The sequence below is a fragment of the Brassica napus genome, chromosome A2 (assembly GCF_020379485.1).
Source record: "Brassica napus cultivar Da-Ae chromosome A2, Da-Ae, whole genome shotgun sequence".
In the NCBI taxonomy this organism is placed as follows: Eukaryota; Viridiplantae; Streptophyta; class Magnoliopsida; order Brassicales; family Brassicaceae; genus Brassica; species Brassica napus.
In genome coordinates, this window is record NC_063435.1 from 4,772,610 (window position 1) to 4,839,925 (window position 67,316).

The following is a 67,316-nucleotide window of genomic DNA, read 5'->3' on the forward strand; positions in this document are numbered from 1 at the left end:
CGCACCGCGAAGGTGTTCCCATTCATAACCAGAATGACTATATAGTTACACCCTTCATTTGTTATCAATAAATTAATATTACTAGTGATGAGAACAAACGAAAAAACAGTAATTTTATATCCAAAATATCACGATATGTCCAATTTATATCCAGTTTATGTGACCGTGAAAAATATATATATACTTTTTAAAATTTCAAATAACATATATGTTATTTACTTTTTAGGGGAAAATATACACTAGTCATTATATCGACTGCCATCAACTGTTTTTACTATAGAGAATTTTACGTGCATGATATTTAAAAAAAAGATATTTTTATACAAAAAATATTTTCTACAAAATTATTGTTAAATAATTTTATTATAAAAAATTAAATAATACAATTATTTAATTAATTTTTCTTATTAAAAATAATTTTGTAAAAAATGTATAACTTTATAAATTTTTATTATTTAGTAAAATTTACAAAATTTAATTAAATAATAAAATTTTAATTTTATATAAAAGCTATATTTTAAATGTTTCGATCTTATCACAATAATAAAAAAAAATATATATATATATATATTGTGTTGTATAATTCAAATTCAACATTAGTGTTTTAGTCGTGTTATTTTCGATTAATCATGTAGCCTATGTGTTCTTGTAATAAGAAGGTATTCCAAATCGCATGAGAAAATATCATTACACTAGTTTTGGATTAAATAAACTAACTCAAAATGATTAAAATATTTAGCTGAGATTACTAAACCTCATTAATCTATCAAATTTTTCATAAGATTTCTAGTTTTGAATTATGTTGATAAAATTACAAATAATTATCTTCTTATTTTAAATTATTTGGTTTTTCTATGCGTATATGATGAATGCTTGATCTTGATAAAGATCAAATTCTATTGATAATGCTCGGTTTTGAAAATAAAATAACATCTGAATTTATTTTGGAAGTGCTTCCCAACTTGCATACATTTAATATATATATAATAATTAATTATATATTTTCTCAAACATTCACCGTATGTGTATGTTAATACGTAGACCGTTCGTCCTTCCACGACACAAATTTTAAAGAAACACAAAAGAGAAATAAAATAAATGAAAACGACTAAAATTGAAATTTAAAAGATGGAAAGTGACGTGAGATCAGTCGCCGCCCAGTTCATCCCATCAAAAGCTTCCACTTGCCCTTTTGCTGTCTTCCTCTCTCTCTCTTTGTCTCATTACTATTTTCTTTCCTCTTTACTGTTTTTTTTTCTTATAAACATTTTACAGAAATGTGACTCACTGACTCTTCTGCAGCATACGGTGACAACACTGAGGGACTCATTTTCTAATGTTTTATCAGTCTAAATATATGTACCAATAATCCTTTTAGTGAAACGTTATGTAATGAAGATCGTAATCTTTTTCCATTTAATTGTAAGATGCATAAATATAAAGTATGTGTTTTTATGTAGATGCTCATACATGCGACATTCTAAGGCTTCGAATGGTAACCAGCTTCCCGCACCGCCCCGCAGTTAACAGTAACAAAAATCTTTATATATACCATATATCTATATATTTTTATAACTGTTAGAACCGCACCGCTTGTCCCGCACCGCTCAACCCGCAGTCACCATTCGGAGCTTTATTTTATATGATACGTGGTCTCTGCATGTGATTCTTTACCAAAAGATTTATCAAAATAATTAGTTTTAGCTTCCGAATATAGAGCACATAGTCTCGACGCTCGTGCTTTCTCTCTCTTACATTTCCTCACTCGTCTCTCTCATCTTGACCTCTATATCTGTGTCTTGTCCTCTCTCTTTCTCTATCTATCTCTCGAGTCTCAAAACCCTTGAGGGAAGAGCTAAAAAGACGAGAAACCTTCCACTATTCCCAAAGTCGTGAAATCAGCAGAGATATTCTCTTTATTTCTCTCTCTCACCCATCCAAAAAACTTCACGAGTCCCCAAGGAAAGAAAAAAAAACTCTATTTCCAAAGATGAAGAACAATAACAACAAATCTTCTTCTAGCTATGATTCTTCTTTGTCTCCTTCTTCTTCATCTACTTCCCACCAGAACTGGCTCTCATTTTCTCTCTCTAACAACAATAACTTCAACTCTTCCTCAAACCCTAATCTCGCCACCTCCACATCTGATCATCATCATCATCCTCACCCTTCTCACGTATCTCTCTTTCAAGCTTTCTCCACAACTCCAGGTCTCCCTCTATCTCAATCTAAATAGGGTTTTGTTTTGTGTTTATTGTCTTTTACAAGTTTGTATGAATTAGGACAGACCAACTTTGTGTTCTGTTGCACTTAGACCAGTTTCTTACCCTTTTTGATTAAATAGAACTCTTTTTTACTTATTTAGACGTTGCATATTTAACCTACTCCTTATATTTATCTGTTTTACCTTTTTGTTATGTGTGGATTAGTCAAATCAAATCTGATAATTCCTCCAGTCTATTAGATCTACCTCACAAAAGAAAAAAAAAATTAATACCTATTTTATTTTGTATAGAATCTTTCACTAGATATTGTCCCCTTCAAAGTAAAACATTATTTACAACAATACCCTAGTAAATGAAATCAATTTTCAGTTCACCGGCACGATGAGTCACCGGGAACTTCCAGCGGCGATGCCACAGCGGCTCTTTCCATGTACCCCGGCGGTCCAAAACTCGAGAATTTCCTCGGCGGTGGAGCCACAACGACGACGACAGGACAAATGCAACAAGGTCAATCTCTTGGCGGCGTTGTCTTCTCTTCTAACGTAGAGCAGCCACGTCATCCTCCGTCGGCCGCCGAGATCTATGACTACGAGCTCAAATCCATAGCTGCTAGCTTCCTCGGGAACTATTCAGGTGGACATTCATCGGAAGTATCTAGCGGACAAAAACAACAACATAACCCTCCAACTGCCACAGAGGCTTCCCCGACGCCAAAGAAGAATGTAGAGAGTTTCGGACAACGTACTTCGATTTATAGAGGGGTCACAAGGTGCGTTTGACCAATTATTTGTGGTCTTTAAATAATGAGACGATAGTCTAACATTCTTCGTACTAAGTATGTGCTTAAATACGTAAATGCATGTCTTTATTGCAATGATGATATTTAACTAACTAGTGAAGTAATGTAACAGGCATAGATGGACTGGAAGATACGAAGCTCATCTATGGGATAACAGTTGCCGAAGAGAAGGCCAAAGCAGAAAAGGAAGACAAGGTACACTTTCGTCTATAATGCGCTAAGTTGATGTTTACTATAATGCGCTTTTTTCTAATATGTACTTCTACTTTTTTACCTATGATGGCACGGCCAGAATCTAACGTCGCTTTTAATTTTGTGTGTTTGCATTGCATCTTTGACTTGGAATCATTACCCAACCGTGGGCGATCTGAAATTTGCAATGATTCTTAAATGTTCTGCAGTGTATTTAGGTGAGTTTCATTAAATTCTCATGACTAATTTATTTCGTCATCATATATTTACTGCTGTTCACCCTTTTCGATTAAATTCTCTTCTGAAATGTTATCATTCTCATTCAAGTTTATATAAATTTGAAAACATATTTTGTTATGTTCAGGTGGTTATGACAAGGAAGACAAAGCTGCTAGAGCTTATGATCTTGCAGCTCTTAAGTATTGGGGTCCTACAACTACTACGAATTTCCCGGTAAATCTCTCTCTCTCTCTCTCTCTTTATAGGATTTTCGATATAGTATTATATGTTTTGCTATGTTTCTCAAGAAATACTTGTAATTAGATATCGAATTATGAGCCTGAACTTGAAGAGATGAAACACATGACTCGACAAGAGTTCGTTGCTTCTCTGAGACGGTAACAATTCATTTGAGATATGTTTTTCTTATTATTGTTGAAAGAAAATCAGATATATTTTCTAACCAAGTTACATTTTTATTTATTATAGGAAAAGCAGTGGGTTCTCTAGGGGTGCATCCATGTACAGAGGTGTTACTAGGTCCGTTTAAATTATAATCTGTTGATTTTTTCGTTCTTCATCATATATATTTAGTTCTACCAATTTAATTGATATATTCATAAAATAATTTGATTTTATTATAACAATAATGCAGACATCATCAGCATGGTCGATGGCAGGCACGAATTGGAAGGGTTGCGGGAAACAAAGACCTTTACCTTGGCACATTCAGTGAGTCCCATTTCAGTATATTCATGAGTCTGATAAAAAAAAAAGGTTGTTGTAGCATCTAACTCGCATCTTCAGGCACTCAAGAGGAGGCTGCAGAGGCTTATGATATAGCGGCTATTAAGTTCCGAGGGCTAAATGCAGTAACCAACTTTGATATCAGCCGCTATGATGTCAAGTCGATCGCTAGCTGTAACCTCCCCGTGGGTGGGCTAAACCCTAAACCATCTCCAATAACCCCAGCACCTGACAAACAAGTTGATATATCTCCATCTGATCCTCCATCTCTGACCACACCATCACTCACCTTCAACGTGGCAACACCGGTTCATGACCATGAAGGAGCCTTTTTCCACACCGGAATACCTATCAAACAAGACCCAGCTGCCCATTACTGGTCCAACGTTTTTGGATTCCCGCCAAACCTGAAAACCGAGACCCGACCAATAGCAACCTTTGGTTCGGACCTTCACAGCACCTCTCCGGGGTTTACTGTTATGCCGGTAATGCAAGACGGAGGAAACAACTTTGGTGGTGGGTTTGTTGAGTCAGAAGGGTATAATAACAATCATTCAGCTGCATCAAGTCCTGTCTCAGCAATTCCTCTGCCCTCAACGGTAGATAACAGTAACGAAGGATATGGTGGGAACATAAATTGGATAAGTAACAACACTTCAAATTCTTACCAAACTGCCAAGTCAAATCTCTCCGTCTTGCAGACTCCGGTTTTTGGATTGGAATGAGCTCTCAAACTTATCTTAGTGAGTACCAAAGAAAAGGTTGTAGGATAATAAAGAACGGCGTTGTTTGAAATGGGATATTCTCTTGTTAGATTATTTAAGTAGTTTTCTTAAAGATATTTTCAAGTTTTTTCACTTTTATGCTTGTCTATTGACCAAGAATTTTGCGGGGATCTGACAGTACTAACTCTTTGTGTTTAATGGCTTTATGGGTTCCTTTTTCTCTTTTCAGAGCTTCTATTTACTTTTTTTTTTTCACTTTTTTTTTGTGTGGACAACATGAATTATTGAAGGTGGAACGATGTGTATATAAATGAAAAAAAATCGATCTTCAAGTAACTTAAATCTAGTCTGCATGGCATTGTTTCGCCATATTTCTGTGTCATTATAATGTCTCTGAGAATGCGCAACATATTATATAAATGTAAAATATATACATTTGGTAACTAGTAACTTTGTTATCTTATATATGTCTCTGTTTAACGTGAAGTCGGTATACCTCTATGTTCTTAATTCATTCTCCAAATTCAATTACTCATCCAAATAATGACAGTAAAAGGCTTGGAAATTTGATCCATAGCAAATTGTTGCCCTCTCTCAAAACAGAACATAGCTTGTAAGCGAATTGGTATTTTCATTTGATGCTACACTTACACCACTCCATTTTGTTTTAACACACACCTTCGTTTTACAAATAGTTTCTTTTCGTTGTAAAGTTTGCAGACCGTATGTGAGCCTAAAGTTTCTCTTTGAAAGACGTGTCAGAATTTACTTGAATTTGCCATCCTTTTGTACGTCACTATTGTCATCTTAACAATTTGCAAGTCACTGCATACACGTATATATATATATATATGCCAGAGTTAGTTGGGCCATTATCATTGGGTATTTTCCTATGCAATGACAGTCGCATAGTTGAGGGTAAAGCATTTGTCTGATAAAAGTTTTTAGATGGTTGTGGTAATTGAAATGTTTGTTACTATAATATACATACGGTTGATTCACTTAATGTTGTCATTGTGGTCGGAAGACCAATTTCTTGTATTTTAGTAGTTAGAACTAATAACAACTAAATTAACCTTTTGGATTATATTAAGATAATAAGATGTTGTAGGATACTTTTCTTTTTTTGGTGTAAATGTTAAATTTTACTAGAAAGGATGAGCTCAGGTTAAAGCGAGGTTTATATCACATCCGAAGATTCATCACCACAGCTCAAGATATTTCATCATCGCTCATCCTATAAATGTTGTAGGATACTTTTCAACGTACGCTTCCATTTCATTTAGGCTCCTATTGCGTTAACGTTTGTATCTATTTTATATTAACGTGTATATTTTCCCAATGACCCACGATTAATATTAAACAAAATTTAATAGTAAGTTATGTTTTTTTAACACATGTAAGTTATGTTATAATTGTAATTTGTAAATGTCAAGTGCAAACTGAAAATAAATTTCAAAATATATTATAAGAAACAATATACTGCGATATATACGATCATAGCTTCACAATAAGTGAACAGTTATCCGGTCAAAAAAAAACTCAAAAAAGTGAGCGTCTCACTCTCTGAGAAAAGTTTAATCAATGTTGTAGTCGAATACATTAGAAAATTTATAATCTAGCAAAACTTTGCAAGACACTCAAAAGAAAATATACTACCTCTTCTCCTAGATGCATTTTTGTGTTTTACACATATTAAAACTAAATATAAATACATCATTTTCTTCGTATCTATTTCCATTAATTGACTATTTTTTATAGTTTACCATATTAACTACTAAATATTGCATAAAATGTAAAATATATCTAAAAATATGATCAACATCCAAAATAATAAACAAGTTTATCAACAAAAAAATATTCTATACTTTCAAAACGCGAATCAAAATCTAGTTTTATTTTAAAATATTATTTTTTTAGAAGCTGACGAGGAGTACTGGAGAATATAAATTCAAAATCATAACGTCGCATTTGTTGATAAATTTGAAGACTATACAGAAATTAACATCTATATTATTAAAAGGGAAGCAATCTTGAAAAATCTACTTATAAAAGGTTGTTAGATCCTTTCACTAGATTATTAATATTTTGGTCTTATCTTAGATTTATATTAACAATATATTACTATATATTTCTTTAACAATGATTTAATCAATTTAATAGGTGATATAACTAGATTTCCTAAATTTTCTAAGATTTACCTTAAATAAAATATTTTAAATTTTTGTGACATGAATAACAAAACAGTTTCTATATTTCTTGAATAAAAAAAATCAAAAATCAAAAATCAAAAATCGAATCAAAACCGAACTAAAACCCTAAAAAGAACTGAATCGAAACCGAACACGTAGCTTTAAACATATCAGTGAACTAACAAACAATAAGTTTATTAATAAAAAAATCTCAAAAGCGCGGATCAAAATCTAGTAAGCCTTTATTTCAAAGGAAAAAAAACACGCTCATGAATTGTGATGTAATTTGATTACGCTCAAAGAGGTTGACCATATCCCCTATATATTATTTGAGAAGCATTGCAACATTTTTTATAGCTACGTGTCATCACTAGAATGATTCTTAGAATTTTTAAAGAAATAGGTTGGTCCATCTAAATATATAATAAGCTTTTTGTTAAACCACAATAAATACATTATTAATGTGCTTCATTATTTCCTTAAATAAGATTACGGAATTGTCTAATGTTGCTAAAGTATATATGACAATTAATGATTTTGAATAATAAAGATTTGATAAAAGTAAGTGTGTATTATAATTATATTTGTTTAATTTTAAGCTATTAAAATAAATTAAAAAATCATAGTAACCATATAATAAAAATTAAAAAAATTATTTATATATTATATTTTGATTTTTTTAAAACGAGTATAAATTACTAAAACTGTTAAAAGTTTCACATTCAAATTTTGTGATCTATGATTTAAATTTTTTGTTATGACATGATACAAATAATTAAAAAATAATATAAGTTGAAAGTCTCATTTAATAAGTATCAAAAATAAAAGATATATAAATATATTTATCATTTTAAATTAAACTATATGCCATATAAAAATACATAAATATCTTAATTTTGAAATTTATTTTGAACATTTTTTTGATAAAAATTTTGAAAAAATATTGACAACTTAATTTCTTAAAATATTATAAATTACTTAAACCATTAATCTCACAGTGAAAATTTTGTTATCACTAATTTAGACTTTTTGCTATAATAGATACAAATGATAAAAAAACAAATATGAACAAAAAACATCATCTAATAAATATTAATGTTAAAATATACCATATATATGTTACTATCATTTAAATTTAATTATATATCATATCAAATAGAAAACATATTTTTTCGATTTATAAAATTTATTTATATGTTCGCACCAATTTAATTATATAAGTAGTAGATAATGACTTTTTAATTATTCAATATAAAATTATTATCTCATAATATATTATAAGCATATAATATATAAAATAATTTATATATATAATGTTCATGCGCAGATCTTAACCTAGTATCCATAGTAAAAACAAAACTACACAACCTAATGTATAATTAAAGTCTCTCACTTTTCTCTAATATTTTCTCTTTTTGTTCTTTTAATAGGCTAAAATCGTTGAACTTAAATTTTCTTTTTTTAAGATTAAAAACGGGATCCAATCATCAATTTTCTGAATCAAAAGTAGAGACCAGCGCCAATCATATTCAATGGTGAGCCAATTTACTGGTTTGGTCCCATCAAATTATTGTCCTAATGCGGTGTAGAGTCCCACCACTTATCATTCGTATATTATCCAGCTTTATTTAATCCCCATGATTAGTGAAAATTCTTTTGAATGTGTTCCACTCTTTTTATCCAAAAATGAACATTTCGAGAAAATATATATTTTCTCAGAACCATAGGGATCTAAGGATTACTTTAAACATTAGTACTGTATCCCGGCCCAGTGGTTTTTGCAACCCTAATTGTAGTAAGCCTCATGCATACATTTTACATAATACTTGCATATTACATAATACTTCTGAAGGATTTGAATATATTTTTTTCTAAGAAGGTAAATATTATTTCATGGAAATGAATGTCGAAGTTTACGAAGAATGATTAATAGAATGTAGAACCTATGGAATTGGTTCCATGAAAATTATGTTAATAACGTAGAAGCAAAAGACAGTCGAAAACTTTATCTATTAGCTTGGTAGCGCGAACATGAGTAGAAGCATCAATACAATATTGACGTATCTGAATGAGAGATCCAAGGACAAAAGTGTAACAACGACGAACTACGCGAGCAAGAATCTAATTCAACATGTGATCTGAACAAAGACCATTCCTCAGAAGCAACATATAGGCCCGCTCAAAGACCGTCCTCTAAGTTTGAGCTGGGACACTCGTTCGATGCCACGATCCAGTCCTAGACAAAATAACAGTAACCACCAAAGCTTAATAGCGCTCGACTTCCAACACCGTAGTCACCCTCCAAGTCGGTTGAATGGAAGGGGCAGTATGATACTGCCAGTATCACCACTTCGAGGCCTCACTCCTTCCTCTTGAAATTGAAGGAGCCATGAAACAGAATTAAACGAAGAGACTCCTTGACCAAAACTTCTAGATCTTCTACTCAAACTCAGAAACCAACAAGAAACACCAAATTCGAAAAGATGACACTTGAGCTATCCGAAAGTGATTTCGAGAAAGCTCGACATTGAGGGAGAGGACCACACGTCTACGTGCTCCAGCCATAGACCCCGAGACCCATAAACATGAGCCTAACCCATACCAGATTACACCTTCCAGTTAGATGGAAATAACGACTGAGGAAGTCTCACCGACAGTATGCAGAGCATAGCTAAGGAGAAACAAAGCAAAGCAATCTCGGATCCGGAAATAGAGAGAGGAGGAGTCATTGGCTGTCATCATAGCGTTGTTTCAATAGTTACGTATATAAGGATTCGAGTGCTGTGTTGGGAATATTGATCTTGCTAGGAAAGAATCATGATAAAGACTCTTGATTTTACGAGTTACTTACCCATATTATCTAATACATATGCCTCTGTATTTACTACATATCTTATCCCATTTGTACATTAATTCACATTTTAAAATTCTAAATTACAATTTCGACATAAAATTTGAAAATGTTTCATCAAATTAACGGCTCATACTATAAACCCTTAAATTAATATTTCTTTTGATCGACAATACAGCTTACAAACTTGGATTGATCTTAGGCTCTACGCGTTTGTGAAATTCTTTCTCAAAGCTGATTAACAATTGATGTATTTGTATATTGTTATTCTATTTTATATGTATATTTTTGTTGAATGGGAAATCATAACTAAATGTCTAAAAGTGTAAGAAGAGTCTTGTAGAGGAGTAGTACTACGTGAAGAAGTACTACACCACATAACAATGAGATTTTTTTCTACAAAGAAAAAGTGTATTGTTTTTAGACATTTAGTTATGATTTCCCATTAAACCAAAATATACATATAAAATAGAATAACAATATACAGATACATCAATTGTTAATCATCTTTGAGAAATTTCAGCTTCCTGCGTAGAAATGGTAAATATTTATTATATTCTTAATAAGTGTGAACACTCTTGAAAATCTTATTTTTGGAAACGGAAGAAATACGTTCAGTGATCTAATATTAGATCCAAGAACCCATCATGTTCCTTTTTCCTTTATATTTTGTTTTCCCATACAAGGAACCCAAAAGCACTTATGCTAAATCTCTTTTTATTCTTACAGTGATGCTGAATACAAAGCACTCCACAACCTACTTCTACTCAGTACATTTCATAGTTTGCTCTAACCAATTTCTCAAGGAAGAAATAGTCTCTAATCTTATACAAAGTTCTTTGGAATTTTTTTTCTCACCAAGAATACACAAATTTCTTAATCTACACAAATGGAAAGAGGGGTTTTTATCTAGGTAATGAAACAGAAAAACAACTATGCGTTCCTTCTCCAGGATACATCTTTGGATTCTTAGCCTCCAAATAACTTCTAGTTCAACTCTAGTCTCCAAATCAGCAACTAAGCTTCGTTTTGTGTATCACTTCTTATACTACATACACGACTAGTATTTGAACACTTGAAATAGTTGAATTTTCCGGCTTCTAAAACTCAGTCATTACTGCACAAACAATTACATTAACCTTAACCATAACCTATCAACTAAAATGTGAAATTCATAAACCATCAAACCACCATTCTTAGTTTGTTTATGTCGGTTTTTATATTAGGGACTTGTCGTTTTCATTTCTTTAAACTTCTAGCAGTAAAAATTCTATTTCAAATCAAGCTTTCGCATATCCTTACATAAACTATCTAATTGAATGTATTCTCTTACTCTGTTTATCTAAGAAAATCCATTTATAGTATTTGTCGAAGAAATCACTTGTGCTATGCTTACAAGAAAACACGGTCGTATGGCCAAAACAAAAACATCCCTGATGTTTGGACTGACCGTCTTTATGGGCAGATTAAGATGTTTATATTTTTTGATAGCAACAAAAATGTTAATATATAGCAACATTGTTATTAGTATTACATATATCTAAATATTAAACTTCTAAAGCATTTGCAGAATGAGTGAAATATAGTGACTAGATTTTCAAACTATGAGCATATATATATTGGTAGATACTCAACGAACATAAAAGCAGGAGAGAGGGTTTGTATATAAATGGTTTAAGATTTTCCAAATATATTTAGTTAAATAATTAAATTCTATTAAAATTTTAGTATTATTGAGTTATATGAGCATATATATTGGTAGATGTTCGACGAACATAGATCCTCATTAATTATTTACGAAGTGCTATAGACTGAATATTATAAATGACAATTTTCTCGAATAATCATTTTTAAGTTTTTGTCACAAAAATAGATTTCAAAAACTAAAATGACTAAAATTGTATTTTTTATTTTGAAATTTTTAATTTTATTTTATTTTTAAAAATTTGAAATCATATCCCTAAAACCCACTCTTCAACTCTAAACCCTAAACCTTCAACTCTAAACCCTAAATCCTAAATTTTAAACCCTAGACCCCACTTCTTAACTCTAAACCCTAATGTCTAAATTAATTAATCTTAAGAATATAAATGTATATTTATTTATTTTAATAAAACATTTAAGTTTATTTTGGTCATTTTTATTTTTAAAGTTTATATTTATGATAAAAACATTTTTAGGTCAATACGGAATTTCTCTGATATAAATGTCTACTAACTAAATGTTAATGTTATTTCGACCTCAAATCGTTCTACAGTTAGTTCATCGAATGCATAGAAATATTCTTATAATATGTTACAATAATATCTTAGGATACTAACTAACATATATATCCACTCGGAAGCATGCCACTTGCCAGTCAATTCAAAGCATGTGCGTGTAAATATAATATCTTCGAAACCACGTGAAGATATTGGATATTTACATCATTTTTTCGTTTTATATTTAAATAAAGAAAAACCAAACTCTAAAGAAAAGAAAAAAAGACAACCTTTCAGAGCACAAGCTTCATCAGAGGGTTTTGTGTTAGTATAACACCTACAAAAGGAGTTGGTCAAGAGAACCAGCAAAGGAAATATATTTCTCCTTTTTCTTTCACAAAACTACAAAAAAAAAATAACCAAGAAAGAAAGAAAAAACGAAGAACACAAAGGAAAAAAAAAATGCAAGCTGCTTCGGTAAATAGCTTCTCTTTGTTCGATGTTGTTGTTGGAAGTTTTTCATTCGGTGAAACAACGAACCAATCCTCATTTTATTTACTTTTATTTTAGTTTTTTAGTTTTCTGGTATTTATTTTTTAATTCACAAAAATTCTCAATGTTTTGTTCTTCCTAGAGCTTAACGACCGTGTCCTCCTCGAATCCCTTGTCTTATACATACACATTAAGACAAATAGAGCTTCATGGGGTTTTCCTTTTGGTTGTTTAAACTTCTAATTTTGAAAAAAAAAAATTGGAAAATAAAATCTGAGCTTTATCGATCTCTTTTGTTCTTGCGGAGCGTGAGTACATGTTTTACATGCTTCTTTTCCATAGAATCTTTTTAACTTTTGTCTTCGTGTTTGTCTGAAATCTGATCTGCAGCTCTCAAAGAATTGGCGTTTTGATAGTACTGTGGGTCCAGAAGACATAGATCCTTCTTCATTTCAAGGTACGTCATCTTCTTTCTTCTTGTCGGCGTGAATGTTTTTTGTCTTCTCATTGTTCTAGTTCGACGCGTTTATATGCTTTTAGGTCATTAACGCGACGTCGTTTTAATTCATCAGAACTGTTGAAACATGATCGTATACGCTTATTGATTCATCGCCATTGTGAATATATTGGTTGTTCTTGACAAATTGTGAATAAATTTTACCCAAACATGTCATAATAACTTTTTTTTTTGTTATTCTTATTCATTTATACTTGGCAATACGATTATGTTGAAGAGATTTTAGGGTTAGAGGATTGTGCTTTTGGCTTTTGCAGGTGTTACGTGCGCTGACTTTCCCAAAAAGAAAGGTTTGAGTGTAAGCGAGAGGAGGGAACTGATCCACGCATTGTCCAAGCAGCCAGAAGAAGCTTCAGAGCTTTTAAACTCATGGAGCCGAGATGAGATAATGAAGATCATATGTGCAGAGATGGGGAAAGAGAGGAAGTACACTGGTCTAGCCAAACCAAAACTCATAGAAACCCTACTCAAACTTGTGTCTCGTCCTCTCGGAGAAACCTCTCGTCCTGACCGTAAAAACTCGAAAAAGAAACGGAAGACGACCAGTTACATCATTTGCTGCGAGAATGTAGCTTGTAGAGCTGCGCTTGGAACCGAGGATACCTTTTGCAGGAAGTGTTCTTGCTGCGTTTGTCAGAACTATGATGAAGATAAAGATCCGAGTCTATGGATTACTTGTGAGGCTTGTGGAGTGTCTTGTCATTTAGAATGCGCTTTGGAGCAAGAGAGGTATGGGATTGGGTGTGATGATGATGAAGTAGGAAGAGCGCTTGATGGTAGGTTTTATTGCGTGTTTTGCGGCAAAGATAATGACTTACTCGGGTAAGAATCGATGGATATACACAATGAACGTAGATCGTTTGGAGGATGTGTAATGTAATATTATGTGTGTGTACTTACAGATGCTGGAGGCAACAAGTGAAGGTGGCGAAAGAGACTCAACGTGTGGATGTTCTTTGCTACCGTGTTTCTTTAGGACAGAAGCTGCTGAGAGGTACGAGGAAGTATCGATATCTGTTGGAACTCATGGACGAGGCGGTGAAGAAGCTGGAGGGTGATGTGGGTCCGTTATCGGGTTGCGCGATGAAGATGGCTCGTGGTATCGTCCAAAGTCTATCTTCGGGAACTCAAGTTCAAAAGCTGTGTTCTCTGGCAATGGAAGCTTTGGACAAAATGGTCTCACCACCATCAGAATCTGTTTCAGGACAAGGTTAGTTTTCTGTTCACACATTGTACTTATGTTTTGGAGTCAGAAGATGTTGACTTTAGTTCTCGTTAGGTGACAAGTTGAGCGTGAGAGTGGAAGAGGTTCAAGCAAGATCAGTCACTGTGATATTAGACTCCGAGGAGCCGTCTTCCTCACAAAACCAGACCACTGGGGTGGAGGGTGATGAAGATGAAGCTGGGAACATGCAAAGCCTATTGATTAACTCTAGCAGTGGTCTTTGCAGTAATCCATCTTTACCGGAAGATGAATTTAACAATGCCCTTATACGCTGCTGCAAAGAAAATGGGGACAATGACAACATTGAAGTAGAATCTGAGCTTGAAGACGAGAGGCTCATAAAAAGGAAAGTTAACGAGCCAGAGGGAAGAGAGTTGCTTGTTGTAACACCCTGCCGAAGAGATGCTTATAAGGGCAAGCAAGAAGGGAACAAAAGATCCAAATCAAGAACAGCAACCGTGAACGAGAAACCTGAGACCAATGTAGCAAATGGATTTGGAGGAGATAATGACTTGGTTCACGTCGTCAAGACCATCAGATGCTTAGAGCAAGAAGGGCATATAGACAAGAGTTTCCGGAAAAGGTTCTTGACATGGTATAGCTTAAGAGCTACTCATCGTGAAGTTAGAGTTGTGAAGCTTTTTATCGAGACATTCATGGATGATCTGCCCTCTTTGGGACAACAGCTTATGCATACATTCTCAGATTGCACACTCAACAAGAGATCATCAGCAAGTGGTGTTGTACCTGCTGGAATCTGCCTCAAGCTCTGGCATTAAAATCTCTTGAAATCTCTCTCAATTTTCTTAATATTCTAAAAACCATAACGATATCTTAATGTAACTTTGCTTCCTTCTAATGTATAGCGCAAAACTCAAAACGAACATGCATAATTTCAACTAAACCATAGTCTGAAGATATAGCCGGGGAGATTACACTCATGACATTAACAATTCTAAAATCCCCCAAATAAAAAAGAACTCAATAGACGTTTCTAAGCTCTGAGAGTACATGTTTGATCTCTAAAGGACATTAGAACAGAGCCTGGGGGTAGAATTGCGGTAAAGACTACCTTGGAAACGCAGCTCGAACTCTCATCATCTGAGTATTGTTTAATCCATAATGACAAAGAACCTGCAAGATAGGTTTAAAATATAATCAAAATGGTGAGGCAAAGTGATTAACACGATAACATAGAGTGCAAAGAGTCACAACAAGATAGGTTTAGCTAACATATGAAACAATGTGGATGATTCATCTTCAACGCAGCCACACAAGTAGCTAATACTAAAGTCCTAGCTAGCTGAATCATACTAGTAAAAAACCTACAAAAAGTAGCTAACTATTATTATTTTTTGATTAGCCAAGGGTGTCCAGCTGGACCAGACGGACCGAGACCCAACCGACTAATCCCCTGGAGACTTAACCACCGGTGACAGCTAAGCAGGTCGCTCTAGGTGGGAGTTAGAGACCCACACCACCTAGAAAGAGCTAATAATTTCGCACTGGACGGGAATCAATCCCTGTTTACTCCTAGTCGAGCGGAAACCACTAGACCACACCAAGATGTAAACTATTAGACCACCAGGATGTTGTTAGCTAAAGATATCTTCTAACTGGATCTTATTCCATCATAGAGACTATCACTAACATTGAGGAAAGCTTAGCGGTTACGCTCAGCAGGCAAAGGACGGTTAAAGCCACCGCGACGGTTCATGTACTGCCTTGGCTGCCGCTTGGTAACAGCCCTGATCCCGCTGACGTCAGCACCTTCAACATGCTTCCCTTTCGTCGAGTCAAATCCAGTTGGAATCCCTAACATCTTCATCATCTCTATCTCATTCACATCCATCCCCTCCTCCTCCTCCGCAGCTTCGCTTGGTTGCTTATCGTTCTTCTCTTTCGCAGTCTCGTCGACGGAGCCAGACGCAGCTTTTTTCCGGTTCCTCTCCTTCTCGTCCTCCACTGAGCTCTCGCGAGGCCGTTTCCGCGACGGAGAGGGGGAGGGAGTCCTGCGCCTGTGGTGTCGGTTACGGTCGCGGTCGATCGAGCGGGAGCGAGATCGGTACCTCTCCGGAGAGCGCGCGTGGCGAGGAGGACGAGCGTGGTGGTCTGGAGTACGAGATCGGGACTTCTTGCTCCTTAGCCCTCGGTCACGGTCACGGTCACGCTCTCTATCTTCCCGGTCCCGATCACGGTCGTCTCTATCTCGGCGTCTATCGCGGTCGTCTCTATCTCGGCGTCTGTCACTATCACGTTCGCGTCGGTTGCGCTGTGACATGGTGGCGATGCCGACTGAGGACAGTGGTTGCGCGCAGGGGTTTTGACTGGGAGAGACTCAACTCAAGTAAAAGCCCATTAAATAAATAATGGGCTTGGGTCTTAGTACAATAAAAGCCCATACGACGCGGTCAAGGTGTTCGGTATGGTACTTGGTTTAGTTGACCGTTAAACTAACATCAAACCAATTCAGTTGAGCTAAGTTTTAACGTTGGTTTAGACTTATATTTACTACAATGATTTCATAAGAATGTAAAATTATATCTAATCGGACGAAAAATATCACTTTTTGGAACTTTATAATATAAGATTTAACGATATTCAATATCTTTTAAAGATTCCATGCACGTCTCGGCCATAATAACCCAAATGAATCCTAAAATCAAGTACAACCAAAATTACTTATACTTTTTCTGCTAAAGTTTGATATATTCGTTTTGAGAAATTGATTCATTATAGTACAGACTATCCCACATGGAGAATATAAAAATACTTTTTAAAGGTAAGCAGTTTAGCTTTAAGCAAAAACAAAATGCAGTTTAGCTTCACACAGAAACAATAATTATAATTAATATCCTTTATATATCACTGAAATACGTTTTTCCTATTAAAATTAGAAACTAAAATTATATGTTTTAAACGATAATTTTGATGAATATTTTTTTGGTGTTACAATGTCTACATTTTTAAGATGTTTCAAATTTATAAAAGGGACGTGAGAGAACAAGTGGGTTTGGTCGGTCGTTTCTTTACACTTATGCAACATTCTCTATTCATCCATATCTCCTTCCACGAGATGCTCAAATTCCCCACTATATAAATTCCTTTTCTTTAATATAAAATTTTATAAGAAAATCCATAAAAATCATGGAAGTTCAGATATTTACGTATTCTAATTTACTAAAAATTACTTTATATTACATAGTTACTATTGAGAATAAGAACAAGAAAATCCCAATCAGCGTTGGTCCAACGATCTTCCAACAAAGCACAATGCACGATTCGATTTCATCATGTATGTATTCACCACCTCACATTTGTTTCTTTTTTTCTCCTTCTCTCGTTTAGTTATATCATTATCCATCATGCGTTATGTTTTGCCCTTTTAACATTTCTAGTGTTGGCTGTTCTCAAATCCTAGTAACCTTCGCTAGTCTTTTTGTTCAGAAGTAGCCTTCACTAGTTAGTTAATTAGGATGATCTTGTGAGCTAAACTTGAGGTAGAAATAGAATCGTGGGACCCGAAGAACATGAGATGCATCAAAGGCAAAGTCCAAAGTAATTACGTTATTGTTAGTGGAATGTGTACGTGAAGGTGTACGAACCATAATTCCACATGTGTTGCGAGCCTGCTTGATCTATCCTACAATCCAACTTATTTCTAATTCTTTTTTTCATAATTTCGTTTGTATCTTAAAAAATGAAACACCCACAATAATATAAATTTTATTAACTTTTTGTTGAAGAAAATATAACTTTTATTAACACGTAAAAAATGCACGATTGTTTCTTTATAAAAATATGCTTGCATGATTGTTCCTAACGAATTTATTTTGTTAATGAAAAAAATGCTAAGCCATGTAACTTCTGTACCATTTGAATGTACCGTTTAATACTTTGAATACAGATTTATATCTTACTGATTTCACTAAGTACTGTGCGAACCATACATCCATCACACTAATCCCATGCATTCCCACATGTCATATAATAAATGATTTAAATCTTCAAACTATTCGAAGTAAAACGCAGCCAGTACCTAATAATGGTACTTAACTTGGTTACATCGGAAATCATGTAGATTAATGTCAAATTAGTAAGAAATTGGGTTACTGTATAGACTTTTATTCCAAAAGATACCCAATTTTCTATTATGATTTGGGTGGTCACTCTAGAAAATTCAATATTCATACTCATCCGAAATAACCAATCCAAAGGTCACAACTTTTGGTTGTGCATGGTTTAGATTTCTTGAGCTAAACATATACAGAGATTAAATTGCCGTCAACTTTAAGTATTTGGTTTGCATAATTTCGGTTTCCATATTTAATACGTACCAACATATCATCAATTGAAAGATTCTAAAGAGTTTGATTGTTTCTAAGACGGTTTAGATTAGTTAAGTGCTGTCACATAAATACGGATATGATTTAAAAATATTGGTAGTTTTGTACCAACCGTTCTTAACTTAATGAGGTGAGGATAGTCTGGTTAGCCAGGTTAGGTATATATGAAAATATATTGGTTAATGTATATTTTTGTAGATGGTTGATAAATTGATACTATTCTGATCATATTTATCTACTCATCGCACTTTTTTATTACACAAGCAACTGAATTCAACAAAATTGAATATATGAGTACATTTTTTTAGTATGTGGGGGGGGGGGGGGGGGTGTTTAAAATCTCAAGTTAATCAAAGACGATTAAGATCTGAAAATTGTCAATAAAATAAAGTATTCATAAATTGTGTTATTATACAGATTGAGGAGGATATTGATCAGTTAATATATTCCTGAAAGAAATTTTTTTAGTATGTACCATCAAATTAAAGCGTAAGAACTGAGAGAGATATCTATGTGTCAGGTAGGAACATGACAAGACAATAACGTCCTCCTCGATGAAATTCAGGAACAGAACTAGTCTACTAGACCTGGTCTCTCAAATAGTCAAATAGTAAAATCTGACCGAGTTAATATTAATTAATGACATACTTAACACACGTCAAAGTGATAATAATATGATTTATTTATTTTTCTTGTCAAAGTGATGATATTTATCTTTTCAAGAATCTATTTATAATTAGGTCAACTTTTTTTTAAAAAGAGATGATAATTCTTAAGAATAATAACCTTTTCCGAAATATACGACTCGGAGACCTAAACGGTGTCGTATAACTACGCAAGGGATATAAATAGAGCCACCAAATAGCCAACGTAGTTCACATTCACTTGCTCTCTTTCTCCAAAGAATCTGGTTCGTTTCAATTTTATTTTCTCTCCTTTTTTTTGGTATTCTCGAATATATCTTTATCATCGCTACTTTCCTCTGCTTAACTTTTCAGCAGTTTTTCTGAATAATTTTAACGACTTTTCCTTTGTGTTTTGGGTTTAACGAAGGCACAGAGCTAGGAAAGCATGGTGGGTGGTGGTTCTCTTGAGGATATCAAGAACGAGAATGTTGATTTGGTATGAACTCTTTCTTGTATTTAAACAACTATCTATTTAAATTCTTATATTTTACATGCGTTTGTTTAATCTTTTGGTTAATTTTTCAAAACGTAAATTTGTCAACAATATGTCGCTTGAGTTTGATTATGTTTTAAAGCTTGAGCTCCTCCACTTATACATCGATTCGATCTTGATCAATAAAAATCCATGAAAAATTCATATTACTTCTGATTTATTGGCGTCTTTCACGTATTTCTTATTTTTTCCTACTAGATTTTGGAAGTTTAGTCAATTGAAATCACAGAATCACGAGAATTTAGTTAGTCAATTAATCAATTATGTTAAGTGCTTACCAAATAGAGCAGTAGTATTATTAAGTAGGACTCTTTTACTTTCACATGATTCGTTTTATTGTTACTTAATTTGAAAACTGTTTTCTTAGAATGGTTATTAGTCAAATTGTTGGAAATAATTAGTACGTTTTGGATTGTTCATACTCACGGGAAATCGCATCATCAGTATCATCAATGGTTTAACTACTTCCCTAGATGAACCTAACCTTCGATATTCACCTGATTTTCTGGACTCGGTTAATGATCCTATGTTATATTGACCGATTTGCCCCTATCATTATAAAATATGCTCTCAATAATATTAAGGATAAATTTGTATTTAATTTAAAAATTGCAAATACTACTAGTTTTCCTTATTTAATTTATTTGAATACAGAGTTTTACTTTTTTTTCTTTGGTTTTGTTTTAATTATGATAGTTTAGTATGCTAGTTTGTTTTGTTCTCACAGGTAAACTTTGACTGTTTTTTACCAAAAAAAAACTTTGACTGTTAGTAGAAAATTTACCATATATTATAGCGTTTTCAGTTCAACATAGAATATAATATCATCGTGTCCATTGGACTTGCTATGAATAAACATTATTATTATTATTATTATTATTATTATTATTATTATTATTATTATTATTATTATTATTATTATTATTATTATTTTCCTGACCATTGCTATGAATAAAAAGAGTTAGACACTTATTTTTATTTGCATAACAGGTTTAATAATATTACTCACTTTTGATAAAAACATTGGATCATGTTCATGTTTTAATATTAATTAACTGCAGGAGAAAATACCAATTGAAGAAGTGTTCCAGCAGTTGAAATGCAGCAGAGATGGACTATCTGGAGCAGAAGGAGAGAGCAGACTTCAGCTCTTTGGCCCCAACAAACTCGAAGAGAAGAAGGTAACACTAAACTTTTTATATCTAGTTTCTGGCTTAGCAAATATTAAGTGAAGTGACTAATCACAAAAAAAAACAAAAAACAGGAAAGCAAGATACTTAAGTTCTTGGGGTTTATGTGGAACCCTCTCTCTTGGGTCATGGAAGCAGCTGCAATCATGGCCATTGCCTTGGCTAATGGCGATGGACGTCCACCTGATTGGCAAGACTTTGTTGGTATTGTTTGTCTTTTGGTTATTAACTCAACCATCAGCTTTTGGGAAGAAAACAATGCCGGAAACGCTGCTGCTGCCCTCATGGCTGGTCTTGCTCCCAAAACAAAGGTTCACTTTCAATCTCTCATGTTTCCTCTCACTATTCCACAAGATTTCTTGTTTCGCAAGTAACAATATATGTTGTGTAGGTTCTAAGAGATGGCAAATGGAGTGAGCAAGAAGCTTCTATTCTTGTTCCTGGAGATATCGTGAGCATCAAGCTAGGTGACATCATTCCTGCTGACGCACGTCTCCTCGAAGGCGACGCTTTAAAAGTTGACCAATCTGCTCTAACCGGTGAGTCCCTCCCTGCCACAAAAGGTCCAGGAGAAGAAGTCTTCTCCGGCTCTACTTGCAAGCAAGGCGAGATTGAAGCTGTTGTGATAGCCACAGGAGTCCACACCTTCTTCGGCAAGGCAGCTCATCTCGTTGACAGCACAAACCAAGTGGGACACTTCCAGCAAGTCCTCACCGCAATAGGAAACTTCTGCATCATCTCAATTGCTGTCGGTATAGTCATTGAGATCATAGTCATGTACCCTATCCAGCGCAGGAAGTACAGAGACGGCATCGATAACCTCCTGGTGCTTTTGATCGGTGGGATCCCCATTGCAATGCCTACTGTCTTGTCTGTGACGATGGCCATTGGTTCCCACAAGTTGTCTGAACAAGGAGCTATCACTAAAAGAATGACAGCTATTGAGGAGATGGCTGGCATGGATGTTCTGTGCAGTGATAAGACTGGTACTCTGACGCTGAACAAGCTTAGTGTTGACAAGAATCTGATTGAGGTTTGTGCAAGAGGCGTTGAGAAGGAAGAGGTTCTGCTCTTAGCTGCAAGGGCTTCAAGAACAGAGAATCAAGATGCTATTGACGCTGCTATGGTTGGTATGCTTGCTGATCCTAAAGAGGCGAGAGCTGGCATTAGAGAGATTCATTTCTTCCCATTCAATCCGGTCGACAAGAGAACAGCGCTTACGTACATTGATGGTAATGGAGACTGGCACCGTGTAAGCAAAGGAGCTCCAGAGCAGGTAACTAGAATCTCATTTAAGTGTTACTTGCGAGCCAAGTAATACTCTCTAACCCTTTTGATGTTATATTCAGATTCTTGATCTGTGCAATGCAAGAGCTGATCTGAGGAAGAGAGTCCACTCAGCGATTGATAAGTATGCTGAGCGTGGACTTAGGTCATTAGCTGTTGCGAGACAGACTGTACCTGAGAAGACTAAAGAGAGCTCTGGTGGTCCATGGGAGTTTGTTGGTGTGTTGCCTTTGTTTGATCCTCCAAGGCATGATAGTGCAGATACCATTAGAAGAGCTTTAGACCTTGGTGTCAACGTCAAGATGATCACTGGTTAATATCTTTCTATATATATATATTCTTATATAATAATCTTATAATGCTTTCTTATGGTTGTATTGTTTTTTTATAGGTGATCAACTTGCTATTGCTAAAGAGACTGGACGTAGGCTAGGGATGGGATCAAACATGTATCCATCAGCTTCTCTTCTTGGTAATCACAAAGATGCAAACCTAGCTGCTATTCCCGTTGAAGAGCTGATTGAGAAGGCTGATGGCTTTGCTGGTGTCTTCCCAGGTTGGTGTAGAAGCTTGCTTTCTCTCTCTATCTCTTTCTTACATGTCCCTTGTTTGTTTGTTTATGTTTCTATTTGAATCTGGCAGAGCACAAGTATGAGATTGTGAAGAAGTTGCAAGATTTGAAGCATATCTGTGGGATGACTGGTGATGGGGTGAATGATGCTCCTGCTTTGAAGAGAGCTGATATTGGTATAGCTGTTGCTGATGCTACAGACGCTGCACGTGGCGCTTCTGACATTGTTCTCACCGAGCCTGGTCTTAGTGTTATCATCAGCGCGGTGTTAACCAGTAGAGCCATCTTCCAAAGAATGAAGAATTACACTGTGAGTGTGCTCTCCTCTCTTTAAGCTATAACTTTATTTTATAATACATTTTTCTAATCACCAATGTCACTTTGTGTTTTCTAACAGATTTATGCTGTTTCTATCACCATTCGTATAGTGGTAAGTAATCAAAATTTGTATATATTATTGAATATAATATCAAATAATCTTTTTATGTTTATGGTCTCTCTTTGTATGTTTTTTTACAGTTTGGGTTCATGCTCATTGCTTTGATATGGAAGTTCGATTTTTCGCCGTTCATGGTTTTGATCATTGCTATCTTAAACGATGGAACAATCATGACCATCTCAAAGGACAAAGTGGTGCCTTCTCCTACACCAGACAGCTGGAAACTCAAAGAGATATTCGCAACCGGCATTGTCCTTGGAGGCTACATGGCTATAGTGACCGTTGTTTTCTTCTGGGCTGCTTACAGAACCGACTTCTTCCCGGTATATATATCTTAAACATATAAACACTCTCTATGTCTCTCACTCAAATCACATAAGCATAACTCTGTCTTGTTTTTCTGTAGAGAACATTCCATGTGAGAGACTTGAGAGGCAATGAACATGAGATGATGTCTGCTTTGTACTTACAAGTCAGTATAGTGAGCCAAGCTCTTATCTTCGTCACACGTTCAAGAGGCTGGTCTTTTCTTGAACGGCCTGGATGGCTCTTGCTTATTGCCTTCTGGATTGCACAAGCGGTAAAAGCATTTAAACATGGTTCTTGATTCATAAACTTATCTCCTCACTGATTCATATACTTTGATGTTTGTAGATTGCAACTGGTGTTGCGGTTTTGGCTGATTGGGAGTTTGCTAGAATCAAAGGAATAGGGCTTGGATGGGCTGGAGTTATCTGGCTTTACAGTATTGTCTTTTACATTCCGTTAGACATGCTTAAGTTTGCAATCCGTTACATACTATCTGGAACTGCATGGAACAATCTCATTGACAACAAGGTATGTTTTTCTTTTGTTTCTTAGTTACTTGTTTACCACGTTATTCTTGTTCTTAAGACCAACACAATCTATTTGTCTCTCTTTTTTTTGTGTTAAGACTGCGTTTACGACTAAGCAAAACTATGGGATAGAGGAGAGAGAGGCACAATGGGCTCTCGCACAGAGGACTTTACATGGTCTTCAGAATCAAGAAACGGCTAATGTTTTCCCTGAGAAAGGTGGCTACAGAGAACTGTCTGAGATCGCTGAGCAAGCTAAGAGACGAGCTGAGATCGCAAGGTAAAAATAATATAAGTTTATTATCACCGATTAACAAAAACCTAAGGTTTCTTGTAAGGCAAGTTAACATTAGGGGTTTGTGTGTTGTTATTGTTGGTTGAAGGCTTAGGGAACTTCATACGCTTAAAGGGCATGTAGAGTCAGTGGTGAAGCTTAAGGGACTTGACATTGAGACAGCTGGTCACTACACCGTTTAATAACAAGATGGACTCAAGAGAAGATGATCAAGGAAGAAGAAGATCGTTTGTTTAACGGATGATAATGATGATAATATCATAAGATGAGAGGCAATAAAGTGTTGTTTTAGGTGTTTTGTGTTAAGTTCCTCTAAACTCCTGGGGCTTTTTTTTTTTCTTTTCTTCCTCCTTGATTTTAGACTTAATTATAATTGTGGTTTCAGTTTGCTCTGTGTTGGAGACAAAAGATAAGATAATATAATAATTTCTTAGGTTTATACAATTTTGTTTTCTTTTATATAACCATATTTTTTTCTTATAAGTTTATTATCCTCATTTGTCTAATTAGTCTGAATTTTTACACGAATAAAAAAACCTAATATACGATTGTATGTGGAATCTCTAAAGTGAACAAGCATCAATGAAAAATAAACGAATAGAATAACATTCTCAAATTTATCAAAAAAAAAAAGAATAACATTCTCATATTTATCTTGGTCCAAGAGAATATCGGGGTCCGGTTCGATTACTTCTTCAGACCGGTTAGATATACATAACCGGATATCATAATCCGTTGTAGATAGTGGATACATGTGTTCTTGAGTAGACCACTAGTTATAACCCACGTGGCAATCTCTTTATCACAAAGCCAAAAGCTAGAAAAGAAAAGAAACCGAGAAGACGAGAAAGATCTTTTCGAAACAGAACAGAGAGACAGCAAAAATGTATTTCGCAGCTATAGCTTCTTCACGACAAAGCTTTCTATCAAACACTTTCAGTTTCCAAGACAGTTTCAAATTCAAACACAGTAATAAACTCACTCGTCCTAAGTCAATCTGTTGTAAATCTCCACACCACAACGACGAAGAAACAGATTCTTCCCGGTACTTTTATTTATCTTTTAAGACTTTTTCGTTCTGATTTTGATAATTTCTCTTAATCAATTAATATTTTTGTTAATTATCTGTTAGGAAAAATGAGAATCAGCTGGCTAAATTGGCAATCGCGACGTTAGCGGTTGGCGTTTTGGCTTTGGGATCAGTTGGAGATGCGTCTGCGGCTAAGAGCGGCGGAAGAATCGGTGGTCAAGCGTTTCGGTCTTCAGCTCCTCGGCCTCCTCCTAGGATAAACAACCGATCGAGGTAATTATCTTTTTTTACCAAGATCTTATTTTGATTTTAATTATGTGGTTACATGTTAAGCATAATAATCAATAAATAAAATCTCCATAAAGGAGGCTTCATAAATGGGCCTAATCGATCTCATGTCCACATTATAGCCCATTATAACTAAACTTTAAGGCACTTGTATTTTGTACACTGACAGTTTGAACCCAAAATTACAGCCTAACGACCAAGAGTAATCACTTGGTTGATGGTTGTGTAGTTTTTCTCCAAATAAACTCACAAACTTTAGCTTTATGTATCAAACATGTATACGTAAATTATACACAAAAACAGAAAATGTTGTACTGAGGATTGTATTATTTGTTAATTTTTTCTAATGTAAATGCAAACACAAATATAAAATTGGCGTAGTTCAATTATATCCTTAACGTAGATTTCTCTTTACAGGACCAACATCTACGTGAATCCTCAGGTTGCACCACCTTTAATCGGTGGCTATGGATCATATGGCTACGGCGGTTGGGGATGGTCACCGTTTTCGTACTTTGCCCCTGGTCCTGCGGTGGCAGTTGGTGGCGGTGGTGGCCTGGACCTCCTAGTTCTCTTCATGTTTTTTGGGGCCGCTTCAGCCGTGGCCAGGAACTTTTTTCGATCAAGAAATGAAGAAGACGACGATGATGACTATTAGGGCTGGTAAAGAATGAAATCAAAGAGGCATGTGTTATTACAAACATAGTCAAATATACGATCTGTGTTAAAAGTTATGATGAAACAACAGACGGTTTGTAAACCTTGAGATTAGTAACTAATTAAGACCAATCCAAAAACTTATAGCAAACTCAAATTGAAACATTCTCAAAATTTCAAATTTAGCATATTTTCTATTTTTGTTGATACTTTATATTTTAAGTTCTATCCTTCTTATAATCATTTCTCATTGAGCTTCTAAAAGCACGTAAGAAGAATTAAAGCAAAAATGTATACAGAAAACAAAATACTTCAAGGGTTTATTTTGTCAATGGTTGATCGGTGATTCAGAAACATAATAAGAGCTAATACTAAAGTCAGCAAATCTGGTAAACAATAATACAGTAGTAATAAATCAGACACAAAAGGAAAAAAAAATCAAGAAGAAGACGAAGGAAAAATAAAGAGTCAGTGAATTAACAAAAATCAAGAAGTTCGGTTAATACTCAATCCTTGAAAGAGCCAATGAGGTCTCTTCTTCTCTCGATCCAACGACGTCGTACTTGGGCTGCTCATAGGCGTGTTTGGTCCACTACTTTCTTGATTATTACTGTTATTGTTATTATTGCTCTGATTATTACAGTTATCTGATGATGATCTAAACGACGTTGTCGATGAGTAGTCCATGTCCTTGTTCGTAGATGAAGAAGACATTCCAATGCTCAATGTCAGTTCTAGTTCGCTCTCTTCAATATGATCCGTAGCTTTGTTCCTCGCTCTAGCCTCACTTTCGAGGTCTATGCCTGACCAGCTTCCGGTTCTCTCTCTTGGACCGGTTTGGTCTTTGTTGTTAATAGTACAATATTGGCTTCTATGTTTGAGCTGGTCCATCATCATTTTCTGTATATTATATACTCTATGCAGCTCTCGTACCTGCAATAATCATTTTGTTATATACTTGTATATATGGTTTATCTCAAACCAAATTAGAACAATCAATCCAATCCAAACCAAACAGAAGTTTTGAGCATAAAATACATATATAAATGAAGTAAATATACAAATTTTTTACTCTCTAAGACACTTTTTGTCTTTCATATTACATATTAAGACACTTGTTGCTGGAGGCACACTTCTTCCTTGTGCAATGTCCTACATACCCTCTAACTAACTACACTCTCTTCTAACTCTAACTCATCTCACTTTTCCAAATCCCAACTATAAGAATTTTATGTTTTTTGTTTTAAAAATAAGTTGATAAACCAAACATTTTTTGAGTTTTCGAAACGGAACATTTATTCTAAAACAGAACCTTTATTCTCTCTCCATCTTTATTTTTTTAGAAATTCAGATTCACTTTCTTAATTTCCTAACCTCTTCTCCTTCATCTTCAATTTCATAATCTCCATGATTCTAGAGGTCTCGCCGCAAATTTGATTTCTCTCCTAGCCCTAATTCCTCTCTCATCACCTTTATCCCTACTGTAAATGATATCAGAGGTTACAGTGTGTGAGATTTTGATGGAGAAGACACATGACTCCTCGCCTCTTAGGTTATACCAGAACTTACGGTGTGTGAATTTTTGATGGAGAAGCTTTGGGAGATGGACGTGGACAAGAGCCAAATCCGATTAGAGAATTTTTCATCACCGATGAAACCTGCAGCGGAGGATACATGGCGGAGGAGACATGAAATCAGCGGTCGAAAAAACATGAAATCCACGGTAGAGGAGACAAAGGCTTAGAGATTTGACCGCAGATTGAAGTCGTTAAACGAAGTTGTTTGTCTCTGCAGCGATTTGATGGGATCTTGCTGGGACCAGGCCGTCAATCTGGAAAAATCTTTGATGATTCAAGTAATTGATGCAAATGGCTTGTGGGTATTATTGTATTAGGCATGCGTCAACAACAGCTTTTGAAATTGCACCAGACGTTGACAACCATCCCCATTTCAGTTACTCACATGAACATCTCTTTGTCCACAATATCAATTCTCCCATCCACAGTTTTTTTATCCACACTTATTTTGTCCACGTACACGAAATACATGGACAATAAATTATAATTCGAAAATTTTAGTTAAACATTAAAGTATAAAATATATGGATATGGATATCAAAATAATAAGAAAAAATAAATAAATTTTTATATGGATATTATATATTTATTTATATATTAGAAATTGAAATAATAATGAATTAAACATGATAGGATAAAAAAAAGTACAAATTGCCTTAGCCCTATGATCTTCTTTTGCTTCCATATCCAACGGCAGATAAGAATCTCTTCTTTTATAAACGTACTAACTAAAGTCTTGAAATAGCAATAGTCTTCTACCGTTGGATTTCTTAATCTATTTCACATCCAATGGCTGTAAATTGTTCATTTTATTTATTAACCTACTTTCATAACTCCACCAAAAAAAAGTCAACTAAATTTGGTCCCCACTAACTAAATAGAAAAAATACACAATTACTTTTTTGAATCAGATTTCCCAGCGAAGGGCAGTTTCGTCCAGATTTTACCAAAACATAATAGAAAGTGTCATTCCAGCAACATGTGTCTAAACATGTCAAAAAAGTGAAAAAAGTGTCCTAAATAGTAATGCACTCAAGACTATAACTATTAATATCCAAAGAGCTATAAAGTTGATTAATATCCAGTAAATATGAGTATATAAACCAGGTAATCGAGTTTGAATCACTCCAAGCAGATCCATATATATATACTCTTTTATTTTTAGTTTGGTTACTTCAACAAAAATGAAAAATCTGATGTTCTGAACCAGAACTGAACACGAAACAAATTAAAATTGAATAATCAGATCCTTATATATGCGCAACATATGCATGCGTTAGTATATATATACGTACCTGTTGCTTGAAAACATCTTCTTGGGTTTGCATTGTATGTCTGATCGATTCAGCTTTTTGCTTTTCAAGAGACCTATCCATTGGCCTTATAACAAAATCTTTTTCTTCCTCCTCTTTGTTGTATGTCAACGTATCCTTTGAAGATTTTCGTTGACCATTAACACTAAATCTGATAAATCCACCACGATTAACACTCTTTAACCCAAATGAGTTTGTCGTAATTGGCTCAACAATCTTTGTTCCCATGCCTGAAACGTATTCACACACTTCAGAAACATTTGATCACTTAAATTGTATGTGTGTGTATACATGTGATTATGATGTTGATGGAGCAATCGTCAGAAGCCACTACTAGTTTGAAGTGATGGGTTAATAGACAAAAGAAGGTTGACTAGTGGGTCACAATTTTGAATTTGATTAGATTCTATCTCATGGTCTTTTCTCTCAAAGCCAAGCTTTTTAGTAACCGAATCAAAATGTCTTTCTGATCACCACCAAATCGATGGATACACAAGTTAGCCACAAATTACTGGGTTATAATTAAAATAAAAAAGTTGTTAGTAATCAGAGAAATGGAAGATTAGAAATTTCAAAATAAAATGACTAAGCTATTTTTCTGACAAAAATGATCTTCCACGATTTTTTTTCTTCTGGACAACATTATACGACTGCTCCCACTAATAAGGTAACATTACAAAATAATTTTCAACGGAAACTGAATTATTTACTTTTATAACCAATGCAAAATATCTAGATTATTTCTCTTAGTACTATATATATACTATCCATGAAAAAGCATTGCTCTGCGGGTGATACACGATCACAAGGAGCTGTTGCTTGCCCTTTTGTGGCCTCTGCACTAGTTGCGGAAGCTTTGGCACTCAAGGAAGCAATTAAAGCAGCCATTTCTCTTAACATCAAAGACCTCATTTGTTTCTCTGATTCAAGGGGTTTGATTAACATGATCACAGCAAGTTCTTCTGTGATCGCTCTGCAAGGAATTCTCCATGACATCAGTGTGTTGAGTCTTTCCTTCTCTTCTATATGTTTTAAGTTTGTTCCTCGGCTCTCTAATACGATCGCTGATCGTCTGGCCAAAGAGGCTTTGTCTTTGTATCTCAACCCCTCTGTGGTGAGAGGAAACTTTGATAACTAAGTAGTAATATAAGCATGTTTGACCAAAAAAAAAAAAAAAAGAAAAAGCATTGCTATGAAAATAAGATATCTTAATCTTATGTAGTATAAACGATTCAAAAATATGATTCTATAACTAAATGGGTTTAGTAATGATGCAAAATAGTACCATAATATCATTTTCACTACTATTCTTTTGTTGGTAGTTTGACTACTAAAGTTTAAAATAGAATTATTCGACTCGTCACTTGCAATAAGTATAAAATGTTTGGTGAAGTTTGGCAAATGACGATAAAAAAAGAGCAAGTTGTTGATTTTTTTCAGTTGCTTTTTGGATAAGCATAATTTATATAGAATATGAGAAATTAAGAATTGTTAAGAGAAAACAGTAGATGGCAAAAAAAAAGATAGACTATAGAAAACATTGTTGTTAAAAAAAAGATTACAAAACAACAAAAAACACTATTCGAGCAGTCGGTTTAAAATCAAATAAGATTTTCTTATTAGTATAACTTGATGATCATATATATATATATATATAAACGAATATATTATGTATATATATATATATATATATCTGTCACATCGTCCATAATGCTCTTGCATTTATGCAAAGGGGACTGTGTCGCCTAAGTTTCCACTGATACTTGTTTCCTTCAATGTTTGAAAAAGTTGTCTACACATAAATCATATCAATAACTTATCTATGACTCATGTACTTACATCTGTGATCTATCTATCCACACGCGCGCATGTACATAAAAGACATGAGAAAATCATGTCTATGCATCTAATATTTGTAGGGAACCAAATTACCTCAATAGGATAAGACAAGGGCAATAATTTGGTTGAAAGATAACGTTTAATAAGTTCAACGATAACGTTTGTGATATATATGTATATTTCTATAAAAATATCTGCTTCGCTATCAACATTTGATTATTAACTATACTTTTTTTTTTGTAAACATGTTAAAATATGGGAAATTAGGGAGTATAACCATGAAAAAAATCATAATTCACCAACTAGCCATTTTCCTTACCAAACCTATACACACTGTTATAAATCTATATTAATACTGTAATACCCTTTGCATCTACCGGTTTAACCTGCTAACTAAAAAAAATAAAAAAAATTCTTAACTCACCAAAATTAAATTGTAGACTATCCAACTTCGAAAGGCGAAGAAGACACTACCACTAGTTCTCAGAGAAGTTTTGTGGAAGAGAAGATTGGTTAGGAAGCTTTGTCGAAGACGAAATGGGGAGGCTTCTCCGATTCCAAAGCGACAGTCGTGAAGATGCTAGAATATGTACGTATTTGGTTTGAAGTAAATCTATGTCTCGTGTTGGAGAAGATGAACAGTTTTTTTATTATGTTCTATTCTATTATATTCATATAGAATATAAATATAAAACAATATATATATTTTTATGCGATAAATTCTATTTCATTTGACGGTTACTAAAATTGTTCTATTTTGTTTAGAAATATATTTTGATATTTGGGTTTAGGGTTTACATTTGGATTATGGTTTACATTTAGATTAGGATTTAGTGATTAGAATTTAGGGTTTAGTATTTATAAGGTGAGGGAGTATGGTTGAAATCAGTTTTAACTTCTTTAATGCAATCATACACATTTCATAATTTCACTATTGGTACTATGTTATTTATTATGTTCCATTCCATTTGGATTTAGAGTTTATATTTGGGTTAATGGTTTATATTTAGGTTTAAGGTTTACATTTAGATTAGGGTTTAGTGATTAGAATTTAGGGTTTAGTATTTATACGATTGGGGTTGACAATATGACAAGCATTACCACCTTCCATGAAAGCATAATCATGTCAACATTTAAGAAATATATCAAAATGATATTTAGATTGGAACTACATTTTCACTTTTTCTATTCTATATGTCTCATGTAGAATAGTAATGCATTTTACTGGAATTTAGAAATTTAGATTTAGTTTATGCAAGATTAGGGTTAAGGCTGGATTAGGGTTTATGTTTCCATAGGGTTTAGGGTATATTATTTATAAGTTGGGGTTGAGGTTGAATTATTGTTTAGTATATATGGATTATAGGTGTAGTTTGCGTTATATACTACTTCGACAATATAGAATAGAAAATTCGGTGTGTATATATGTGGTCAATAAACTTGTCACGTGGATGGTACTTCTTCCTTCACATTAAAATTTTTTGGTTCCTCCGTGTCCATATTTTTTCTCAATTACGTTATCAATATATAATATATTCACCGGATAATTGTTGATGAAGAGGGTATAACCGGATCAGTTGTGTCACAAATGTTAGATTCTTAATAATGTCAAAATCATTGCTAGATTTTTAATTATGTCTCCAAAATTGGCTATCTCACCAATAAGCCCTTAAAATATATTACCAATTTTGGTTATTTACAGAAGTTACGATGAAAACGGGTAGCAGAAAAAAATAAAAGACTAAACAACGACCAAGAACAAATGAAAAACGTAACAGTTAGGGAAGAAGGAGAGGAGAATACTACATACAAACATATTATTAACTATACTATTCACAGAGGTCTTGAAATTTAAAACAAACTTAAGCCAATTGTGACTTTCTTTTTTCTCTTCATATACATATATTTGTATTATATATTTGCACAGAAAGTGCCACTTGTATACAGATCTGTTCCATTGTACAAACGCACACACATATACATGTATAGCAACCCTTTCTATAAATAGTTCATCACTTGCATCGATCCGTAAAATACCCACCGAAATGAATATATATACTCTATAAAAGTTACCAAAAAATTACCTGGACAATGAAAGCACCAAAAAAAAAAGTAAAAAAAAAAAATTACCTGGAAAGAAGAGTGGCCAAGCTGTGATTCTCTCCAAAGAAGGTCATTGATAACATGCATGTTCTAATTAGCTCATGCCCCAAAACTCACTTTAAGAAGCCCTTCAAGACGCACTCCACTGCACTTACCTTAAAGAAAATGTTTCTTTACCAATTTCCTCCAAAACATAACATAATAAGTAATCCAGAATCTGAGAGATCACTTTAAGATTTTGTCTACAACAATATAAAGCAGTGTGGAAGGAGGAATAGAGATATAGAAAGAGGAGGGTAGAGAGAGAAGATGGAATAATGGGAACCGGCAGCTAAGGCAATGCTTTAAATGAAATAAGGATAAAAAAACACATACTAATATATATATATTGTGATGGAAGTTAAATAGTTCTGAAAGGCTAATTTTTGACAGGCTGTGGTATTTGTGAAGGAGGCAAGGAAAAGGCTGAGAGTTATCTTATAGCAAGCTGAGAATTTTCATATGCTTACTTGCTTGGCTTTCATCAACAGATAGAGAAGACACAAGGCAATGACTACTTTCTTAATAAAAAAAAGGTCTCTAACTTGAGAGTCATTTTTTCTCTTCACGAAGATGATTTTGGTTTGATTGATTTACATGTCACAATATAAAAAATGATTTTTTTAGAATATATAAAAATATATTGGAAGAAAATGTTCACCATGTTGTAGTTTTACCTCAAAGATGATAAATTGTTATGTTCAAGAATTTACATATATATATATTAAATATTAATGATAAAATATAGAATCCTAATTCTTATGAAAGTATATTCTGTAAATTATGTGTAATTTTCTTGCAAGCGGCGGTATGAAATAACTATACAAACGATGAACTAGAAAATGATTTTCTAGCCAATATATTCCTGACAAGTTCTCACTGGACATGATCAAGATATTATTTTATAACAACCAATTGAAGACAAAGCTTCTATCTTCTTTGTAACAAAATCCTGCCGTGCAAACCCTTTTGTCAAAAAAAAAAAAAAAACTGCCGTCTCGTTTTTGTAGTATTTTTACAAACTAAAATGATTCCACGTTCTATATATTCTTTACTAATGCAAATAAAGATGTATATATTCTCCACCATCATCATCCGTACGGGGTATTATCCAACCATACAAAACCCCATGATTGTCATTTTTGATCTGACACCAAGTTAAGTTAGAGATATCCCTTATACTAAATCACTTGTTTATAAATGGGATAATAACTTTTCCATTTTCGTTTCCCTGTGATGATTTTATAATTTTTTTTTTGAATGCATATGAATACGTTTTGTACATATATAATGGAAATTAAAATATATAGTTGATGTTTGAATTAGCTAGGAGCTTCTATCAAACCCTAGATTCACACAAATTTGTCGGGGACGAGTGCATATAGGCTGACCGACCTACCGCCCGGATAAAATTCGTAAAGAACTAATGATAACTTTGCTTCAAAGTCTATAAAACATGTTATAAATAGTGTAATAAGTTGCTAGCAACATCTTTATAAACGAAAGTATTAATCTTCATTTTATCCAAAAATTGTTTTGAATAGTGTAATTACATTATTTCTTGATTTATTGGAAATGATTTGGCAAAATGTCAACCGGTCAATTAATAATCGATGAAGTCTTAGATTATCAATTATTTATCAAAACTGATTATACGTAAATGAATATACATATGAGTGATATATAAACTTATACAAAATGATTCATTGTGTTTTGTTTTAAATATGCCAAATGAAAAAGATGAACCATAACAATTAAAACCATAAAAATAGAACTTAAGCTTCTTCATAAGACTCCAAATTAAACAACCCATCAAAGAATAGAAAAGAAAAATTATCAGCACATGATGTAATGGAATTTATTATTTATAATATAATATATAAATGATATACTGTGGTTATTTTAATATGGCTTGTCTTAACTTGTTTCATTTTAACAAAAAAAACTTGTTTCATTTTCTCCTCTCAAACAAATCTACTGCTAACATGGTTTTTGTTTCCGGTTCAAGAAAAAGAAAAGAAATCTACTGCTAACATGGGCTTTGATTAGCACCGACTTATGGTAATTATTTTTGAATTAATATAGGTCAATATCATAATAATAATGATTATTGCTCATTAGTTCATTAATTACTTAAAAATACTATTGTATATGAGTTATTCTAGAGTTCATAGATCTAGCTGATCTTTTAAGTTTCAACTAATTGCCGGTGCATTAAGAAACACATCTCATAGTATTTTTTTTTTTTGTTGAAATGTTAAATTTATTTGTCAACAAAAGAAAAAAATGTTTACAATACGAGAGGATTTGGAAAAATAGGTAGAGGCATTAGCTTAGGAAAAAAATAATAATTGATAAACTAAGTGGTTCTTCCCATCTCATAGTATTTTGCTATTACTATCCTTAAATCCAGATCCCAAAATAAGTACTGTATCTCAATAAATATAAAATTCAACAAATAAAAAAACTATATTGGTCTGCGTTTAATATTTAATTCCAGGATTTTGTAATAGAAAAATAAAATGATTCCTTCCGCGGATGCATGCGTATGTTATTAAACTAATATAATTTCAATAATGTGATTATTGTAGAGAAAAAGAGCTGGCTGGATTCGCGGAACCATGTGAGACGAGAAGCAAGGAGGAAACAAACTCGTACTATATAGAAATCTAAACCCAAACAAAACATGATCTCAAGTACAATACTTAAGAGTAATTAGAGACACGATCTTTGCTTTTATTGGCTTAAATAAAATCGGACTTGTTTAGCGTTCCCAAAGTTTGAATCTGCAAGTCAACATCTAAATTTCGTAATATATATATAGAGACCAATATTTACAATGTTTTTTGATGTGGATATATTATATTTGTAAGAGATAAACGGTGACGGCCGAACTGGGAGTACACACGGTAGAAAATAAAGCGTAATCAGAACCGGTTCTTAACAGAAACAGATGAAGCATATGTTTTGGGGCCAGCAGCGTTAATTAATATTTTGGGGCCAAATTTTGCAAAGTTATCGTTAGTTCATTGATTTATCAAGCCGTACTTATTGGATCAGGACACGTGTTCAAGACATATGAATTGTCTAGGGTTAAATAATTTCTTTTATTAAAAACTTGGGACCAAATTTATTTTGAGAAAAAGACTAAAATAGCACTAAATCAAGTTTTTGTTTCCAAATTAGCACTCAAGGTCAAAAGTCACAAAAATAGCATTCAAGGGGTAGAGTTTAGGGTTTAGAATTTAGGGTTTAGAGTTTAGAGTTTAGAGTTTAAGTTTTAGGGTTTAGAGTTGAGAAGTGAAGTTTTGGGGATAAAATTTCAAATTTTGAAAAACAAAAAAAAATTAAATTTTTCAAAAGATAAAATGCTATTTCGGTGATTTTAGTTTTTGAGTACTATTTTTGTGATATAAACTTAGAAATGTGCTATTTTAGAGATTTCCCCTATTATTTTTATGGCTCTTCTTTAATTTCCACGAAAATAATAGTTTTACAATTTCTATTTGTTTCACAAACATAATAATTTGATAACTTTTTATTTTGTCCATCTATCTTATTAAAACTCAAGTACAAAATTGGAGTGTTTGGAGACTTGAATAGGACTTTTAAAAATTTAGAATGTTTGGAAACATGGATTGCAGTCTTTTAAAAAAAAATATTTTTGTTTGAAAACAAGGATAGTAGTATTAAGAAAAAAAGTAATGGGCTTATGTTTTTAAAAAAAATTGAAAGTTATCTAGGCCACTTTTAAAATATACCAAAATGGGTCAATCTAATTCCCTAAAAAAAAATTTTCTAAACTAACCATAAAACAAAATTTAAACTTTATATACATATTTCAAATCAAAATAATAATTCAAATTTGATTTATATCAAAAATTGATTCAAAAATATACATATATTCAAAAATGGATTTTTACTAAACTATTTTTCAATAACCATTATAAAAAAATATTGTCAATATATATAAGAAAAATATAATACAAAGCCCAATTTGAAATACCAACTCAAATTATGGTTTTCATATTTCATATTAAGTTTTAAAAATATAATATATGTAATTATTTATATGATGGTATGTATAAAATACTATTAATTATATGATTACTTATATGATGGTACATATAAAATACGATTAATTATATGATGATAAAATACGATATATAATAATGACTAGGGATGAGCTTTTGGATACCCATACGAGTTTAGTTCTGATCGGTTTGTATTTTGGGTTTTCGGGGTCAAAGATTTCAGCCTTATTAGAATGTTTCTAAATTTTGGTTTGAGTTCGATTTGGATCTTTGCGGGTTTGGTTTGGGTTTGGATAACTAATTTAAATTATTTTTAAAGTCTTAAATCATTATATATTTTAAATTTCTCAAAATGTATAAATAAAATAATATATTACGTATAAATTTGAATAACATATGTCATAATACTTAAGCTTAACATATCAATTGGCTTGATTTAAAATTTTGGATACGAAATCAATAATTATTTTAAGTATTTTTGGTGATTTGAGTATACTTTAACTATTTCAGATATTTACTTTTGACTATCTATATATATTTTCAAGTATTTAAACCAATTTAAAAGTATCATTTTTGATGTTTTATATACGTTAAATCTAAAAATAATTAATATATATAAGTATATAAATCTATTTTTAGATAAATTCGGATACCCAAATATTTCGGTTCGGATCAGATTCGGTTCTCTAAATAACAAAATTTTGAATAATTAGAATATTTAATCAATTTATGGTTGGGTTTGGTACTATATCTTTGGATCGGTATCGGTTATGTTTCTCGGATTCATTTTTCCAAATCCTAATAATTACATGAAAAACAAATATCAACATATTTTTCAAAATATACACCCGCGCACCTGCGCGGGTCAAAATCTAGTATTAGTTAAAACACGTACTACATATAATATTTTTTACAAATTATGTATTAAAATAAAATTATTTTAAATGTTTTAACTCTCTTTTAAAAAGTGTGCGAAAGCTTCAAAACAACGATCCTTACGAAAATATACCTTTTACGTCCTTTTAAGTTTAGATGTTTGTTAAACCATTTCTTTTTGCTTTACCTAACACAATTTGTTTGTATACCTGAAATTAATGGGGAAAAAAACTAAAGATAATCAAAGTTATTTTGTCCGCCGCAGACTAAGATGATACGATATAAGAACAGACGAATAAGAATAGACATGTGTGCTATCTAAATATGAATAATATTCTTTTCATCGTAATATAAATTAATTTGTATTGTTGTTATACCCAAACAATCACCTATTGATTTTTTTTTTTTTGACAAAAGGAAAACAAGAATCCAACCGAGAAATCATCCAAATATTTTAATTGAAAATAGCACACAATATGCATTTGGATTAAACTGAAATAAAACAATTCACTTTACTAAAACTTCTCAGGTAATTCTTATGTATTCAAAAAGCGTGTTTTAGGTTGTTCATGTTGACAGAAGAGAAAAGGAGGTTAAGGTTTAGAAACCAAAGAAGGAAACTGTTTCAGAAAGCAACTCTGTTTCTGAAACAGAGAAGAACAGTGTGGGTCAAGAAAGAGACAAACTGATAAGGGCAGAAACAAGTTTTGTGAACAATAAAATGGGCTTACAAGAAAGAAGAACGAGGCCCACTCAACTCATTCAGAAGATGGAACCAACGGCTATAACAGCACATGAAAAAGAGAAGGAAGAAAAGGACAAGAGGAGTGGTCCTGCAGTGTACGTTTCAGATCGTCCAATAGCGTTGAAGAACAGATTTCATGTGCTGGAATCCAATGAAGAAACTGAGACTTAATTGACAGCAAGGAGACACTCTAGGGTTTTAACTTTCAGTATAAATATATCTCCATGTTGTAAAAACAATCTTTAAGCAATCTTAATAAAATGAAAAGCTTCATCTTGTTCCCTTTACTCTAGACTTGTCTCTGTTTACATGGTATCAGAGCTCAGTGAGCAAATCCTGAGCCATGGAAAACACTCTAGATCTATACTCACAACCAAAACTCAATATTTCAAACTGTGTTACTATCAAACTCACTGAAAGAAACTACATTCACTGGAAGCGACAGCTTGAATCTTTTCTCTCTGGTGTAGATCTTCTTGGTTTCATCAATGGAGCTTCTCCTTCGCCTGTCCCTTCTATACATGTTCCAAACATAGCTGGAGGTTACCGTGATGTTCCAAACCCTGATTATCAACAATGGGTCAGATCTGATCAGATTGTTCAGGCCTGGCTTGTAGGGTCTCTTTCTGAAGACATTCTCAGTGTTGTGCTTGGGGCTCAGACAGCTCAGGAGGTTTGGGTCTCACTAGGCAACCACTTCAACAGGGTCTCCTCCTCTTGGTTATTTGAACTTCAAAGGCGTCTTCAAACGGTTTCCAAATCCAACAAGTCCATGAGTGACTATCTGAAAGAAATCAAAGGTCTGTGTGATCAACTCAACTCCGTGGGAAGTCCAGTTACTGAGAAGATGAAAATCTTTGCGGCTTTACAAGGTCTTGGTAGAGAATATGAACCTATAAAGACAAGTGTGGAGGGAACTATGGATTCACCTCAGGCTCCTACCTTTGAAGATATTGTACCTCGCCTCACTGGTTTTGAAGATAGAATCAAATCTTATGAAGCTTCTCAGACATCTGTGTCTCCTCATCTCGCTTTTCATGTCTCATCCACTGATCAAGGCTACTCCCAAAACCCCAACTACTCTCAACAGCTTCCCCACTTCACTCAATACAGAGGTCGAGGGGGCAATAATGGGCGTTCTGGTTACAATAGAGGCAGAGGATACTCCACTAGAGGACGGGGCTTCTATCAGCAAAGCGCTTCTTCAAACAACACTCAGGGAGACTCCTCTGCTCGACCTTCTTGCCAGATTTGTGGACGCTTTGGTCACAATGCTCTAAAATGCTACAGACGGTTTGATATATCTTATCAAAGTGAAGATCTTCCCCCTGCCATGGCTGCACTTCATGTCTCAAATGACCCTCCGAGCTCTGATCAAACTTACACTGGAACAGAATGGTATCCTGACACCGCAGCGTCAGCTCATGTTACTAACTCTCATCAGAACCTACAGACATCTCAAGCGTACCAAGGTAATGATTCAGTCATGGTAGCTGATGGTAACTTTCTTCCAATAACTCACATAGGTACGGTTCCTCTACAGTCCTCCTCTGGGTCTTCAGGTACTCTGTCTTTGAATAATGTCTTAGTATGTACTAACATTGCTAAATCATTGATGACTGTGTCCAAGATGACTGTAGACTATCCTTGTGAATTTACATTTGATTGTGATGGTGTGTATGTTAAGGACAAGCGCACCAAACAAGTTCTGACCCAAGGAAGCAGACATAAGGATCTTTATGTCCTGGAAAACTCAACCTTTACAGCATTCTACACAGCAAGACAAGTGGCTGCTCGTGCAGAGGTGTGGCATAGAAGATTGGGTCATCCAAGTGCTGAGATTCTTCAAAATTTATCTACTAGTAGAGTCATTAGTATAAATAAAAGCATGTCCAAGATCTGTGATTCATGTCAACTTGGCAAAAGTGCTAAACTCCCTTTTTCTAGTTCAATTTATGTGTCTACTAAACCTCTTGAGAGGGTGCATTGTGATCTTTGGGGACCTTCTCCCGTTAGTTCGGTTCAAGGTTTCAAATTCCATGCTATCTTTGTGGATAATTTTTCGAGATTTTGTTGGTTCTATCCAATGCGACAGAAGTCAAACTTTCTACAAATCTTTATCATGTGGCAAACTATGGTTGAGAAACAACTGAATCAAAAGATTCTTGTGTTCCAATGTGATGGAGGAGGTGAGTTTACAAGCAAAAACTTTGTGACTCATCTCTCAAATCATGGAATCAAGCAGATGATCTCATGTCCTTACACTCCTCAACAAAATGGGCTAGCAGAGCTTGGGTTGTCTATGCTTTTTGATGGGAAGGTGCCTCAGCAATACTGGGTTGAAGCCTTCTTCACTTCAAGCTTCCTCGGTAATCTCCTTCCTTCATCGGCTCTCTCGGGTAACAAAAGTTCTTATGAAGCCCTCTACAACAAGAAACCTGAGTACTCAGTGCTGAGAATCTTTGGCAGTGCTTGCTATCCCTTACTGAGACCATATGCTTCAAACAAACTCGATCCGAAATCTCTGCAATGCGTCTTTCTCGGCTACAATGAAAAATATAAAGGTTATCGATGTCTCTATCCACCAACAGGAAAAGTTTACATCAACAGACATGTTCTGTTTGATGAACAGGCTCTTCCTTTTGCTACTACATATTCCTTTCTTCATCAACAACACAACACTCCTCTGGTTTCAGCGTGGAAACAAAGCTTTATGCCATCTCAACATCAGTCGGATCCAGAAGAACCTGTCAATGCCTTACCTCAGACGATTGTGACTCAATCCAGTCCAAATATTATTCCTCTACAGACTGTTCCCCAAAACATTACTTCTATATCTCCTTTGGCTCCTGTGCACGACGGTGGTTCCTCTCAGTCACCGGCAGCAGAACATCCTGTGAACTCAGCTTCATCATCTGATACATCAAGTTCATTCTCAAGGTCTGGTCGTTCTGCTTCAGTTCAGTTTGGAACCTTGCCATCAGTGAGTCTGCTGAATGATCTGAACACAGAATCATCATCAAATCCACAACAAACTACTTCTGCTCCAGCTCCTGAGATCAGCAACCGTCTACATCAAGAAACACAGAATACTACTGAGTACGTAGCTCCTACAACTCAATCAACTTCTGAGCCATCATCAAGTCTGTCTACCCATCCGATGGTGACTAGATCTAAAGCTGGCATTTCTAAACCCAATCCAAGATACGTTCTCTTCTCTGTTACATTGGATCGATCAGAACCAAGAACCGTGACTGAAGCTCTGAAGCATCCTGGCTGGAAGGGAGCCATGACAGAAGAGATGGTGTCTTTTGATGAAACTGATACCTTCACGTTGGTTCCATATCATCCTGATATGCATATTTTAGGATGCAGATGGATATTCCGGGTGAAGCTAAATGCTGATGGCACTGTAAAATGCTTACGGTCTAGGTTGGTGGTGAAAGGCTATGATCAAGAAGAAGGAATCGATTATTTAGACACCTATAGTCCTGTGGTTAAATCACCTACTATCCGAGCCATTCTTCATCTAGCAACAGTCAACAAATGGGACATCAGACAGCTAGATGTTAAGCATGCCTTCCTATATGGAGATTTGGAGGAAACCGTTTATATGCATCAACCTCCGGGATTCATCAATTCAGAGAAACCAACTCATGTTTGCAAGCTTCATAAAGCTATCTACGGTCTAAAACAAGCTCCAAGAGCTTGGTTTAACAGATTCAGTGATTTTCTTATAGTCTTTGGCTTCACCTGCAGCATAAGAGATCCTTCCTTGTTTATCTATCGCAAGAATGGAGACATAATGCTTCTGTTACTTTATGTGGATGATATAGCTCTGACCGGGAGCAACAATGATCTAATTAGCTCTTTGCTGGACGCTCTAAACAAAGAGTTCAGGAAGAAGGATTTGGGTCAGTTTCACTATTTTCTTGGTCTACAAGCTCACTTTCTCTCAAATGGAATGTTCTTAAATCAGGAAAAGTATGCTGAGGATCTACTTCACATCTCAGGGATGTCGGAGTGCACTCCAGTAGCGACTCCTCTACCTCTACAACTTCATCGAGTTCCAGACGAATCACCTTTGTTCTCTCAGCCAACATACTTCAGAAGCTTGGCAGGAAAATTACAATATCTCACTTTGACTAGGCCTGACCTTCAGTTTGCAGTAAATTATATCTGCCAAAAGATGCATGCTCCAACTGAAACGGATTTTCACCTACTGAAGAGAGTATTAAGGTATCTTCGAGGTACTACCAATTATGGCATTTCCTTTAACTCAGAAACAGACTCGGCGGTTAGAGCTTACAGTGACAGTGATTGGGGTGGCTGTCCAGACACTAGAAGATCAACAGGAGGTTTCTGCACTTTCTTGGGGTCTAATATTATCTCTTGGTCAGCTCAAAAACAACAATCTGTTTCTAGAAGCTCCACAGAAGCTGAGTATAGAACTCTATCAGACACAGCTGCTGAACTTGTGTGGCTTCTCAACCTGATGCGTGAAATTGGAATGCCTCACACAGCTCCACCAGAATTGTATTGTGACAATCTCTCTGCGGTTTATCTATCAGCAACTCCAGCCATGCATAAACGCTCCAAACACTTTGAAGTGGACTTTCATTTTGTGCGAGAAAGGGTAGCTTCAGGTTCTTTGATTGTACATCATATACCAGGAGTGCTTCAGATAGCTGACATATTTACTAAATCCCTTTCGACTCAAAACTTCCAGAATCTTAGAATCAAACTTGGTGTAGTCGGAACTCCTACACAAAGTTTGAGGGGGCATGTTGACAGAAGAGAAAAGGAGGTTAAGGTTTGGAAACCAAAGAAGGAAACTGTTTCAGAAAGCAACTTTGTTTCTGAAACAGAGAAGAACAGTGTGGGTCAAGAAAGAGACAAACTGATAAGGGCAGAGACAAGCTTTGTGAACAATGAAATGGGCTTACAAGAAAGAAGAACGAGGCCCACTCAACTCATTCAGAAGATGGAACCAACGGCTATAACAGCACATGGAAAAGATAAGGAAGAAAAGGACAAGAGGAGTGGTCCTGCAGTGTACGTTTCAGATCGTCCAATAGCGTTGAAGAACAGATTTCATGTGCTGGAATCCAATGAAGAAACTGAGACTTAATTGACAGCAAGGAGACACTCTAGGATTTTAACTTTCAGTATAAATACATCTCCATGTTGTAAAAACAATCTTTAAGCAATCTTAATAAAATGAAAAGCTTCATCTTGTTCCCTTTACTCTAGACTTGTCTATGTTTACAGTTCACACATATTAACAAACAATAAATAATTGTTTTTGTCTATTATTTTCTAGTTTTACTTTAACTTTTTTTTTAAAAAAAATATTTACTTTCTAATCAAATTTAACCATTATATTTTTGCTTTTGAATTTCTATTTTAATTTTAAAATAAAAGGTATTAACTGAAATTAAAAATATCAATTTTTAGAATATAATAACAAAATTTATAATATTAATTTTTTAAATACAGAAGGATTAGTTTTTTATTTTCTTAATAGGAACCTTATATTATTTACACTCCCATGATTTTTAAGAGTCTATTATTCTATTCTATAAAACTATATCCCCTAAATGGCGAAAACAAGGAGGGGTGACTTTGTTATCTTATTATTATGGTCCATTGATTTGATGAATGTAAAAGGACAGAAAAATAAGGGACTTAAACTGAAGTGACGGCATGCGGAAGCAAGTGAGAGTTAATAGATTTGGGATTAATAACAAGAGTTCTCTAATAACAACAAGAGCTAGCACGCGTTGTCGCCTTTCTAACACACACTGTGGGTCACGTCCCTACGCCACTATATTGACTACGCCACTATAATAACAACAAGAGCTAGCACGCGTTTTGAAACTGCCACTATTTCGTTTAATGCAAAAAACAGACACAAAATATTGCTGCAATAAAATTTAGTGAAAACCCAAAATACCTACATAAACTATTAGTGAACCAACAGTACCATAAGCAGAACCGTGCTTAGAGGCTTTTGAAAAATGCATTTACCTAGGGCTCCCAAATTTTGTAGAAATTAGCCTCAAATTACAAAAAAAAAAAATACTTTTACATGGAAGTTAACATATTCTCTTAGTTAGATTTTTATTTTTATTTGAATTTAAATTAGACTTCTGTTTAAAGTAACTAGGTTTGTGATCATTTTTGCTATATTTTAAATAAAACTATAAAGATTATATTCTAAAAAACTGTAAATATTTGATCATATTGGTCTTTTCTTTTATATGCTATGAGTTAGATTTATTTTATATATTTATGAGAATTTGATAAAGAAAATATAATATTTTCAATATATAGTTTATTATAGTTAATTTAAATGCTAAGATTTACTTTTTGACAGCTACCAACATTTCAATCAAAAATTTATATCTTTGTATTTATATTACAAATTCATACTTTTTGTTCATGATTTAAAAAATTTATTTTATAAAATTTTGGTGAAAAAAATTTAGATAACGTTTATGTAATAATTCAAAACTTTTGAGTGTTATATATATATTATTAAAAATATATCATGTAAAATATATTTTTAAACTCGCCTCGAGCCTCCAAAAACCTTTGCACGGCACTGACCATAAGTGATCAACCAACAATACTGGGATGTTTTATCAAAAAAAAAAAAATACTGGGATGTGTTGCTTTGCCAAAAAGTGCCACCGAAGTAAAAATGAAACCCACATACCACCCAAAGCAACCAACCTCCTCGCTAATTGTAACCTCCTCGCTAATTGCTGCCTACGAGAACCAAAAGACAATTTTGCTTCACAATGCCTTCAAGTTTTTTCTGATGCCAATCATGATCAACCAAATACAAAATATGACCAAGAGCTAACCACCATTGAAGCTTATCGGCGCTATTACAGTTGAAACGAGGTCGGTAAACGAAATCATACGAGAGAGACCATTGGAGCTGCCACAAAATGGCCATAGACGACCACATCGTACATCATCTCTTCTTTTCTCCACGTGCATATGCCAGTAGCACCAATCCACACTAGAAAACTACAAGCTAAACGTGCTTCCGAAGTTGCAAGATCTTGGCGTTGATTGAATGGATGCGACACACCAAGACCCAGTCATGGTGTCCAAGGAAGGACCCACGCTTTCATGAGGTACGTGCCATATGTTAACTTATAAAATTTTGTACAAAAGTAGGTCCAGTTAGAGATTAGCAGCTCTGTTTGAACAAAAAAAAAAGTTGTCAGCTTTTTGGTTAAAAAAATTCATTAGTGCCCCATGTATCTCAAGTTCAAACCGTGAACTGGTTTTCGTTTTCAGATTATTTTACACATTGTACTATATTTTAATCACTTTTTCATGAAACAAGTCTTCATTTTTCCCTTGTTCTCTATTACCTAATAGAAAAAAATATTTTCTTCCTTTTATTTAAATATAAGTTACTTTATTTAAGTTTTACTTTAAATATTATTTTTATCAAGTTTTTATTTTCCAATATTTAAATTAGAAAATAACTAAAATGATTTTTTTTTCAAAATAAAGTTATGTATAATAGAATTTTTTAAATATTATTAAATATTTAGCATTATATAAATGATATCTTTTTATTTGACTTATTTTAAAAATAAATATAAAAATTGAAAAGAGTAAAGTATTTTTTTTTAAAATATACTATAATATAACATAAAATTATAATGAACAATTTAATTAATAATATTATTTTAATGTATACGTATATATTTATGATAAACATTTACAAATATATCTTATGCCTGATGTTAATTTTTTTTGGGGTCCGTCTCTGGTGCACTAAAGCAAAGACCAAAGCCTCTATGCAACATAGACCAAAATGATGCTGATCTAACTGACTGTACACTATATCTAAAGGAAGAGCTGTCACTTGCCACTGTCTCACCAAGAAGATTAAAATGTAGATGAAAATTTGAAATCCACCTTCAAAACCCTGAGAGTCGACTCCTAATCATGATGACAGCAGAAAACCGAAACAAACATCGGATCCAACCGTGGTTCCTTTGTTAGTGATACTTCTTAAGTAACCAACATATCATAAGGAAAAGTAAAAAAAAAAGGAGCAAAAGAAGAAAAAAGGGGAAAACATAAAGAAGCTTTTTGGTGGCGATGTTTCTACACGCACACACCAAATGCGTAGTTGGTGAAAACTGTTAATCGGTGTGAGAAAATAGAAAAAAGATAAAAAAAATTAATTATATTTTTATTGTTAAAAATCAATAATTATTTTCACTTGAAGGTAAATAAAAGGAATTATGTCTAAAGAAAATCATCTATTAAATCATATTGGTATCAATGTTTATATATTTTTATAAGATCCAATCAAAGATCAATGTAAAGAAAGAAGATCCAGAAGTTGTCATCTTCACTGAGGTCAGAACAAAAACAAAAACAAAAAATTTCTGGTAAAATAGTAATAGATAACAAGTAAATAGTAACAATTGTGTTTAAAATAAAATAATAAAATAATACAATTTCAAAAATATATATTACATACTCTTTTCTTATTTTTGTACTTTATGTTTTAGTGTATTTTTGTTTTAAATTTGATAGCGTTTAAAATTTTACATGTTTAAAATTTTTCATGAAAATTTATTAACAATTATTTGCTTATCACCAATGATATTATATATTATTATAATTTTTTATTGGTTGAATTGAGTTAGGTAAAAAATAGTAATATTTTTGTTTAAAAGATGTAAAAAAATAAATATTTTTTATCTATATATATACACAATCCTAAAACATTATCTAATATAAAATGGGACGAGTAGTCAACTTCAACATAATTACAATATCCTCAAGGTTTTCTGAAGCGATTTTTGGGTACTGAATCACACGTGTCGTACTAGACAATAATAGTGGGTCTTCTTCTTGGGGCTATTTCTTCAAGTGCAGCTTCTCCACTTGTCACCCAAATGATGGATTATCCTTTTAAGTTTTTACATAAATTATAAAAACAATTAAATATTCAAATTACCTTTGTTTATTTATTTTACTGAAATTCCAAAATAATAATTTCTTTAATTAAATTAAGAATACAAAAATAAACTAATAAATAAAATTGCATTAAAATCATAAACCATACTTATTTTGTAACAAAAATCTTATTCAACAAGAGACACTATTACATAAATTTTATTTTAAATTATATATAATTTTTATGTTTACAGAAAAAATTGCAAACAACTAAATTTTGCAAATATTTTATAATTTTTAAATTATATTTAATTAATTTATAAAATGCTTTAAACAATATTTTTCTGTAATTTTTATATTTTTAGCTAAAACAACTTATATTATAAACAATAGAGAGTATAATAAAACATGAGATTACAATTCATGCAAACTTAAAAATAATTAATTCATATTTATAATATCTTGAAGTGATCCTACCAGTGGCGACTGGCGGACCATCAATTATGTTTACCAGTGTCATAATATAGAATTTTTTAAAAATTATAACAAAAGTGTCATTTGGAGGATTGAACCCGAGTTAAGAGGTGTCAAACCCACTAAATCACCATTTATGTTACTGAATCTACACTTTTTAATATATAAAAGAATTTCTTTTTCATAATTTAACATGTGTCAGCTGACCCATCTAATTTCTTAGTGGGTCCTACAGTTTTTTTCTAAAGTAAGATGCCCTGGTAAAATTGATATTTCTGTATCGTGATTCCACAGTTATGTATTTTTTTAATTATAAATACTTAGCTAACTGCAAACTTTTTTTTTTTTTTTGCCATCTGGAGTATTATTAAACAAGGTAAAAATTACAACAAAAGCCCATAAAAAAGGTCATAACACTAACAACAAAACAAAGCCCAAGAAAAGGGCAAACATAAAGACCACGAGGCCCACAAAGAGATCCAGTCGAAATAAGCCCGATGGGAAGGAGACGGATCGGCTCGACCTCATCCACGCGTTGCAACTTTAGCGAAACAGGGACACGTGCCCACTGGTCGAGGCACCACCGAACTTCGCCGCCAGAAAGTCATCAACGGAGGCTCTAATCGGCATGTTCCACCGGAAACGCACCGGAAACAGGAACCCGGAGTTAGAGACTCCACCAACGACGAGAGGAATTTTGCACATCACCGACAGAATAGATCTTCGCCGGAAGCTCGCAAACCACCGGAAACCAGAAGGGTGAAGGAAGCTCCGCGATTTACAGGACCACCCAAAATCACCAAACCATTAACGTTCGATCCAGAGCAAAGCCGGCCGAAACCACCGGAGGGGAAGGTGGATCGCCAGAGTCAAAAGCCGGCGACTACATCCTGAGAAAAGATGAGCCCCAGAGTCGAAAACCGAACAATCCATCCTTGTAGAAGCTAATGGATGTCGGAGAAGATCCCGACAGACGGGAAGCTAATCGCCGTAAACGAACCAGCGTCAAGTAAAGTAGCTAACTGCAAACTAGACTTGTATAGTTTGTTTTTAATCTTTTTCGTACAGTTATTTATTTGCACGGCTATGCAATTTCATAACTTTTCCAACCAAGTCATCACAGGCTCCCAGCTTAAGATTTATACAAATTAACACGATTTGGATATTATATTTATATGCCAAATGAGTACATTGTTTACTACGTATATAGTATTTTAATATTGTTTATCTATTTTTATAATAGCAATTACAATGGACCAACTAAGACCATCTCCGATGTATTTTTCTATTTTCACCTCTAAAATAGAGAAACTCTATAATAGAGGTGAGATATGCTCCAATGTATTTCTCTATAATAGCAATCTCCAATGACCATCTCCAATGTATTTCTCTATTTTTACCTCTAAAATAGAGGAACTCTATAATAGAGGTGGGTTTTACTCCAATGTATTTCTCTAAAATAGAGATCTCTACATATAGAGTAAAAAATAGAGTAATGCTATTTCTTCCTCTATAAATAGAGGAAAATATAGAGATCTCTATTATAGAGGAAGAAATAGAGGTGGGTTGGAGCAATTTCACCTCTAAATGCTATTATAGAGGTGAAAATAGCAATGGGTTAGAGATGCTCTTATAGAGTAAAAAATAGAGGAATGTTATTTCTTCCTCTATAAGAGCATCTCCAATGTATGTCTCTATATTTTCCTCTAAAATAGAGATCTCTATTATAGAGGTGGATTTGCTCCAATGTATGCCTCTATAATAGAGTTCCTCTATTTTAGAGGAAAATATAGAGAAATCCTATTTTTTACTTCTATATTTAGAGATGAAAATAGCAAATCTCTATATTTTCCCCTATAAATAGAGGAACTCTATTATAGAGGCATACATTGGAGCAAATCTACCTCTATAATAGAGTTTCTCTATTTTAGAGAAAAATATAGAGATAAAAATAAATGTGGGTTGGAGATGGTCTAAATAGAGGAAAATATAGAGATCTCTATTATAGAGGAAGAAATAGAGGTGGGTTGGAGCAATTTCATCTCTAAATGCTATTATAGAGGTGAAAATAGCAATGGGTTGGAGATGATCTAAGACAACCTCAGCTCCCACATGCAGTGAATCGGATTCAGAAGATGACTTGGTAACCAATGAAAACGATTAACGACAAAACACCATTAATTATTATTTTTGTATAAAAACACAATTTTAATGCAAAAACAAGCTAGGGAATCTCTTGATGTTTGAGCCAGATGTAGTCTTGTGTGGGATCCAAAATAATGCCTTATTATGTTTTTTTTTCCTGCATTATGTTTTTTTTTTTGGTTCTGAGTTTTCGTTTTCACAGAACAGTATCTTTGTTTAATTTAAGTTATCACATGTTGGTCTATAATCGTCCTTTTAAAGTGTACTTGTTCTTCTCAAGTTGCTTATCAATTATTATGGCACTTTTTTTTTTTTTTGATAACTCTGGTATCTGGGCAGCCACATTCCCAATTATCCTCCGAAAGGGGTCCAACGCGCCAACGGAAGAGATGTTAAATTCGTTGTGGCCAAGACTCGAACTCGGGTGGCGGGCAGTACAGCTGTACCTAGCTCCTTTACCACCAAGCTACGAGCGCTTGGTTGAATTATTATGGCACTTCAACAATTAATGTCAATATCGAACCATTAACTTTTGTAACTATTAAACTATAAGATATGAATGATAACTCGTTTTTAGTGTTGATTACGAAGTTAATGGTCATTTGATGTCATTTAGACAAAGTGGATGTAGCAACTCAGGACAGAGACATAAACTATATAACTAATACACCATATCGTACTTGGAAAATATGGTCAGATCCGACATATATCAAGCTTTCTTAGATCGCGATTAGATTTTGGGGGCACTTGTAGGACTAGTCCTTCGATTTGATATTCATTAATATATACATGTACATATATCTTTTCTTAATACCCTTCAGTTGCTAAAAAAAACCTTTGGATCTGACCGAACAAAGGCTAGATACAAGCACTGATTGGTCTACCTATATTATATTATCTCTAGGAAAGGAACCAATCAAGAGGCGAAATACACAATCAGACCCACAGAAGGAGTGATGTGAGAGCTCACGACGACACCACCAGTGATCAGACATGATACTAAAAGTTTTTATTTATTGTCATGGTGATAATTAAAAAAAAAAAATGTAAATCCATGAAACTATACAGATCAACATGAAGGAACCGCAGAGAGCTCGAGTCTTCCTTTCCATTCTTCACCCGGTTTCAATGTGATCGGTCTTTCTATAGCTGCAGCTTCAACACACAGCATATGCTTATAGTCTTCATCTCCCATGTCTGATATCTTCTTCTTTGACTTCTTATCCCATGGATTCCACACCACTGATTACCAAATGATCCGTAATAGTATCAAAACTTAGGATTCTGATAAGATAAAAACAGTGTTTTAAGTTTTTTTTTTTTACCAGCATCGGCAAGCCCTTCCTTGCGTACAACGAAAGTCCTTTTCTTCTCGTGGTCCACTATATCAATCTTTGTCGGAGTGCTTAGGTAAATCCTGTCAATCTATGTTTTTGAACAAAAGGCAACAAGTTATGATGATACTAACACAAATAGAGATATCTCAGGAATCGGATACTTGCTTCAGATTCGAAAGTAATAGCATCGCCTTGCTCGGTGAAACGTTCTCTGTTCCTTAATTTGTCAAGATAATCCAGCGTCTCCAGTCCTTCAACCCGTACTTCACTAATGTCGGAGACAGAGAAATAGGTATGATAAGCAAATGTGAATGAAAAACGCTTTCCATCAGAGTTAGTGTTCCTGACACGAGATGTCAGCGTCAGTTCTCCTTCGGATCCCAAAGCTACCCTCATCCGGAACTCAAAACTGATATATGGATACACACCAAAATGAAACTTAGAAAAATGCTCTTTTATGTTAGACAATTTTAAAAGAGCTAGTTCTGAAGAGTGTTACTTGTTAGGCCACATCTTGAGATCGTCTTCAGTTGGCCTTAGGATCAGGTCAACAAAAGCAATAGAGGAAGAATTTGAAGGCAGGGGAGGTGGGTTAGCATCAAGTTCCCAGATCCTGTTTCTAGCGAATCCGTGAGATTTGACTGGACCATAGTTACTGAACTGCACGTAGTCTCATAAGCATATACTTGAAAAGTTTTCACATACGTGAGGAACAAAGAATAGGAAGAAGTATAAACACATTACTTGAGGGAAGCACAGTGGAATGCCTCCACGGATGGGTTTTGGAGGCTTGAATATAGCCTGCACCAATACAGAGCAATTGGTTTCAGATCTCTAATGCTTGGAGCTCACGTAACAAACTACTCTAACATGAGAAAATTAAAATAAAAAATAGTCTATTCTTTCACATGCTACTTCTTTAGGAAATTAAACTAAAATATAAAGTGAAGTTTGAGAGAATTACTCAAAAGATTAAATAAGATAAAAATACTCTTTTACACTAAAGAGACAACCAACCAGAGAAACATCTAATGATAAATGTAACTTGACCCCTTTGTAATTGAGTTTGAAGGTTCTTTTTTATCTTAAAATAAGGAGGAAGATGGTGCAGTACCTTGCTACTGAGGTAAAGTAACTCTTCTCCGTTCTCATTCTTCCAGGAAGTCACATGACCACCATACAAGTATACCTGCAATGCATTTCTCACAAAATTAATCAAACCAAAAGAATCCTAATAACACAGAACAAAATTGAAATGGAAAACTCAGTATATTTGCAGAGAACACACACACTTCATTTGATGATCAATCACTCAAAAAAATCAAATCACATTCGTAAGATAATCAACCATGAATCTTCAGTAGATCATAGATTACACACTAATTTTGCAGCTAAAGGATCTAAGAGATTCACATTAAAGCAGCGATCTCAAACCAAACAAACAAACAAACAAAAGATGTAAAAGTATGAGATCAATCTCGGCAAGGTGCAAGCAGCAAGTACAAATATAGTGATACCTCGGCGGAGCGGCTGCGACACTCGCGGAGGACGATTTTATCGAGGCCGTTGATGCCTTTGGCGAGCTCGAAAGAAGGACAGTCCGTCGCCATGGATAGTACTGTAACTAACAATAACACAATGATCCTCGTTTCTACTCTTCCTCTGTGGCTTCGCATTTTCATTTTGATTTCTTTTTAATTTTTTTTAAAATGACTTACTCCGTTTTTTTAATTCTGTTAGCATTAAGTGATTAAAAATGTTTAAAACATGGGATCAATGAAGATTACTGACGACCAGGGCTGTTCCTACCTAATATTTCGGGGGCTTGGAAAAAAAAATGAAAATCAATATATTACATCACAAAAAAATAAAAACAAACTATAAAGTGTTAAACAATTAATAAATTACAAATTTTCTCAAAAAAAACTTGTAGTCTACATATTTTGAGTTAGATTTTTAGTTTTATAGATTTTTTTTTAGTTTACTATGCCATTAAATTGTTATGTTGTTTAACTCATTAAACTTAGTTTAAATTAATAAAACAATAAAACCAAACCAATGTGAGACCTATGAAAATGGAGATCTGTGGTAGTTGTTTCATCACAGATGGCTAGGGTACCATCTGAATAAATATAAGATTAATTTACATTGTTTCTTAGCAACAGAGAAAAGTTAAGGTACCCCACAGCCACAGGCACACTGATCAGTGAGAAATCATAAAAACAAACCGCCACACAAACAAATCCTAAGTATAAATGTTAGAAAACTAGAATCATTTAGTTTATAAGAAAATTTACAGAATGCAAGGATTTTTAAAATGATGTATTTCATTATTTGTAAGCAGCTCAGAAGATGAAGATCAATTCATGATGCCCTGTATGTGTTTCTTGAACTGCAAAAGAAGAGGAGGTATAAGATTTAATAAGGGAAGACACACTACACTAAACCGGATTTTTTTTATCTTTCAAAACTTGATCAAGAGCCTGTGTTTAGCAATTAAACCGGATCTCTCCTGGTCTATTCATAAGAGTAAGATTGCACTGAAACAAAGGGACCAACTTACAGGCTTTGGGGTTGGGAACTTGGGATGAAGACTGAGTTTCTTGAGGGAAGATTGTTTCAGAATAAATGAACGGCCATTTTAAGCTTGTTTTGTTTCCACTTGGGCAGTTTATAGAACTCACTCTTTGTCATCTCAAGTTTCTCCTTGAACTCTGCTGCACTCATGTATGCCTGTAAAGAGAAGAGCTCTCTTCAGTAAACACAAACTCAATAAACGAATCTTAGATATGTGTGTTTGAAGAAGAATCTGACCTCTCGTCTAGTGAGGTCGATATCTGATGGAGGAGGATCCTCTGAGTCAGTTTTGAGCCGTTCGTATGGGAAAGTAGGGAGGCTGCTTTCTTCTTCTTCCGCTTCTTCTTCTTCTTTGGAATCTTCACGAATGCTGCTCATCGATTCGTCCTCTGTCATCTTAGGTTCCTCCGCTTCGTTTGTATCTTCAGATGGACCGAGGCTACTTGGTGTTTCTTGAGGAGTAGGCCTAGATTTCTCAAAAAGGGCTGTGCGGGCAGCAAAAGCTGCGGATCTGGGGGTGAGGTCTGGTGCAAGAGATTTAGGGTAGAGCTTCCGGACCAAAGGGCTAACCATAGGTGGTGGAGTTGATTGGTTTCTTGTGCCTATGTTCTCAAAGTTAGCAGCTAGTGCGTTGAAAGCTGGAGAACGTCCCCTCACACGGGCTCTGTCTGGAGTAGAAGTCATACTTCTTGACCGCGGTTGTGATTTGTCTGGAACGCTGGATCTGCTGCTGTACACCGGTGCTCTCCTTTTAGGTTTCTGAGCATAAAACGACACAAAACATCTAAGACAGAAGTCCAGAGATTGATTTTGCACAAAAGAAATGTAACCAAATGAGATAAAGCTTTTACTTCTAGAAGCGGCCTCCCTTTGTTTGTCAGGATTGCTAGCTTTTTCTGGAAAGAGTTTCCATGCATCTGAAAGAAGCAGTTTATTGCTCAACACAAGTTAGATTCCAGAGTGTTAATTTTGAGAAAGTATAGAGAGAGAGGTCACTCACTGCAGATTTAGAAGAGTCCCAGGTAAAGAACCGAGTGAAAAATGGAGGTTCGTTTCCTTCAGTTACGATGTATATCGGTGTTTCGCTTGCTAGATTCTCTAGAAGGAAGTCGTGCTTAAGGAATTTCTGTTGAGGAATACGGCGAAGCAGAGGATCTATAAGAACAATTTTTGTAGTTTTGCTACGTTAATATAGTTGAATGAATCTTAAGTACCTCTCCAATGGCTAAAACTTTCGGTTTCTTCTTGGGGTCAGCTTGTTGCCCGACCCAGACAAAGATCTCAGTGTGACAATCAAGAATGAAGATGTCTTCAGTCATCAAATCATCTTGAGTGAAGTTGAAGATCTCTGTAACCTATATGGGGATAAAAAAGGAAAGAAGAGCCTTGGTAACAACATACGCATGGCTTATGAAAAATGAAATTCATACGTTACCTTTAGATTTTCTGGTAAGATAGGAACATCCACAACAATATCACCGGAGAACAAAACCCACCAGAAGATGCAAAAGACAGTTAATATCAGTACTTGGATTTAGAAAAATAAAGTGAACAGATGTTGCCATATGGTTTATTACCGTTTGAGAATGTGCAAGAGAAGAGATGAGGATCACTCTCTCCATCCTTTTTGATCTTTTGGCTCGGATATTCTGATTTCCCTCCTAGTAATTTCCAAAACTGTTCAGACTCTGAACCTTCTTTTTGTGCCTTGGTGTTTTCATTTGGCTGTAATTCAAATGAACCATATGAGAGATCTGAGGCGGTAAGCTCCCAAATGCTGAAAGAAAGCTCAATCTAACCTTGATCAGATCCAACATTCTCTCCATGAGTTCTTGATCATCCGAGGAAGTTAGATTGCCACGCCAAGTGAAAACCGTAGAATCACCATGTAATATATAACAGTAAGAAGAATTTAACCCTGTGGAAACCTGTTGAAACCAGTTCAAAAAGTGAATTACCTGTACAAAACTGATGCACAAAAAGCTGCTTCATTATTGTTTTTCAGTATACGTACCGCTTCTATCTGTATGGCTTGCATGTTCTCGGGTCCAGAACCTTGAACCCTGAACAGAGCAACACCTTCTGCATCATAAGTAGTGTCAGGGACTTCGTTCTCTACTATGTACTTTTTGAAAGCATCACTTAGACCACCCTGGACAAAGATAAACAATTTTTATAGAGATTGTGATAAAAGATCATTTCTTAACAAAAGAAAACTGAGATATTATTACCTTAAATGTGATGAAGCTTTGCATGATCACGAAAAATTGAATCGGTTCTTTTCCCTCGTAAATGCGAGCCTGCAAGGATGAAGACTAACAAATGCATATCCTAAATGTATATTGGCCTTAGAATCTGTAACAGAAAATAACGAGAAGAAGTACCTGAGCTGGCATAAACTTCATGGATTCAACCATCTTGCTTGCCATGGAAATAGCAGATGCTCTGTCTTCCTATATATATATATATATATATCATCATCAGTGAGAACACATAGAGAGCAAGAAGCTCCGTATATATTTGATGAAGTTTACCTCAACGCTTTGCTTTCCTAACCAAGTACCCACTAGAGTTTCCTCTCTGTCTTCTCCGGGATACGAGTACTGGAATATATAACAATCTCCGGTATAGAACTTTGATTGCTCTGCTGCTTCGAGAGGGATCTTCTCCTCGCGGTTGATTCGCCAGACCTGCAAAATTTCATAATTAACAATCAAAAGACTATGTTTTGGATATGTTCACTTGTTGGAACACATTCAGTGCAGGGCATCAAGGAAGATATAGTCACTACCTGGAGATTTCCTGTGCCATCAATGTATGGCTTAGGCTCGTCTTTAGAAGAAGAAGAAGAAGTCTTCACCAGGCCTTGAACGTTAACTCCCCGCCGTTGCAAAAGAGCTGGTAAAAAGCAAACAGATATTAAGAGTTCAGCAATTTGATCAATGCGAGTCGTGTTACTACACCTGCCACTTTGCCTCTGCCATGCTGGGGCTCAGCTACGGCACTTGTAGCGGGCCATGAATCAAACTTAGATCGGAACATCACTGTTTCAAACCCTTCCATCACACTGACCAGGTTTGATTTTGGACGTTCAGATGAACGGAAAAACTCCTGACAAAAAAAAGAAGAGTGACGTTTAGCAAAACTCATCAAACCAAAGACTATTCGTTTAGTGCATGAGAAGAAATTTACTTCTGCAGTTTCACTTGTTCTCTTCCTTTGGTCGATTGAAGTATTTTTCCCCTTCCAAACGAACAACTCGAGACCGCAATCGAGAATGTAACATTTGTTAGTGTCTAGAAGCTCTTTCTGCAAAGACTCAGCTTCTGTGGGTTTTGTCTGTCCCTTCTCAACACTTGAAAGACCAAACATATCTCACGTCAGAACATAATAGTCTCTTCTAGTAATAGGTCAATTACAAGGCAACTTCTGTTGAGATGAATGGTGGTCTACCTGAAGAGTTTGATCCCGTCAGATCCAGCGGTCCGGTGATCACTGAGTGCTGATTTCTTAGGAAGCGGAGCAAATCCACCAAACAAACCCCAAAACTCTCCAGCTTCGGCATCAGCCATCAACCTCCCATCCTCTACAAGTAAAGGAAAGCACATTTAACTCAACAACCTTAGTCTTTGACAGCTTAGTTCACTTACCCACAGCTGCGATATCACACTTTCCATCATGGTAAGTGTCTTTGATGTACTGAACAACCTCAAGAGCTTTTGCTCTTTCTTGAATACTCGAACTGGAACCACTGAACTGAAATATTTTGGACTCTGTATCGAGAATGAAAACATCGTCGTGGTTGAGAGTCGATCGAGCAAACCGAACCTGTAAATGAGAAAAAGAATGCAAGCCAAGATGAAGCATAAAGGACAAGTTGAGTTAAGAGACGTTTCAGGACATTGCTAACTGACTTGCCTCTTTTACACGGACGACATGTTTGCCTTTGCAGATATACAGACGCGTCTGATGCTTGTCGGGCTTTACGTGGTTGAACCCTGAAGCAACTCCACCTTCCTGAGGTATTATGCAAGGCTTGAAGTAGGAAAGGAACTTCTCAGTCTCGTGACCCTGCACTTCTCGGTACTGAACAGCACGCCCACCTAAAGCTGAATCTAACTCAACTGTCATAATGGCTACAGCACCAGCTTCATCCTGTTTTAACCAACACACCACCATTATTCTTATCCGTTAATATGAAGAAAAAAAAAAAAAGGGAAAATGTTACCTGAGTGGAGTCTTTACCGAGCCAGTAGTGAATATCGTGATGCAGGGAACCGCTTCTTGACGCTGTGGTCTGGAATGAGATAGTTAGATAAGAAGGTTTTAGACACTATTAATTATTAGCAAGAAGTGATATAAACTACGAAAGACTATACCGACCTTTAAGACAATATAGGAATCCCCGGTGAAGAATTTACCATGAGACTCTTTTGGAATAGTGACAGGTTTGAAGTTCTCGATGCGCCATATTTCAATCCCACTGTATATATATGCAACCACCCAGAGATATAAAATATGCAAATGATCAAAAAGCAATACCGCAAGGAGTAAAATAAAGAGTGAGAGAAGGGTTACGATTTTTGGCCACATCCTTGGAGAGCCTCATCTAAATCTCTCATCGAAAACGTCATTCTAGTTCTTCTTTTTTTTTTTTTTTTTTTTGCAAAGCTTAAACCCTCAATAGCTTCTTATTCAAGAAACCTGCAAAGAAAGTTAACAAGTATGAGTTGGGACGTATCTATAGATATTCAAAGTCAGAAGAAACTAGACAAGGGGTACAAGGCGTGCAACAAAGCAAAGAAAGGAGAGCTATTCCTAATCTACACCACAATGTAACTTGAAAAACAAAAGGGAGTTCTCTTGCAATGTAGGTACTAGAATCTCTGAAAGAACCATTGTAACTGAGACCACGAAGCTTCTATTGATTCATAGTTATTTTTCTGAAACATTATTTATCATCAACTCAACCATAACATGGTAAAGGTTACCATGATCCTCAAAAAAAAAGCAACTGCAAATTTCATACCAAAGCCACAATAACAGAGGCTCTTGGCAAGCAAAACAACAAGAAGAAGAAGAACCCAACAAGCTAGAATTGATTCAGTACGAGCATCGGATATTCAAACAAATTCGTAAGAAAAATTGATTGGTTTCCCCACATGAATTAAACCCCACAAAAAACAAACAAACAAGGTGGTGGACGATAAATAAACTGCATGCATGAAGCTGATGCATCATGGTAGGATTATAGATGATTTTTTTTTTTTTTTTGGTAACATAGATGATGAGTTTGTTGTGTGTTGTCATTATCACAAAGAACAAAAACTGAAAATAAGGAATTACAAAGATAATACCTTTTTACAGATTTTTGCCAAGAGCAAGGTGCGTCGTTCTAAAATTCTCTTGATTCGAAGAAAGAAGAAGAAGAAAATGGAAAAAAGGGAGAGGAAACGAAAATGTGGTGAGAGATTTGCCGCTATTTCAGGTTTTGTACACATCAACAATGGAGAGAGAGACTTTGGCAAATACAAAATGACATTTGGTAATCTTTTAATTAATGTTGATTAAGCTTCAACATTAATTACGCTGACTGGCAAAAAAGAGAGTTTTGGATTTTTGTGAGAACAATAATTAAATCGTCACTCCATAAGCTAAAATTAAAAGCATGGTCATGATGGAAAAAAAAAACAAAATTTGAAAAAGGTGAATGCACTAACAAGGTTCGTCACTTTCACTGACTTAATAGGCCCATATGGGCCGTGACCAAATCTTATTAGGCCCATATTGAATAAAAATAGCCCAATCTGTATTCCGTTGAGTTTCCATAGAAAACTCTCCGATCTCTCTCCGTCAAACTTTGCTCCGGTACCGGCGCCGATTCGACTACTAAGCAGCAGGAGGGTTGTGAGCAGAGTGTTGAGTTACCCTTCCTCTCTTGCTTCACTTCACTCTCATGCCACAAGTTTTGGTAATCACCCTCATAAAACTTATCATTCCTCTCTTCACGTGTTTCATTCTAAACGAAATGCTTTTTTAATTCACATTTTTTATTTACAATGTGAGTTTAACCTTCAGTGTTTTTTTTTTATTTTAAGGGTTTCAACAAGTAAAGGAAGAAGAGAAAAGCAAATTGGTTGGTAACGTTTTCACCAATGTAGCTTCTAGTTATGATATTATGAATGATGTCATGAGCGCTGGCTTGCATAGGCTATGGAAGGAAAGGTTAGAGACTCTTGTCGTGATACTTTTACATTACAAGTGTTTTATGATTAGCTCTTGTGTAAAGTTTGAGACTTTTGTTGGAATCAGACTCGTTGGGAAGCTGAGTTCATTTGCTGGGATGAAGCATCTTGATGTGGCCGGTGGAACGGGTTAGTGGATAAAATAGTTGAAAATGTTCTATTCTCTTGTCATAGATATTGTTTTAAGAGATTGTTTTTTTTTTTTTAAATGCAGGTGATGTTGCTTTTAGGATATTTGATGCTGTCAACAGTGTCAAACGAAGAGCGTTGCAGAAAGTTGATGAGGAATGTCACACACATCGAAAAGGCTCTCGCAGAGGCTTATAGGTAGACAAATATCAACACCTTCTTCGGTGTATTATAAGCATCTTATAAAATCTTCACTCGTCTCAGGGTACTAAAACGAGGAGGAAGATTCTTGTGCCTTGAGCTCAGCCATGTAGACATTCCGGTTTTCAAAGACATGTAAGTTTTGATGATTAGACATGTTGTGGAAGTAAGTAAGTCCCTCCCTAAGTCATTCTTTATTGCTCCTTTGATAATCTAAGTTTGTTTCATGTGTTGCAGATACGATTTGTATTCTTTCAAGGTCATTCCAAACTTAGGGGAACTAATTGCCGGTGACCGAGAATCTTACCAGTACTTGGTTGAGAGTGTTCGTCGGTTTCCTCCTCAGGTTCATTTCAAACATTCAACTTTTTATTTTACATTTCTTGGAAATTTAGTCTCAAACATTTTAGTTTTGCTTTTAGTCATCATGAATCCATGTTTCAACTTCCGGATTTCTTCAAGAACATTAGTAGCAACCTTGCCATGATCAAATCTGTAGTTGAAGGTTGTGCTAAGAAGAAATGAGTTTAAAGTATAATAGCTACACGATTATATGAACACCATGTGTGATGTTTGGTGTCTATAAAGACGCTTTTAAGTTTAAAGCACGTTTGTAATAATATTCAGTGAAAATGAATGCAGGAGAGATTTGCGTCGATGATAGGAGAAGCAGGATTTGAGAAGGTGGAGTACGAGAACCTCGTTGGTGGTGTTGTCGCCATTCACTCTGCTATTAAACTCTGGCCATTTCTTTTTCTTCCTTCTCTTTTGCTTCTTTCATTTTCTCTGTTTCAAACCCAAACTCTTGTTAAATTTTTTTTAATATATAGCAAGAGCATAATCCTACGAGGGATTTTGGTTTAATTGTATACATAGATTTATCAAATTCAATTAAGTATCCTCCTAAGTGTAGCTCCAAAGAAATATAATTCGCAAACAAGCTTATATAAATTTACAGAAAACTAAAAACTTGTGATTTGAAAAGTCTTGTTAAAATGTAAAATAACAAGACGTCAAGAAGATTAGTTGAGAAATACAGAGCTTTTAATGGGCTCTATATCAAGGCCCAGTTACAGTATTAGCTGGTTTAGGGTTTGTTAGGTGTCTCGAAATATGATTCATATATAAATAAATATACACTAACCACTTCTCCTCTTACACTAGTCTGAGAAACCTCGCCGTCGTTAGAAGAAGAAAATGGGAGTATTCACATTTGTTTGCAAAAGCAAAGGCGGAGAATGGACCGCTAAGCAACACGAGGGAGACCTCGAAGGCTCCGCTTCTTCCACCTACGATCTCCAGCGCAAGCTTGTTCAGACTGCTCTCTCCGCCGATTCCTCCGGTGGCGTTCAGTCTTCCTTCTCTCTCGTCTCCCCTTCCTCCGCCGTCTTCCAGGTTTCCCCTCTCTCTCTCTCTCATGGAAGATTGTACATTAGCTAGCTAGATCTCTTTCGTTAAGACCAAACAAGAACTCATTTGTCAGTGTCAGTGTAAATATATACTTTAAGTATGTTTGTTGGATCGAGTATTGGGGATCTGTGTGCTGACCATATAAACAAACGAAATGGAACAGGTGATCATCGGTGGTGGTTCAGGAGGAGGATTTGCTGCCGGTGGAGGTGCAGCAGCGGGAGGTGGTGGTGGAGGTGAGGCTGCCGCAGCCACAAAGGAGGAAGAGAAGAAGAAGGAAGAATCTGAAGAGGAGGAAGGAGACTTTGGATTTGATCTCTTTGGTTAAGAGCCGAGCCCAACAACAACGACAAACTCTTTCGAAGTGTTCTACTTTTTGAGATTTTCTGTTTCTATTATCTGAATTGTTCTTTTTTTAGTTTGAACCTTTATGCAAGAATACTATAATGTTGTTATGTCAGGAATACATGTTTGGTTTCTGGTTTAAAGTTAACCCATATGATGCGAACTTATCTAGTCTACTATGTCTGAAAGACGAAACATTTGAGAGCATAGGGATAGTTTCAACTTGTTTACTTTATCAGTCACAAACTAGCGCCTCCCTTGAGCAAATTCGCGTTTAAGTTCATACACAATTCAAAGGATAATATTCAATGGAGAGACGGATATGTTTAAAAATTAAGACCCAGATTAATCTCCATTACACGATCCAAATCTCTATAAGACTCTTATTGAAGGAGGTGGAATAAAACGACGAAAAGTATTACAAGAGAAACAAAAACTGACAAAAAAATAAAATCCGAGATGACCTCGTCTTGGTTGCAGTCTCCATGAATCCCTCTGTTCCATAAGTAACCGCACTTGTAGCAAAATGCATTCCCACACCTACAGCAAAATTCGATATGAAACGCAACATACTCCTTGTATATATTATATTCGATTGAAGGTACTTGCAAGTTCGTTTTTTTTTTTTGCTAAATTGTAAATATCATTTCAGAAATGCGGTTGCATCCGTAAGATACCTGCAAGTTATGCGGTTGCATCCGTAAGACCGTCCAACCATGTGATAGCACTTAGGACACTGACGCCACCCACAAAGACTCGCCAAAGATTTCAGCTTTGCATCAACACCATCTTCTCTAAACTTATTAGGATACAACCTCCTGTAGTCGTTGCACGATAACTTACCATGCCACGGCACTCGGCAATGGACACAAAACCCCCCACGGCATTTAAAGCATCTCCTGAATCCAGAATACGATCCGCTACGAGAAAGCTCGGTCTTGGACATCAGGTGAGAGCAACTCTCATAAGGACAATAAACTCTCTCCGCCAAAGGAAGCGAGTTCTCTTTAATCCTCTGCATCCACACCAATCTTTCCCTGAACGTCAAAACATCGCCGCACCTGTCGATAGAGAGATGGAAGACGCATCCGTGATGAGGACAGTTAGGTATCTTGCCATCGACCAGCTTCACGTTAATGTGTAGTTTCACACAGTTGATGCAAAACCGATGACCGCATCTTTCGACGTAGAACATTAGGTCGGAATCAACGTCGTCCAGACAGATTATGCAGTGCTCTGTCTTCTTGTCTGGTTTGCCTTGGCGAGGAAGAAACCGAAGATTGTGTTGTTTTTTGAGCAACGCACTGTTATCCTTCTGGTCGCCTGTTGCAACCTCGAATTCTGGTTTTCCTGCCGCCGCCATAATCTCCTCGCCTTATCAAACTATTCAAGTGAAAATGAATTTAAAAGAAAAACTCTCGCACATTGTTATTAGATTCTTTCACGAGAAGATCATCTCAATTTTATTTTGTTGAGATATCGCAACAGCATTTTCGATCTTGGGTTTATCTACTAAGCTTATCAAGATATACTAAAAACACTATAAATTAATTAATGTTAAAACTATAAATTTTTTTATTAATTTAGGAAGTTAGTACTTTATTAAAAATAGGATTATATATTTAAATAATCCCGTCACTATAAACTGACACTGACCACTTATTAGTGATGAAACATATTGTTAATGTGATCTTTAAGTTTACGTTATATACCAAGACCAAACAAGAACACATTTGTCTATTTAGTGAAAATACTTAAGGTTAATTATTGGATCCCGTATTGGTATCTTTGTTCTAATAGTAGAAAATGATAATGGAGCAGGTGATCATTGGTGGTGGTTCTGGAGGAGGATTTGCTGCCGGTGGAGGTGCAGCTGCTGGAGGCGGTGGTGGAGGTGAGGCTGCTGCAGCCACGAAGGAAGAGGAGAAGAAGAAGGAAGAATCTGAGGAGGAGGAAGGAGACTTTGGATTTGATCTCTTCGGTTAAGAAACTAACAACAAACTCTTTAGAAGGTGTTACTTTTTGAGGTTTATTGTTTCTCTTATCTGAATTGTGTTTTTTAGATTGAACCTTTATGCAAGAAAGACTATAATGTCAGAAATATATGTTTGGTTTCTGGTTTCAACCCATATTTTGCTAAACTTATCTATTCTACTATCTCTGATTTTATTCGGCATTTACATGGAAACTTTAGAGAGCATAGGGATCGTTTCAACTCGTTTATATATAATCAGTCACAAACTAGCACATCCTTAATAATCTCCCAGGGCCAACAAAAGCACAAGAGTAGAGTAGTAGCAAACTATCGTTTAAGTTCACACACAATTCAAAGGCTATTTATTATTCAGTTGAGAGAGGGATACGACTAAAAATTTAAGACCGAGATAGTCTTACTAAAGGAGGTGGAATAAAACACAAAGTATTAGAAGAGTAATCAAAACTGACATAAAAAAAAAAGCGAAGATGAACTCTCGGTTGCAGTCTCCATGGAACCCACTGTTCCAGAGGTAGCCACACTTGTAGCAAAACGCATTCCCACACCTAAAACGCATCAAAATTCGTAACGAAACACGCAAACGTTTATACACCAAAACATAATCCTTTCTTTTGAAACAACAAAACAAATATATATATGTTACCTGCAAATTATGCGGCTGCATCCGTAAGAGCGTCCAACCATGTGATAGCACTTGGGACATTGCCGCCACCCATTAAGACTCGCCAAAGATTTCAGCTTTGCATCATGAACACCATCTTCTCGATACTTATTAGGAAACAGCCTCCTGTAATCGTTGCACGATAAATTAAAATGCCATGGAACTCCGCAGTGGACACATAAATCCCCATGGCATTTAAAGCATCTCCCGAATCCAGAATACGATCCCCTACGAGAAAGCTCGGTCATGGACATTAAGTGAGAGCAACTCTTATAAGGGCAATAAACTCTCTCCGCCAAAGGGATCGAGTTCTCTTTAATCCTCTGCATCCACACCGATCTTTCCTTGAACATTAAAAGATCGCCGCACCTGTCGATAGAGAGATGGAAGACGCATCCGTGATGAGGACAGTTAGGTATCTTGCCATCGACCAGCTTCACGTTAATGTGTTGTTTCACACAGTTAATGCAGAACCGATGACCGCATCTTTCGACGTAGAACATTAGGTCGGAATCAACGTCGTCCAGACAGATTTTGCAATGCTCCGTCTTCTTGTCTGGTTTGCCTTGACGAGGAAGAAAACGAATATTGTGTTGTTTTTTGAGCAACGCACTGTTATCCTTCTGGTCACATGCTGCAACCTCGAATTCTGGTTTTACTGCCGCCGGTCTTATTCTAGCCGCCATCTCCTCGCCTTAAAGAAAAACAGTCGCACTTTATATTTATTTAGATTCTTTCACTAGAAGATCACTTTAATCTTTTTGTTGAGATTTTTTTTTGTTGTTGAGATACTGCAACAATATTTCTGATCTTAGGTTTGTTATTATCATTTACCAAGCTTATCAAGATATATTTAAATTAAAAACACTATAAATTAATAATGTTAAAACTATAATATTTTATTACTTTATGAAGTTATTACTTTATTCAAAATAGATTCATATATTTATATATATATATATATATGTAAAATAAGAATAACTAAACCTCGATCCGTGCAACCACGCGGATTTTTTATTTTTTTAATATAAATATTTTGTTTTTAATTCTAAATTGATGTATATTATAATATATGTGTCTATCAATTTTTAAAAAATAATAATTTTACGGTATATTTTTTTCATTGAATAGATTGTTTCAACCTTTCACATGTATTTGTATCTTCTTCTATATATATATTTCCGGATTATTATTTCATTTTTAAAGCCGTAACTATATATATAAAGATTAGTAAAATATTGTTTTATTGTCATATTCAAAGAAATTGTAATATTTCACAAATTTAGAAAGTTTAAAAAATATTAAACTTTTCGGTTCATAGATTTATATTATCGAGTAAATAATTAAGCATTTAGTTTTTGTTTAAGTTTTAAAATAAACTATATAGTTTAAAATTTGTTTTCATTTGTTTAAGATTAGTAAATATTAATCATTGTTAGATAATATGATTTTTGTTATTAAAATTTTTTTTTTATAATTTTAAAAGTTAACATCGACAAATATTTAACATATGAATGTATAGTATTACAACATTAAATTATATTTATTTAATTTATACTATCTATAAATCCAATGAATTATCTATTGTTTAAATCCAATTATTGATAGCCCAATAAAATTTTCTGCTAGTACCAAAATTTAAATGATAAGATTAGAGATTAAATATAACACGACTTTTTAGGAATAAGTCCATTAATTTTTTTTAAAAAAAAAAAATCACACATGAATCAAAGTTGTCACTTCTGTTTTAATATATAAGATAATTACTTTCACTTCTGATGTATCAATTACATTTTATAATTGTAGTTTACATATAGTCAG

The 67,316-nt window shown here is 34.6% G+C and overlaps 11 protein-coding genes and 1 pseudogene across 16 annotated transcripts; 6 read left to right on the forward strand and 6 right to left on the reverse strand.

Annotated features, from left to right (window-relative positions):
* Positions 1–1,720: 1,720 nt before the first annotated feature.
* On the forward strand, positions 1,721–5,129 carry LOC125583608 (AP2-like ethylene-responsive transcription factor AIL5). 2 transcript variants are annotated; one of them, XM_048750838.1, is made up of 9 exons: positions 1,721–2,210; positions 2,595–2,994; positions 3,137–3,219; positions 3,426–3,434; positions 3,581–3,669; positions 3,760–3,833; positions 3,925–3,975; positions 4,091–4,167; positions 4,243–5,129. In XM_048750838.1, the coding sequence occupies exons 1-9, from the start codon at positions 1,991–1,993 to the stop codon at positions 4,905–4,907; spliced, it is 1,668 nt and encodes a 555-aa protein (XP_048606795.1). In that variant the 5' UTR covers positions 1,721–1,990; the 3' UTR covers positions 4,908–5,129. The 2 variants fall into 2 exon arrangements, with proteins under 2 accessions (XP_048606795.1, XP_048606803.1); XM_048750846.1 differs by lacking the exon at positions 3,426–3,434.
* Positions 5,130–12,418: 7,289 nt separating this feature from the next.
* Positions 12,419–15,289, forward strand: LOC106388998 (protein VERNALIZATION INSENSITIVE 3). 3 transcript variants are annotated; one of them, XM_013829201.3, is made up of 5 exons: positions 12,419–12,628; positions 13,034–13,100; positions 13,418–13,982; positions 14,063–14,370; positions 14,440–15,289. In XM_013829201.3, exons 1-5 carry the CDS (start codon positions 12,614–12,616, stop codon positions 15,162–15,164), a joined length of 1,680 nt encoding a protein of 559 aa, XP_013684655.1. In that variant the 5' UTR covers positions 12,419–12,613; the 3' UTR covers positions 15,165–15,289. The 3 variants fall into 3 exon arrangements, with proteins under 3 accessions (XP_013684655.1, XP_013684648.1, XP_013684640.1); XM_013829194.3 differs by having other exon boundaries at positions 12,420–12,677; XM_013829186.3 differs by lacking the exon at positions 12,419–12,628 and adding an exon at positions 12,725–12,951.
* LOC106389022 (U4/U6.U5 small nuclear ribonucleoprotein 27 kDa protein-like) lies at positions 15,260–16,700 on the reverse strand. Its single transcript, XM_048750855.1, has 2 exons — positions 16,037–16,700; positions 15,260–15,519 (listed from the first exon to the last, which is right to left on the reverse strand). The coding sequence occupies exon 1, from the start codon at positions 16,664–16,666 to the stop codon at positions 16,049–16,051; it is 618 nt and encodes a 205-aa protein (XP_048606812.1). The 5' UTR covers positions 16,667–16,700; the 3' UTR covers positions 15,260–15,519; positions 16,037–16,048.
* A 2,785-nt stretch (positions 16,701–19,485) lies between these two features.
* On the forward strand, positions 19,486–24,967 carry LOC106408244 (ATPase 3, plasma membrane-type). Of its 2 annotated transcripts, none has more exons than XM_048750858.1 (14): positions 19,486–19,641; positions 19,785–19,853; positions 20,972–21,091; positions 21,175–21,411; positions 21,492–22,376; positions 22,450–22,699; positions 22,779–22,943; positions 23,030–23,268; positions 23,356–23,388; positions 23,478–23,720; positions 23,804–23,977; positions 24,052–24,234; positions 24,332–24,513; positions 24,617–24,967. In XM_048750858.1, exons 2-14 carry the CDS (start codon positions 19,803–19,805, stop codon positions 24,708–24,710), a joined length of 2,856 nt encoding a protein of 951 aa, XP_048606815.1. In that variant the 5' UTR covers positions 19,486–19,641; positions 19,785–19,802; the 3' UTR covers positions 24,711–24,967. The 2 variants fall into 2 exon arrangements, with proteins under 2 accessions (XP_048606815.1, XP_048606816.1); XM_048750859.1 differs by having other exon boundaries at positions 19,609–19,641; positions 19,791–19,853.
* Positions 24,968–25,206: 239 nt separating this feature from the next.
* Positions 25,207–26,654, forward strand: BNAA02G08170D. Its single transcript, XM_013829174.3, has 3 exons — positions 25,207–25,573; positions 25,661–25,831; positions 26,264–26,654. Exons 1-3 carry the CDS (start codon positions 25,413–25,415, stop codon positions 26,502–26,504), a joined length of 573 nt encoding a protein of 190 aa, XP_013684628.1. The 5' UTR covers positions 25,207–25,412; the 3' UTR covers positions 26,505–26,654.
* Positions 26,475–33,959, reverse strand: LOC106418015 (myb-like protein D). Its single transcript, XM_013858709.3, has 3 exons — positions 33,363–33,959; positions 29,376–29,623; positions 26,475–27,436 (listed from the first exon to the last, which is right to left on the reverse strand). The coding sequence occupies exons 2-3, from the start codon at positions 29,619–29,621 to the stop codon at positions 26,990–26,992; spliced, it is 693 nt and encodes a 230-aa protein (XP_013714163.2). The 5' UTR covers positions 29,622–29,623; positions 33,363–33,959; the 3' UTR covers positions 26,475–26,989.
* Positions 33,960–51,588: 17,629 nt separating this feature from the next.
* LOC106418003 (putative glucose-6-phosphate 1-epimerase) lies at positions 51,589–53,677 on the reverse strand. The gene is made up of 7 exons (XM_013858699.3): positions 53,449–53,677; positions 53,046–53,120; positions 52,676–52,732; positions 52,431–52,591; positions 52,097–52,340; positions 51,920–52,019; positions 51,589–51,836 (listed from the first exon to the last, which is right to left on the reverse strand). Exons 1-7 carry the CDS (start codon positions 53,611–53,613, stop codon positions 51,664–51,666), a joined length of 975 nt encoding a protein of 324 aa, XP_013714153.1. The 5' UTR covers positions 53,614–53,677; the 3' UTR covers positions 51,589–51,663.
* Positions 53,678–53,823: 146 nt separating this feature from the next.
* LOC125583614 (villin-5-like) lies at positions 53,824–59,142 on the reverse strand. Its single transcript, XM_048750871.1, has 22 exons — positions 59,087–59,142; positions 58,892–58,991; positions 58,737–58,805; positions 58,427–58,663; positions 58,159–58,336; positions 57,962–58,094; positions 57,701–57,863; positions 57,472–57,619; positions 57,300–57,406; positions 57,043–57,198; positions 56,893–56,961; positions 56,740–56,808; positions 56,523–56,660; positions 56,308–56,436; positions 56,086–56,233; positions 55,944–55,954; positions 55,723–55,863; positions 55,509–55,634; positions 55,360–55,425; positions 54,746–55,267; positions 54,495–54,664; positions 53,824–54,323 (listed from the first exon to the last, which is right to left on the reverse strand). Exons 1-21 carry the CDS (start codon positions 59,140–59,142, stop codon positions 54,551–54,553), a joined length of 2,880 nt encoding a protein of 959 aa, XP_048606828.1. The 3' UTR covers positions 53,824–54,323; positions 54,495–54,550.
* A 91-nt stretch (positions 59,143–59,233) lies between these two features.
* LOC106408228 lies at positions 59,234–61,848 on the forward strand (annotated as a pseudogene).
* Positions 61,849–62,164: 316 nt separating this feature from the next.
* LOC106388980 (60S acidic ribosomal protein P3-2) lies at positions 62,165–65,050 on the forward strand. Of its 2 annotated transcripts, none has more exons than XM_013829164.2 (2): positions 62,165–62,478; positions 62,657–62,981. In XM_013829164.2, exons 1-2 carry the CDS (start codon positions 62,281–62,283, stop codon positions 62,819–62,821), a joined length of 363 nt encoding a protein of 120 aa, XP_013684618.1. In that variant the 5' UTR covers positions 62,165–62,280; the 3' UTR covers positions 62,822–62,981. The 2 variants fall into 2 exon arrangements, with proteins under 2 accessions (XP_013684618.1, XP_022556521.1); XM_022700800.2 differs by lacking the exon at positions 62,657–62,981 and adding an exon at positions 64,660–65,050 and having other exon boundaries at positions 62,212–62,478.
* Positions 63,006–64,651, reverse strand: LOC106408219 (E3 ubiquitin-protein ligase RSL1). The gene is made up of 2 exons (XM_013849033.3): positions 63,516–64,651; positions 63,006–63,378 (listed from the first exon to the last, which is right to left on the reverse strand). The coding sequence occupies exons 1-2, from the start codon at positions 64,199–64,201 to the stop codon at positions 63,222–63,224; spliced, it is 843 nt and encodes a 280-aa protein (XP_013704487.2). The 5' UTR covers positions 64,202–64,651; the 3' UTR covers positions 63,006–63,221.
* A 178-nt stretch (positions 65,051–65,228) lies between the features above and the next one.
* Positions 65,229–66,569, reverse strand: LOC125583617 (E3 ubiquitin-protein ligase RSL1-like). Its single transcript, XM_048750876.1, has 2 exons — positions 65,478–66,569; positions 65,229–65,379 (listed from the first exon to the last, which is right to left on the reverse strand). Exons 1-2 carry the CDS (start codon positions 66,179–66,181, stop codon positions 65,232–65,234), a joined length of 852 nt encoding a protein of 283 aa, XP_048606833.1. The 5' UTR covers positions 66,182–66,569; the 3' UTR covers positions 65,229–65,231.
* Between the last annotated feature and the right edge of the window lie 747 nt (positions 66,570–67,316).

What these genes read in the sequence shown, in the direction of transcription:
- LOC106389022 (XM_048750855.1), bottom strand. Translation starts at nt 16,666, where the DNA reads ATGTCACAGCGCAACCGACGCGAACGTGATAGTGACAGACGCCGAGAT.
- LOC125583617 (XM_048750876.1), bottom strand. Translation starts at nt 66,181, where the DNA reads ATGGCGGCTAGAATAAGACCGGCGGCAGTAAAACCAGAATTCGAGGTT. An exon ending in TGCAGCCGCATAATTTGCAG is followed by an intron (nt 65,380 to 65,477) that starts GTAACATATATA and finishes GATGCGTTTTAG; the next exon opens with GTGTGGGAATGCGTTTTGCT.
- BNAA02G08170D (XM_013829174.3), top strand. Translation starts at nt 25,413, where the DNA reads ATGTATTTCGCAGCTATAGCTTCTTCACGACAAAGCTTTCTATCAAAC. An exon ending in GAAGAAACAGATTCTTCCCG is followed by an intron (nt 25,574 to 25,660) that starts GTACTTTTATTT and finishes ATTATCTGTTAG; the next exon opens with GAAAAATGAGAATCAGCTGG. An exon ending in AGGATAAACAACCGATCGAG is followed by an intron (nt 25,832 to 26,263) that starts GTAATTATCTTT and finishes TTCTCTTTACAG; the next exon opens with GACCAACATCTACGTGAATC.
- LOC125583614 (XM_048750871.1), bottom strand. Translation starts at nt 59,142, where the DNA reads ATGACGTTTTCGATGAGAGATTTAGATGAGGCTCTCCAAGGATGTGGC. An exon ending in TGGCAGAGGCAAAGTGGCAG is followed by an intron (nt 57,407 to 57,471) that starts GTGTAGTAACAC and finishes GCTTTTTACCAG; the next exon opens with CTCTTTTGCAACGGCGGGGA. An exon ending in AAGCCATACAGATAGAAGCG is followed by an intron (nt 56,437 to 56,522) that starts GTACGTATACTG and finishes TGGTTTCAACAG; the next exon opens with GTTTCCACAGGGTTAAATTC.
- LOC106418003 (XM_013858699.3), bottom strand. Translation starts at nt 53,613, where the DNA reads ATGAAAATGCGAAGCCACAGAGGAAGAGTAGAAACGAGGATCATTGTG. An exon ending in TACTTTACCTCAGTAGCAAG is followed by an intron (nt 52,733 to 53,045) that starts GTACTGCACCAT and finishes GTATTGGTGCAG; the next exon opens with GCTATATTCAAGCCTCCAAA. An exon ending in GGAAGGGCTTGCCGATGCTG is followed by an intron (nt 51,837 to 51,919) that starts GTAAAAAAAAAA and finishes TTTGGTAATCAG; the next exon opens with TGGTGTGGAATCCATGGGAT.
- LOC106388980 (XM_013829164.2), top strand. Translation starts at nt 62,281, where the DNA reads ATGGGAGTATTCACATTTGTTTGCAAAAGCAAAGGCGGAGAATGGACC. An exon ending in CTTCCTCCGCCGTCTTCCAG is followed by an intron (nt 62,479 to 62,656) that starts GTTTCCCCTCTC and finishes GAAATGGAACAG; the next exon opens with GTGATCATCGGTGGTGGTTC.
- LOC106408219 (XM_013849033.3), bottom strand. Translation starts at nt 64,201, where the DNA reads ATGGCGGCGGCAGGAAAACCAGAATTCGAGGTTGCAACAGGCGACCAG. An exon ending in TGCAACCGCATAACTTGCAG is followed by an intron (nt 63,379 to 63,515) that starts GTATCTTACGGA and finishes ATTTTGCTGTAG; the next exon opens with GTGTGGGAATGCATTTTGCT.
- LOC106388998 (XM_013829186.3), top strand. Translation starts at nt 12,853, where the DNA reads ATGGGGTTTTCCTTTTGGTTGTTTAAACTTCTAATTTTGAAAAAAAAA. An exon ending in AGATCCTTCTTCATTTCAAG is followed by an intron (nt 13,101 to 13,417) that starts GTACGTCATCTT and finishes TGGCTTTTGCAG; the next exon opens with GTGTTACGTGCGCTGACTTT. An exon ending in AGAATCTGTTTCAGGACAAG is followed by an intron (nt 14,371 to 14,439) that starts GTTAGTTTTCTG and finishes AGTTCTCGTTAG; the next exon opens with GTGACAAGTTGAGCGTGAGA.
- LOC125583608 (XM_048750838.1), top strand. Translation starts at nt 1,991, where the DNA reads ATGAAGAACAATAACAACAAATCTTCTTCTAGCTATGATTCTTCTTTG. An exon ending in AGCTTTCTCCACAACTCCAG is followed by an intron (nt 2,211 to 2,594) that starts GTCTCCCTCTAT and finishes ATCAATTTTCAG; the next exon opens with TTCACCGGCACGATGAGTCA. An exon ending in TTCGTTGCTTCTCTGAGACG is followed by an intron (nt 3,834 to 3,924) that starts GTAACAATTCAT and finishes TATTTATTATAG; the next exon opens with GAAAAGCAGTGGGTTCTCTA.
- LOC106418015 (XM_013858709.3), bottom strand. Translation starts at nt 29,621, where the DNA reads ATGGGAACAAAGATTGTTGAGCCAATTACGACAAACTCATTTGGGTTA. An exon ending in AAGATGTTTTCAAGCAACAG is followed by an intron (nt 27,437 to 29,375) that starts GTACGTATATAT and finishes TGATTATTGCAG; the next exon opens with GTACGAGAGCTGCATAGAGT.
- LOC106408244 (XM_048750858.1), top strand. Translation starts at nt 19,803, where the DNA reads ATGGTGGGTGGTGGTTCTCTTGAGGATATCAAGAACGAGAATGTTGAT. An exon ending in AAAGAATGAAGAATTACACT is followed by an intron (nt 23,269 to 23,355) that starts GTGAGTGTGCTC and finishes GTTTTCTAACAG; the next exon opens with ATTTATGCTGTTTCTATCAC. An exon ending in ACAATCTCATTGACAACAAG is followed by an intron (nt 24,235 to 24,331) that starts GTATGTTTTTCT and finishes TTTTGTGTTAAG; the next exon opens with ACTGCGTTTACGACTAAGCA.